Raw genomic sequence first — 71,100 nt, 5'->3', positions numbered from 1 at the left:
TCTTTTATAGGGCTGATGATATTTTCATCTCAATACTCATCTATGTTGATGATGTTATAATAGTTGGAAATGATTTCCAAAGGATATAAGAATTTAAACAATGTTTGCATCACAAATTTAGCATAAAGGACCTTGGGCAACTCAAGTACTTCTTAGGAATAGAGGTGGCCAGAACTGCTCGTGGTCTAGTTTTGAGTCAGCACAAATACACTCTTGATATTTTAGAAGATAGTGGAATGGAGGGGTGTCGACCGAGTTCATTTCCCATTGAGCAAAATCTAAAACTTGTTACTAATGAAAAGGATCCGAAAGTTGATGCAGGTTCTTATCGTCATCTCATAGGACGACTTCTGTATCTCCAGGCTACTCGACCTGATATAGCTTATTCGGTTAACACTCTTAGTCAATTTATTTCAGATCCGCGTAAAAGTCATATGGATGCTGTTACAAGAGTCCTTCGATATCTCAAGACTACTCCAGGTCAAGGCATACTTTTACCAAAGGAGGGCGGTACAAATTTAGTTGGTTACTCTGATTCAGATTGGCTAGGGTGTCCTCTAACTAGACGTTCCAGAACCGGCTACATTGTTCTTCTTGGTGGAGCTCCCATTTCGTGGAAAACCAAAAAGCAATCTGTTGTCTCGCGTTCTTCCGCTGAAGCTGAGTATCGTGCAATGGCCATAACTGTGAGTGAACTCATTTGGCTGCGATGGCTCTTACAAGAGATGGGATTTCCTCAACTTAGCTCCACCACACTATTCTGCGACAACCAAGCAGCACGGCACATTGCTAACAATCCAGTTTTTCACGAACGCACCAAACATGTTGAGATGGACTGTTACTTTGTTCGTGAACGGGTTGAATCTAAGGAGATTTGTCCTATGCCTATTGATACTAAACTTCAACTTGTTGATCTTCTTACTAAAGGTCTTGGAGCTGCTCAACTTCGCTCATTACTTGACAAGCTGGATGTTGTTAATTTACACACTCCAGCTTGAGGGGGAGTATTAGTTTTCGAATATTATGGAGGATATCCTCCATATTTAGTTCCTTATTTTGTGGTATTGATAAGTACATATCTTTACCAAGTTTAGGCCTTTTCTTATTCATCAAGACAACTTATATATAATATATATCAGGAGGTTTTATTCCTTCTGTGTACCGAACATAATAATCTAAAAAAGATACCAAGCTTTGAATTCTTTAACCTAAATTTAACAAGAAACTTATATCGTTCAAGTAGAAATTAAAAAGAATACTTAAATAATAAAACTGTGACTTTTGAATTTGTGAAAAAGTATATCAACTTTGTTCCAATTTTCAAAAGTGCAACCCTCACATTCAGGGTTGATGATTTATTTACTTAGGTGGAGAAGATCTACCAATAAATTAAAATAGAATAATTGACATGTTCTTGAAACGACACATGACGTAATCATTGATCGGCACGTGCTTTTAATTTATTTAGTTTGTTAAATTAGCTTTTTTAGTTGTATATAAATTCAATTCCCTTATTAGACTTAGAATTAAACTCTAACTCCTGGCTTATTAATACAAAAGACATTATAACCTTATTTAATTGATCATTGAGAAAATGTCACAAATGGTCCCTGTGGTTTGTTACATTCGCATTTTGCCCCTTGTGTTTTTTTTCGTTGCAACTGGTCCCTATCTTTTTCGTTTTTGTTGCTAGAAGCCCCGGACACCAACTTCTGTTAAATTTCGCCGTTAAAACCCTTCACATGCGAACCACGGGAGGGTATAATCGTCCATTTAGTAACTACAGGGACTATATGTGATAAAAAAAATTTAACTAACAATACATTTATTTATACATGTATCTCTTTATCTGTATATTACTTACCTTAGTATCTATATCTATTACATATCAAAAATCTATATCATCATAAGAATGAAATAATTTCTTTTATATTCTCCACTTCAATCCACACATGTCACACAGAAAAAAGGAAAACAAAAAAAAAACATATTTCAATTCCAAAACTCCATGTCAAAGCTTAATTCTTTTGGAATGAAGTAATCCTTAGTTCCTACCAAGTTAAAATATGTTTCTCATCAATCTAGCAAACAAACACACTGGATAATCTACGATCTTAAACTCATCCCAATGACCCTATTGATGAATTTCCTCCATTGCTATCGAATTTAGATGCACAACCCAGATCTGGGCTTGTTATCGATCATGAGGGGTTGGGATTAAATGCGTCTAGGGTGGATGGAGGCAGTCTTAGATCCATGGAATATAGAAAAAACGGTATTGAGGTTGTGGAGCTCGAAAAGCCAACTAAAAACCCTAGAAAAAGCATATCACCGAGCAGCCACATCTGACCACCACTGCAACAACGGCGATGGATGTATGGGTTTTCACTCTAACTCCATTTACGTAATCGTTTTTCCATGAGTGACTTAAAAGAATTATGCCTTTGAATATCCTCATCCAAATCGAGAGATATCTAAAAAGGATTGGTTTAAAAATGATTTTTTTTCCCAAGCAGTAATGCTATTTTGAGTAGCAAATGCTCTTTTCAAATGTAAGTTTTGAATAAATCATAAATCTCATAAATGCCAAATGATAAGTTTTACCTTGTACACAATGAAAATTATATTGGCAAGTTTAAATTTGTAAGTCAGTGGACTATTGATTTGGTAGCTGACTTGACAACCAGGTGGATATTAATTTTGGGGAATCTTTAAGTTTAAGATCTGAACAAGGAAGAAGAAGAAGGAAGAAGAATGGTATATTTTATATAAACTGACGATTATACCCTCACTAACAGCCTTCATTTAACAGAAGTTAGTGCCAGGGACTTTTGGCAACGAAAACGAAAAAGACAGGGACCAGTTGCAATGGAAAAAAAACACAGGGGGCAAAATGCGAAAGTGACAAACCACAGGGACCATTTGTGACATTTTCTCTTGATCATTTTATCATTAATAAATTGTCTCTTTTTTTCTTTCTCAATTCTTCCACTCATATTACTTATATTAATTATAATAAGTTTTTAACATGAAAACTTCAAAATTTTGAGTTTACAATCCGAAATTACAAGGCTATTTGTCATTATCAACTATGGTTACAAGTTCCGATTTTGATGTGGTTATAAAAATTTAATGTAAATCCAAAATTCTAACTAAACATATATTATATTTATCGAAATTAATTATTACAATTTAGCTTCGATTATTGATTTACTTTAACCATAATTTATTTTATACTCATGTATAAGTCATATTCGAATTTCTTTATGATACAATCTATATAGCTAAGGATGAGCAAAAGACCGGGAAACCCGTGTCCGACTCGAAACCGACTCGAACCGATCGAAGCCCTAACGGGTCGGGTCACGGGTGACATTTTTAGTGCATTCGCGGGTCACGGGTTGGACGGGTCGAGGAGTGGCGGGTGAAGCCAAAAATCAAAAAATTGTGAAGGAAACCCGTGACCCGCCTGAACCCGACCTGAGCATTCACGGGCCGGGTCACGGTTCCATTTTTCATGTTCTCCCGGGTCGCGGGTCATCCCGGGTCGGGCCGGATTTTGACCCATGCACATCCCTATATATAGCTACCGTACATCGTACGAGTATTGGGACTAATAAATTAATATATATGAAGAGAAATATTATATATATACAGTATACCTGTTGTTTGGATAATTATCCTTTTAAATTTATATAATTAATTAAAGACATAATTATTTGTTAACTTGAAAATTGAACGTTTGTATCAATCCATTTACTTTTACCGTCATTTAAAATTTTCTACCTCATAGTTAAGTTGGATTAGACATCCAAGTTTTTGCATGATGTGATTCTTTTCAATGGGTCTAAAAACATTGAGCAGATGTAAAGGTAATGCTAGATGTCATGCTAGTTCAAGCTAGTTCGAGGTTCATGACTTGCTTGATAGAATAAACAAAACTTTTCATTGTGGCATATATAATCTTTACCTGTATTAAAACACAACTTAGCTAATAGCTTATTATCAATTACAACTCTTTATTCTATCTAATAAGCTTTTGGTGATAGTTATCAATTTTATTATTTTTAAAACTTGATTATAAAACTAAAAAATTCAACATAGGTCTATGATATATGGATGCATACAATTATTGTTATCTTTTTAACATAACTTAGCCTTTAATTAAAATAATATTAAAGAAAATCCAATCCATTTAAAAAACTACAACCTTTTCTTATCGTTTTTTTGTTTGATTCTAATTTCAATTGATTATTATTTCACTATGGTTTTAAATATCATAACATTTATCAAAAGAACTTTAATAAAATTAAATAATGGAATTTTATGATGAAGATACTTATCACTTCATAAAACATGATAAACTGTATAATATATGTTTCCAATTCTACCAATTTCTAAACAGTATAAACTTTTAGTTCATATATTGAATCATAAACAAATTTCTATATTTAGATTTAGATATAATATATATACATACACTAACAGCATGATATAACTAAGATTTGATTTGTTAAAAAAAAAAAAAAAAACCTGTGATTTGATTTGATATATACTAACAATATGATATAAATCTTATTATACTCTATTGAATTTTTTTTTTTTTTAAAAATCCATACATATATGAGTTCTTGTTATTTAGCAAAATAAACATAAACATATATAAATACACCAGATATTATATAATATATATTTTATTTTGTTTCTAAATTACATTTTTGGGAATTGATTAGTATTACATATATCAAATCTAATTTTATTTCTAAAATTACTCCAAAAGCTATGTCAAAGTTTGAACCTTAATTTTAAAAAGATAAACCTCTATCAAATTGGTTAATACATTTTTAAATGGAACTTTACAAATTAAACATATGTTACTTCTTATTTCACGACTTTTGTCATGAACATATTTTAAGTTTTATTTAGCATATAATATATTCTTATATACACCCGTATATTTATACCGGCTAAAACCTAGTCTATCTACCAAACCACATTCCACTATTAATAGTATTTCAAATTACATGGCTGAATGAAATTCTACCTAAGACTAAGGGGGCGTTTGGTAAAAGAGAATCATAGAGAATGGAAATGTAATAAAGAAAGGAAATAGTGTGAAAGAGAATGAGTATTTGGAAAGAGGATATATTACATTGTTTGGTAACAACAGAAAAATGAAAATAATAGAAATATGAAAAATAAACAAACTAATATGAATTTTTTTTTTTAACAAAAACTAATTATAATATCATGATATAAATAATTAAAATTAATAGTTAAATGCATGAGGAAAAAAAAAGGTAAGTTGATTCCATTCTCACCATTCTTCATAAAAAATTTGAGAGAAATTATGAGAATGAAAATGATTCCCCCTTCTACCTCTTCATTTTCATTCTCTTAGGGGGTGTTTGGTATGATGGAATGGAAAGGGAAAAAAGGGAATAGGAAAGACTTCTCGTGTTTGTTTGCGACAAAGAAAGGGAATGAGAATGGAGAAAGGGGAATCAATTCCATTCTCTCCATTCTCTACAAATTGTGGAGAATGGGTGAGAATGGAAAAAAAAAATTTTTTTTTTTTTGAAGATGTTATATGTAATAAATGTATTATTATTTAAAATTTTATTTTTTATATATATTCATTCCCTGTGGGTACCAAACAACAGAATCCATTCTCTTTCCAAATACTCATTCCCTTTCTCACTATTTCTATTCTCTATTACATTTCCATTCTCTATGATTCCCTCCCACCAAACACCCCTTATGTAACCAAGCAAATGAAGTGATTCTCATTCCATTTTCACCATTTTCATTTCATCCTACGAAACATCCCCTAAGAGGAGTAGAGGGTTAAGGGAATGTCCCTCCTTCACTTCATGCATGACAAGTGTCTACTACCAATTATAAGGGGCATTTTCCCATTCCTTTGGGGTGGAGGAATGCCCCCAAGACATTCCATTTTTTATTAGAAAAAGATGATAGATAGATATATGTGTATATGTATAATGTACATATATATGAAATGTATATATAAACAATAATTAAACAGGCAAGAGGAGAAAAACGACTAAGTTGGCAAAGAAAGTAAGTGGTGGCGCAGGCAAGAGGACAAAAATGGACGGACTGAGCCTCGCGTTCAATATCCAACGGGGCACAAATATTAAGGAAGTGGAACGCTCCTTGGGACCGAGATTGGGCGTTCCGCACGAAAAAAGTGGTGGGAACGGGCTACTCCGTTCAGTCTAAACTAGCTGCTTATTCCATAAGCTACTGTATTAAGGATATTATACTTTAATTAAGTACCATTATTATTCGTCTTCTAGCTCGTTATATACACTTTATCATAACTAATTAATTAGGTCTTTTAAGCTGGTAGCAAGTATATATGTTAGGCATCCTCGATCACTTTAAATTTGCCTAGTTCTTGTCCATTAGTTTGTACACATAGGTTATATATAACAGAAGATGTTTATGCGTTGTAGATCAATGGCCAAACTAAGCAAAGTGCATGAACTGGCTTTCCGCCTTGCCCTAATTTGAAAGCAAAGTAGCAAACCATTTGGTGGAGTTAGGTGGTAGCCAATGATGGTAACGACTACCCCACAATATTTATAAATCATATATTTTTATTATTATTTCTATATATTTTTTTAGTTTAATATATAATTGGTAACCCTAAACCAGTGAATAATTTAATAATTTAAAATTTACCATTGTTAGTACCCTGAAAGTGTTCGGTGATCTAACACTACAATTCTGGCTCCGCCACAGTTTTAACATGTCATGTATTATTTTGAGTCTAATAATTCTATCAATAATTCCTTATAAAGGAAATATTATAACGTATCATTAAAAAACTTAAATTTTAAATGTATGAAATGTATTTGTTATAAATGGACCAAAAATGAAGCCGGACAAAAATAATATGTATGTAACATTGGTCATGTAACGTATGTAATCATCATATATATCATGATCGTCGATATAACATTTATATAAAGTAGTGTTCATATGGATAGTGCATCGATATAGTACTGATACGAGATATATGTGATCATCAGTCATACTTAACACTCTAGCAAGAAAACAAGTGGATGCGTGGGGAGTACGTCATTAATACAAGACGCCAACACGGTTTGGGTTTTGAATTGGTGTAGTGTAAGTGGTTGGTCTGTTTGACACGTGCCAGTTGTGTTTAGTTGTTTACCCATTCGAAACCACTTTATACCGTCACGTGGACACGTAATTCGGCATCCAAAAAAAGCTCACATCGTATGTTTAATACGAGTAAATTTTCTAAATTAAACCGTTTATAACTCTAGGTGTGTTTCTATTTTCTATATCGATTGCAGTCCAACCACTTGATTGGTTTTCTTTCATTTTATTTTGTTTTTCCTACTAAAATTAAGTCAAGTAAATTATTAGTTCAAGTAGTAACTTAGGATCTAAATCATAACGTCCAACAATTGGTTAAGGATAGCATATATATGGTGCTTTTAGGGGTGTAAATGAGTCAATCCTGCTCGCGAATTATCCGAATTCGATTCGAAAAAAGCTCGTTTCGAGCCGAGCCTAAACGAGCTCGAGTCGAATTCGAACTTAACTATTGACTCGTTTACTAATCGAGCTCGAGCTCGAACTTCGAATACATAACTCGAATAAGTTCACGAGCCTAAACGGGTTTTCATATATAATATAATAATATTTATGCACATTAATTAATATATTATAGACTAACGAGCTTTTTTCACTAACTTTTGATAATCGAGCTTAGTGAACTTACCGAGCTCGATTTTGTAGAATTTTTTTTGACAAACGAGCCGAGCTCAAGCATTTTTAATATATCGCGAGCCGAGCTCGAGCATAAACAATAAGTTTCGATCGAGCTCGAGCTTCTAAAACGAATTCGAGGTCGAGTTTGGCAGTATTCGAGCTCGGCTCGGCTCGTTTACACCCCTAGGTGCTTTAATTTCATTAGAGAGTATTACCCTGCCATTAAGTTAATTAATTTGAGGGGGTGGGTAGCAAATTGTGTCAAGTAATAGTCTAATACAAGAAATATTGTTTTGGTTTGAATTTCTAGTCTGAGAATTGACTAGAAGCGGTCACGCACTGGTATTATACAATTATTGTAGATAGTTAAAAAGTGATGTAAATATATCCCTCCCGTATATATAATTATAGTTTGTTAGTTCTATTATTCTGATAATTTGTTATCTATTATAGAGTAATTAGGACATAATATATGTTCATCGGTATATTCATAATAACTTGTAACTCTTTACTTAATAACATCATTAATTAAGAAATGAGCAATAATGAAATCTAACAACCAAATTTAGTTTTACATTCAAACATTTTTATTACACAAGATTTCGACGTCATTGTCTTCTTTATATCTACTTCAAGCACATACTAACTCGCAATACTAGTAACTTTTAGAGTTTACTTTTAACACCCAATGGTAGATAGTTATTCATCTATATATTACGACTAATTTCAAAACTAACTAAATATATAATTTGCGCGAGTATTAATACTACTTTCTTCTCAAAGTAGTTGTCCATTTTTCTATTTTAGTTTCTCCCAGATCAGGTAATCTATCATAACTTTTTATTTTTTGTTTTTATTTTTTACTTGGATCTTCTCAATTAACAATGAGTATTATCTTATTCTTGCTTTCTTATATGTATGTGGAAAAAACAAAGATAAATGTCAATTTATTACTATACTACTAGCATGGTACCCGCACAATGCGACGGCAGTGACAGAGACGACGGTCTAGTGGTTTTGGTGACGGAATTATTGGTGGTGGCGGTGTCAAGTAGTGTAGGTTGATGTAAAGGTGAGAGTGAAATATTTTAGAAGATAAGAGCTTAAAGTGTTAATTATTAAAATAAATGTTTAGAGTGTAAATTAATTCATTAAAAGCAAATTTGGTAATTTATAAAAATTATTTTCATAATGGGAATTTATTAAGGGTAATTTAATACCTTTGCATATAATTTTTTTAACACTTTCCAAAAATAGGCGTTGATAATTGTTATAAATGGTTATAGAAGTATAGATAAGATAATTAAGCATCTCTTCAAATACTATTACGTTTTTATTCCGTCGATGTTTAATTTAAGATGGACAGAGTATGCCGTTAAAAAAAAAGATGGATAGAGTAAAAATTTTCCTTTCTAATACATACATATACTTTTAAGATCGATATATCACATATTTGTTATGATCCAAAAACTATATTTGTGCCACGTACAAGTTTGGTACAACGTGGTTGGATGTAAAAGCAAATCAAAATGCATTGCAAGTCAAGGCATGTCTTCTTTTTTTTATGGCGATTATGCGGAAGAAAAAAGTCTCTCTTCCCAACCCTTCTTTAAACCCATCGGGGTCTGAGAACGAGAAGGATTCCTTCGGCATCAATGTGTTATTGGATAAAAGGCCAACGATATGTGTCAGTAAAAACGAACGGTGAATCAACCAGAATATGGTGAAATGACAAAATATAAGAGAGATTTGTTCATATATTTTTTTAAGTCTAAATGCTTTGTTAAGGAAGTAATTTAGTAATGTGAATCTATATGATAAATAACAGGAATAATGATATATCAAGTAAAGATAGTAATAAGACTAAATTGTTTGACATATGCAAATTTAAGGATTAATATCCAGAGTAACAAAACGTATAAAGTTATTGATCGGGTAATTTCAATCATTAGGGGATGGGCTTTTTTTTAAACACTCCTAGCAAAGGTTTTTATCTTTAAGCTAGTTGGGGTTTTTTTTTAAAACAAAAGCCCAAGCCTTATTAACCAAACAAGGTTGCTTTTTACTAAAAGGGTTTTTTTTTTTAAGTCCAATCCCATAGCCCCTAAAAAATCCTTAAAATCCTCTTGCCAAACATACACTTTTTCTTTTATAAATTTAGTCACTGATTTTTGTCATATGTTAAAAGCCCGATTTATATACAGTTTTCAAGGTATAGATACAAGTATTTATCTTTATTAATACTTTAATTTAATAATTATACTAGAATGTAGATTATTTTATGAATGAATTGCAGTTATGGTCCCTGTGGTATCACATCAATTTCAAGTTTGATACAAACATGTGAAAAGCGGTAAAACCTATCATGAAGCTTTTTTTTCAACTACAATTCCCTAAAATTGCCGGAGAAAAGCTTTTTTCCTCGCCCTTAAGCATATTTGGGAAATATGAGAACATTTACATTCATGTTAAGACTTCTATCATGAAAGCATTTCTCCATTTAGATGTAGTCTTCTCAAGTTAAAGTTGAACGCAGAAAGCATATTGAGAAAGCATTTAGCATTTCAAACTTACACATAATTTTGCACTAAGGTATCAAGAATTTAGTAAAGGTTAAGACTTATTATGAATGCATTTGACCATTGGTTTGCAAAGATATTTTGCTGAGCTAGAGGACAGGTTATTTTCAGATACGAGAGTAGTCTACAATCCAAGCAATCTAAACCACAAATGCTCTCGTTAGACCTACCTATTATTAACCAAAAAGACCTTTACACAGTTCCCAGTTATGTAGCAGGGTTCTAGTACACTTTAGGCTTTGGCTTCACTTCGACTTCATTCACACTACGGATAAAGATGGCATCTGGTTCATGACTGCAACATGAAAACAAACATCAGTAAATGAATCTATGCAAAATCAAATGGGTGGCATTGGGACGGGATAGGCAAGTCGGGTAACCCTCAAAAGTCAAGAACATGTAATTTTTGGAACTGGGTGAGTTGAAACAAGAGGGTGAACACACTTTTCTCCAGTTTTTTTATATATAGTAAGTGCGTTAAATACGAAAAAACGATAGCTATGCAATACTATTATAAATTTAGAAGGCTCTATACATTATAAGTACACGCTAAGAAGATACTTAATACTTTCACCCATTTTCTTTTAAATACCCCATTGAGCCGTTTGAGATAAAACATAATCCAAGTCAGTCCATTCTCTTGTAAATGAGTCAAAATGGTTACATCTACAGAAATACAATGTAAATAGAGAAAATGGTTCTTACGGTTTGTCTCCCTCTTCATATGTATAACTAGATGCAACAGCCAACAGTCGACCATCTTTGCTAAATGAAAGAGCAGCGATGCTTGTAGGGTACCTTGGGTACTGAAGAAAAATTACAAAGTCAGAATGGTCAACTAAGATTGGGAGAATGTATAACAGTGTATAGTAAGACATACCTGATAGAGCCGCTTTTTGTTGTTTCCATCCCATACATTGACAAAACCATCACAACCACCAGTGGCAAATGTTCCATAGCTACAGGTTATAGCCGGCGAGATGCTTAATTAGATTACTCGAAAGGGGGTAATTAGTGCCCTTTATCCATTAAATCATGTTGCTGGAAAAAAGTGATCACACACCCTAAAGCATCTTTTTATTATATATATATTATTTGTGTCAGATTACAAATTGATGCTCTATTGAGGTGGTTAGAAACATACTTTCAGCTCATTATTATAGCAAATGTGAATAACATAACAATGTAACAAACTTACACAGGGTGAAATGCAATGGTGTTTACTGGGTAGACGATATCTCTTCCAGCTTCAGATTTTCGGTGACACTTGAATGCATATCTGAAGAAACCATCAAGGTAACAATAATAATAGAAGAGACAAAAAAAGTAATGTTATGCGCAAAAAATATACAATGAGAGACATAGCAAAATAGCATTACTTTTTGGATTGACCAGACTCAGTCATGTCAAAAAATTCCATTGCAACACGGCCTTCCACAGAGCTAAGAGCATAACCTGCAAGTCATCAATTCTGTTTAGTGAGATAAAGAGTCCCAAACAATATACTTTTTTAAGAAAAAAGCACACCAAGAAAATGTGAAACTTTAAAGAACTTTACCAGCATGGTGTTACAACTTAGTAAGCTTATAGGTCATGAATTACATAAGCATAACAATATACAAAGGTTAACAAATAGAAGATTCTTTGAATGAAGTTTAAAGGAAGAGCTTGAAAGGCTTTAAGTTGCGATGACAATATTGACCTATTTACTTATAAATGGTGGATTTGGATGATGCTATATCTTTAATGTGCCAAATGAGTAGCTACAAGCAAAACATGTCAAATGGGTGACTACTGACTAGCTGAAAATGGCCCAAAGGCATACTAAAAGTGTATTTTGATTGCATACAAGGAAACAGCCTCATACTTTCAGGCTTTCAGCATACTAAAGGCTTCAAATAGCGGTTACAATATTGACCTATTTGCTTATGAATGGGCGGATTTGGATTATATTATATCTTTAACATATCAAATGAGTAGCTATAACGGAAACATGTCAAACCGGTGACAAGCTGAAAATGGCACAAAGTGCAATATTTTTTATTGCATACAAGAAAACAGCCTCATAATTTCTGGTTATCCAAAAGGTTAATGTAAATATATAGTGATTTAATATCATAGTAAAACTACATACTCCAAAAACGAAGTATGTTTTATTAACAATAGGTGTTTCGGCCTTTGAGTGAACCCAATCTGACCCATTTGGCCATTTAGACTGGCACAGATAAGACTGATTTGACCCTTAGCCCTACCACCCACCGTGCCCAATTTGCTACTTCAAACTTCAGCGTTTTTATCAGAATGCTTAAGATTAAGACTGCGGACAAAGAAAGATCCAGGTGGACTATAACGGTTTCATTACGAAGAAGTTCAGGAGCAATACCTGTTCCATTGGGATAACATCGCACACATCTAGTTTGGTATTTCAAAGAAGATTCTCTCCGTTGTTCTGGTACAGACATATTCCTCAAGTCATAAACATTAACATAGCGACCAGCAGTTGCCACCACTACACGATTGCCAACAAGAGAAAGCGAATAGACACGTTCTGGTTGAGAGTATGTCCCCACTAGAGAACGCTCAGGCGAACCAGCACCTCTTGGATCCCAGCATTTTATGGTTTTATCCCAACTACCAGTGATGACTTGGCCTGGAAAGTGTTGCGTTAACAAGGAAGACATTTATTAAATCTCTACTTCAAAGTAACTTTTTTGCATAGAGGGGTTATGTGTGTTATACTTATTACAAAAAGATTAATGAGAATACAACAAACATATCCAAATTCTGATTTTTTATGCTTCATTCAGTTATCATCTCATCAAAAGGAACTTTTCTTTTTATTATTTTGAAGAGGGGGGCACAGGATACCTTTCAATTTGATAAGCTAACATTTAAATTAGTAAATTCTACCTCAAATACATACTAGTAAACTTTCTTATTCTTCATTGAGCATTAATGGTTGCATTGTATTGTATCACTGAATCTTACATTTCTCAATCTACTTTTTAGTATTTTCCAATAACAGCAACATAAGATACCATTTCAATTTAGCAGTGATGCAATTACAATCTATATGGGCTTAGCCCATGCCCCATAAAACAAACTGATATCGAAACATTAGGAATGGTAGCAACCGAGATGAACCTGTTGCATAGGAGTAATCAATACATCGAACAGGAGCATCATGGCGTCCAAGAATATCCTCCTTCTCCTGGTTAAAAACAAGCCTGAGATACATGCAAAAACATATTCTAGTAAGCTGAAAGCAACAAAGTTGACAAACCTTCTACCATCATATTAGATAATAAAAGCATCAGATCAGCAATATCCTTTTTATGAAGACATATTTATGACAATTAATAATCAACAATCAGAGTAAAGAGTTGAACCCATTAAGATAATAAATAGCCTACTGAAACGGAACACAGGAAACAATGACAAGTAAAGTTGCACGGACGAGGATTGTTGGAGGTGCTTACAAACAGCTAACAATTTTTATAACTAACAAGATCAGGAAAAGACAAGAATCATTGTGCTAGTGCATCGCCTACAAAACATATTCAATCATCCGGACATGTAAAGATGATTGTCAACTACAAATCCGTTTGAATAAAAGTTTCTCAATGTAGACATAATGACAGATAATAGGCAACTTGTCATTCTTTAATGTTTCCCAACTTCGCCTGGCTCACTATTAAGCATTTAGTCATAGGACTCATAGCTTGTAATAACATGCTATAGAAAAGAATGTTAATGTACGTGTTCATAAACATAACTTTCTAGCTAATACTAGTATGTAAAGAAATGGCATCCGCAAAACCAAACGACCTTTCAATTTTGATATGAAAGTGTCATAATAAAGAGTGTGTTCATGTGTGTCTATAAGTATAACTGTACTTCATTTTCCTAGGATCAAATTTTTGGCCAGTTCAGTGGTAAACACCAAATTTTAAAGTTGGAATAGTTCAAGCTCTTTAACAACACAATTTCTATAGCCCTTGCAAGGTAATTATATACATATGGTATAAGTTTTAACTATACGCCGACTTTAAATTTTGCTACCATGGGTACCCAGCTTATTGTATGTTATGAATGACACATTTTCTGATGTAGGCATCCATACAAATTGCCACATCAGAAAAATTGAACAAGATACATAAAATAGCAACATTTAAAGTTGGATACATAATATAGATTTGCCGCTATAATTGAATACTATTCCAATATTCCAACCATTTAACCCTAAATGGGAGTTGTGCTTTCGATATAAATACTAGACATAGAATGTAATAATCAATCCGAGCATTAGGAAACTAAAAACCATTACATCGACTAAACAACCAAACACACGGCTCTAATTCTCAACATATCAACACATTCAAACCGCAAAAAATCACGTAGATCTTGAATTTCATAACCCTATAATTTCGTTCTCTTATTAATTATGTCAATTTTATCAACAAAAAACAAGTGCTACTAGTCCTACTTACCTCCTAACAGTATGATCAACACTAGCACTGAAACCGGAATTATCGTCATGAAAACAACAATCAAGAACCGCACCGCCGTGCATAAACTCTCCTCTCATCACATTTTCACTTGCATCGTATAATCGAACACTCTGCACCATTAAAAAATAACCATAAATATATATATATATATATATATATATATATTTTAAATCATATAAATCCTAAAATCTCAATCAAAAATCACATATAACTTCTTTTTAAAAAAATCACATAAACCCTAACATCTCAATAAATAAAAAAAATACTTAATTACTTCTTTTTGTGATTAAATACAAGTTAACCTAATTTCTAATTAATCTGAAACATATAAATAAACATAAATAGAATTGTGTATATATATACTTTATCCCATGAAGATACAAGGAGATGATCGGAGTGATTCGAGAAACGGAGGTTGGAAATGCCGTCAGACGGAGGATTATTTAGTTCCCTGCCGGAGACAGGTGGCGCCGATGCCATTTCATATACTGTATGTATTTGTGTGTGTATGTGTATTTGTTTGTATATAGGGAGGGAGGGAATTTGAAATTTCAATTTTGTTAGGGATTTTTTGAATTCAAATTTTGGGGAAATAATACTCGTATTTGCCAAAACATGATCTTATAAAACATACAAAAAATATTTACCTCTTTTATTTATTTTTTTTTATGAAAATGTTAAATGAAGCCTTCAGGGATTCACTTAACGTACATAAAAAGGTTGTATGTTTCCATATCAAAAGTTCACCCCCTGATTTTTATGGTAAGTGTACAATTATTTAATGTACCTTAACGACTTTTTTTTTAAAAAAACCGGAGTAAGATTAAATAGAATAATACCCGTACGTTATTCCGGTACATTGTTCGGGTTATTAAAATACTTTATATAGATTCCACGACTCAATCTATACTTTGATTAACGAATTGAAAGAAAACATGTTAACATAAATTATTTGCTAAATAGCATTAGCCATATAACTAATTAAACACATCTAAGAGCACCCCTCATGTATCTCCGTATTGCTAGTATTCAATTTTGAACACAGTACACACCATTGGGTGTGTACTGTATTGGGTGTGTATTGGGCCCTGTATTGGACGGTTCGTGGTGGTGAATACAGAGAAGCTTGCTTTTTTTCCCCTCCAATGGCTAGTTTCTATAAAAAAAAAAAATTGAATTTAATATTTTTTTTATTCAAATAACCTTAAACAAACACATTACTTTATTAAAACAAACACATTACATATTAAAAAAACACAATTAAAACACAAAATACATTACGATACGATTACTCGTCATCATCTTTAATTGACATTTTTCCTAAGCCACGGTAAGCGATTTCTCCGGCCCACCACTTGTCATGTTGCGAGCATTTGACTTCCCACGTCGTTTTGTCTTCTCCGCAATTGTCGTGGTACGATTCGGCCCAAGTACATTTGTCACCCAACGTGTGACCGGCCTTAAAAACATCATCGACTACGCTCTTGACCCGCTTGATCTCTGATGTGACTAATTTATACCCATTACCCACATCATTATTGGCCATGTATTTATGTGTTTTAAGTCTATTTTATGTGCATATGACGCGTTTATGGTGTTTGTTAGTGGTTTCAGGAGCTTGACAGGTTATGTGCTCATTTGGTACATTTTCGGAAGACTTATTGGCCTAGAAGTGATTTATGATGTTGATTCGAGTGGAAGATACGACAGAGTTTGGCAAATATTCGAGGTCAGAAGAAGTTGGCTCGGTACAAGACATGACTGCGCCGCAGTGGTGTGAGTTGATCCCACTGCGCAGCAGCCAAATCCCATGGAAGTTAATCGAATTCACCCCACTGCACCGCAGTGGGGGATACTAGGAGTCGACTGCGCCGCATTCGGGAAAGTGGAAAATCATGCCGAGGATTTACACTACGCCGCAGTGGTGGTTTGCTTAGCCACTGCGCCGCAGTCAGCTAAGGGCAAAGTCAAGATCATTCCACTGCGCCGCAGTGAGGGAAGGCACAACCCCACTACGCCGCAGTGGGTGCACGGGAAAAGAAGTGCTAGGTCGGTTTTTGCATCAGATTGGGAGAGGGTATAAATATAAACCCTAAGGACGAATTTGCACCCATCCAGACTTTTTCTAGGAGCTGCTCTACAAGGGTTCTTCCTTCTCCAATCAAGTCATTACTTAGGCGGACTCATCAAAGATATCAAGGGCACCCATCTAGATTGTAATACTTTTCTGTCTTGCAATTTCAATTTCTTCAAACAATTGGTACAATATGTTTTTCTCTTTACTTGATTATTATTGTTATTTAATCATGAGTGGCTAAACTGTTTATCATCCACCTTGATGAAACGAGACAGATGATGTGATTGCAATATTTTAATTCAAAGGATTGATTTTTATTTATCGTTGTTCTAAGATCTTGATGATTTAATTCTTTTAAATAATTATTATAATATTGGTCATGCATTAATTCTTCGTTAGTGGTAATAGTTGAATTGATATATGATTTGAAAAGAATTGTTTGTCTATAAGCAATTGTCACTAGTTCATAGTATGATAGTGAATATTATTTTAATGAAAGAATTAATTTTGTCAACGTAATTTTTACATAGGTTCAATTGGTAATTTGATAGTCAATCAAACTAGTTATTGGAAAAAGTTGTCTTGGAACTAGTGGTACCGATTTGGGTAATTTATCTAGTAATCTAGGTGATTTGGTGATGTGTTCATGGTTGGTGGTACCACATGAGTATTTAACTAGTCACGATTATCTTGTCAGTTCTTGTGAATTTGGTCTTAATTAAATGCAATCACATATGAAGTCAAGGAAAGTCAAGGTGAATGACTTTTAATTATATTGTCTGAAGTTCTCTTCATTTTATGATCTTGTTCAAAACAAATTTTTATTTTATGTTAAAAAGGAGATTTGAGTAACACCCGGTTTTCCAAACTACTTTACTAAACAATTGATTCAAACCAATCCCCGTGAACGAACACGGTCTTACCTCTTAATTATATTACAAACGATCGGGTCCACTGCTTGTGAGTGCGTAGTAGTCAGTTCTTAGGTGAAACTAGTTTTATAAATTTAAGATTCGATTTTGCACATCAATCTCGTGCTGCAAAAACGAAGACTAATGTTCTTCGTGGTTCGAGACCTTGCGACTTGGTGCTTGTATCGCCTCAATCATTTGCTCGCATCGTCGTCTTTTTTCCCGCAAGGAACCCATGACCCCAGAGATTTCAGTTTGAAGTAGTGTGTCCTCTTTGACATCAGTCATGATTCTTGTTTTCATCTCATCTTCGGTCAGACGAGGTTGGTGAACATTTTTTTTTTATGATGATGATGAGAACGTCATTTTGTTAAAAAGAGTGAATGAGTTTGTATAAGAAGGAATGTTGGAATGGTAATGAAACTGAATTATACTTTGGGTTGGTATTTATAGAGTGACAATCTAGGTAGCTGTTCAGGGACTAAAAGTGTAAATGTTTTTTAATTATCTGGTCGTTTGAGGGACCAAAAGTGTAAATGTTTTGAATTCGAACGTTGAAGGACTAAAAGTGTAAATATTTTGAATTTGAACGTTGGAGGAGCACTTTTTGTTCCTATAAATACTGGCATTGATCAAACATTTCTGATCAACTCACAAACTCTTATACATCTTAATATGGCTTCCTCATTAAATGCCCCTAAACCACCAATGACCGTCGATCAAGTGCATGAGAATGGTTGATATCGTCGACCACCAAAGGTTCAAAGATGAACTGCTTGAAGTTGTTCTAAAACTAAAAGCGAAGAAGGAATGGTGTCAACAGCAAATCGATTATATAAAAACCGGGTGTTGTTCTGAACTTGAGTGTTAGTACTTTACATATTTGCAGGGGAAGATCGATAAGATTCAAATTGCTATCGAAAACCTTGCTAGTGCGATCGTCACCTTGAACCATATGATCATATGGGCGAAATCAATGAATAATTTCTGTTGTTAAATTGCTCTAAAACATGATAAAAAGTTTGTAATGCTTTTTATTTTATGTTTTGTACTCGTTTTTATTAATAAAATGGTATTTTAGAATTTTATATAAAATTTATTTATTCAAATAACCTTACACAGACACATTACAAACAGACACATTATAGAACACACTTAATTAAAAGACATTATAGAACACGCTTAATTAAACGTTTCTAAAGTGGGAAACCGTAATAAGCTCCATGAAGTAGTGCTCGTAATGGAAGCCCCTCCCATAATTCTCGTTGTACTCTTGATGTGCCGTTGCATAGAGCAACTCATCAGATAAGGTCCTTCTCTCTGCTTTCAGCCTCGTATAGATTGCCTCAAACTCCTTACATTCACTGTGATTTTTTCTAAAGCGACCTAGTAGTTGAGAGATGGTCCTTGGACCTTCAGTCGTGAGTCTGTTGAAGCTTTCTGATCTGTTGGTCCAAGCAGTTTGTTGGGTTGGGTAAAACATTTCACATCCTTTTATCCAACACCTGCATAACAAAAGATCTTCAGATTCAGTCCACATTTGTCTCGCAACTTTGAAATTGAATGGTTTGAGAGAAGTTGAAAGAATGAGTTGAAAAACGTTGAAAGAAGTTGTTGTTTATATAGAGTGACATCTAGGCTAGCCATTCAGGGACTGAAAATGTAAATGTTTTGAATTTCGAACGTTGAGAGACTAAAAGTGTAAATATTTTGAATTCGAACATTGGGGGACTAAAAGTGTAAATATTTTAAATTCGAACATTGGGTGACTAAAAGTGTAAATATAATATTTGTGTTTATTTTATAAACTATATTTGTGGTTTAATTTATTAAAAGTTTGAAAATAAATATATTGGAATGTATTGGATATATTGGGTATTGAGTGTGAATTGAGAAAAATGTATTGAAAAGAAGTTATGGTGATGCGGCACTGTATTCATTAGTATTGGATACGACCATTGGGGTGCTCTAATAGCATGTTATTTACACGCACCAAACTTTGAATTAAAGATCTGTAAGTCTCGAGTTCTTTAAAATACTAATCCACTTTATGACATTATGGTAGTTCCCATAACCATTTCACTTTAACATTCATTGATATCATAGAATCAAAGTCAGACATCATAAATTCTAGTTTCGCCTTAGTTTATACTACGTACAATTAATATATGTGCCAATTTCTAACATTCCTAGGATAGTAATCCTATGGGTCTAATTTAAAAAAAAAATCAATTGACTGGCTAACTATTGTGGCGGTAATCCGTTAGACGAATTGGACAAAATAACAAGTTGTTTATATTGCATTGAGCTAAAAATCGGTAATGTTATACCATGTTTGTCTTCTTTTTCTTTTAAACAATCTATTAGAAAAAAAGTTCTAAAATAACTTTGAGAATTTTCTAGTTATCTTGCATTTTATGTGTTGAAATAATGATTATAACATTTTGTGTAACGAAACAATGATTACAGCATAATTAGTGTATATATTATATATATTGACTATCAAAAGTTTATCAAATAATTTGCTATAAAATATTATAAGAAGAGTTTAAAAATCATTGATTAGTTATTACAATATGTTAATTAATAATGTAATTAGCACAACATCACAAGCATCGACCATTTTTTTAAGGTCCTGTCGTATCACGCAGGTATCCTTTTAGTACAATACTAGATTTTAGGTCGTCCGTGTTTAATACACGGAGCTTACGACGTTATTAATATTAGATTTTAATTTATTATAGTTTAAAATTTAATATATTATTTTGGTTAATAAAATTTTGATCTACATATCAACAATTTGAGTTTTATATTATTTTTGTTTTTTAAATATGTTATTCGAAATTGTTTACTGTGACATAAGTAGCGATATTTGAATATTACAAATACAATATATCCATCAAAATCGTAAATTGTGACATACTTATTGGACATTAAAAAAAATCATAATAGGTCACTATCATTTTATTTACTTTATTGTTACATACATATGTTGTATTACATTTTTACTTTACACTAGAAATTAAAACTAATATCTTATATTTAGATGAAAGATATATCTTAGATATTTCAATTAGAATATGACAATATTATATGTTTTTCTTATAATGAGTTGTATTTTTATATGCTTTATTTTTCTTACATGCGTCATGACATTTATTCAAAAAAATTTAATAAAAAATAATAGTACAATTACTCTTAAAATCTCATATTATATTTTTTTACATGTTTTATTTTTTTCATGCGTCATGACAATTTCTAAAAAAACACTTCAATAAAAAATAATAGTACAGTTACTCTTAAAATGTTAATAAAGTTACATTAAAGTTTATTTATTTTTAATCAATTAATTTTATGTTTATAATATTATTGGATATAAATTAGTTATTATTTAATTGGATATATATTACGAGTAGTTATTATTCTATTGGATAAATACTAGCTACTATTATTTTATTTGATATATATTAGCTATAATTATTATTATGTATTTTATATTAAATTTATTAGGTAAAAAGTGTAAATTTATGATTGAAAACAAAAAATTATAAATTTATGATGGATATATATTAACTATTATATTAAATCAAGAGCTGTGATTGATCAATAAATTACGCAACTATATTAATTTAGTATAATAAAAGATTATATTCATCGTGCTCTTAGATATAATTTATATAGTAATTTGGATACGGTTTTTAGATTCACTTTGAGCCCATAAATTCTTAAGCTGAAAAAACCACATATAGATCCGTATATCTACATCCGTCGACCAACAACTGGTAACCGAAACACACAAGGATCAAGTTTTGATTGCTATTTTGATGATGGAAAAGGGTCAAGTAGGTCACATCATGCATGTTTTCAATTCCATCAAACTCTTTAATTATCAGCTTGAAACCAACACGTACGTTACCAAGAGATGATAGACGTAAGCCGGCATCAAAGGCAGCGATAGCGTTAATACCTACTATTGAAATCCAAGAAATTAAGTCAGGTATCTAGAAACCCGCATTGTTCTGTTTGTTTAGAACCATTGGATGTACAAACAAAAGTTAATTAAAGAGATGCCCGTATGTAAGCACTTGTATCATTCAGATCGATTGCATTCTACCGTGGTTGGCATCATATCTCACGTTTCTTGTCCTTTGTGCCGCCGTCAACTATCGTCCGATGATGAAGAAGAAGTGGCCGGGTTAGTGGTATGGAGCCTTCCTGATGATGTTTACGCGATGGGGCGGTTTTCTGGTGGCGAAAGACTATTTTATGTGCTGTTTACGGCAGAAGAAAAAGAAGAAGGAGATGATGATCCTAATATGTTATAGTTACGATAGACACAGTGGTCGATTTAAGCTTTTTTTCTTAAATATTTGTTTTATTGTTCTAATTGTGGTAGGAGGGCGAGCTATTATGTAAGATTATTTTACCATTGTGCTTTTAGTAGTTCATATCATTTTATCTAAATATTATTTAATTATTAATTTAGAGAGCCTAATTACCATTGACAAATTACCACCGAAATGTTGTTCCTCTCTTTCTATAATTCGTGACAAATTAACACCTAAAATTTCTGAGCTGGTTGTTATTTAAGCATTCGGGAATGCGATCATGAGCCATACTATACTCGATAATACATTTAACTTTTAGGGATCCAATTATGCTAACGTTAAGAGCAGTGCTAAATATAGAATTCGACATCAATCAGATAAAGGAAGGTCTCGAGTTCGATACATGAGAAAGACATGAATTTCAAAAATAAAGTCATCCGCATGTTTGAGTCCTTCAAAGGGGTTAAGGTTTTATTCCAATAAATGTTGTACCTTCGGACGGTTTAATTGGGGATTTCTCCTTCTGCTAGGTATTGAGAGTGAAGGGACTCTCTAGCGCGGACCCTGTTAAAACAACGTAAGCTAGACATCATGTTGCGAACAAATGATCCAAACATTTAAAAAAAAAAAAAAGGAATAAGGAAGGTGTCTTGCAAGGGACCTCTCATTTGTATCAAGGTTCTAACTTCAGTGACCCGTTCTCCCTTTGACAGCTTCATTAACCATTCAACTGGGAGATCAGCCCTAACGAAAAGGTTGTTCATGCTCCAGTCCCCGGTTCCAGTTCCAAGAGTCCATAACCAGACCCATCCGATTTAGCACCTGCATGGCTGCATTACTAACACAACTTGTAATTTTTGTTAACAAGGAACTTGGTAAATACAATCGGGATTAACTTCTCATTTTTCAGGATTAATCAATTCCATGAAGAGAGTTTTGACCTGAGGCCAATGACGATTAGGATACTATTGTTGAAATGTACCCGCATAACACACAATTGATAGACTAGTTTAGATCAGACAGGAAAAAAAGATGGCATGATTATTTGATTGGCAACCTCATTTTGTAATTATTGTAACATTTTTCTGCATCTTATAACAGTACATAAAAACAATAAACAACATTCCCATCATTCATAACGTATCACTATCACTATTACAAGGGACATACTTAATCTGAGATAATAGAATCACGTTTCCAAGCTCACAAGCTCTCTACACTTGCCTATTATCTATCATGGTACACAAATGTGCATAGACATCTTTGAATTCATCGGTTGGATGTAGAAAGGCATACGAAATAACCCATCAACACATCACTATAGTCCCGATAAATCATCCACAAATCTTGTTTTTCAAGTACGATCCTCACTTACATGGTTGGGAACTTCACTCTGGTTGTCCAGAGGCATGTATTGTGCCATAATAGCTCTAATCTCCGAGTCCATGTAAGTCTGAAATTTGAGATCACAAATAAAAAATTAAAAACTCGAAGGATTCTCAATTTCATGAAAGCCATTCACTTAATGGAGACAATAAAACTCTATTAACAATGGAGGTGACCATTTACTTGGATAGGCCAGGGTTTATATATCTCGAACAACTCAAATGCATGGGTGAGGTCATAAAAAGTTTGGGCGTATGTCAAACAGGCTAAAAGGTGGCCAAGATCGATGTATAACTGTATAAAACCTCCTAAATCATTTATCCGAAGATCTAAATTACTATCATGATAATACTTTTTATGTAATCATAACTAATACATTAATTAAAAAGACCTGTTATCCAATCTACTTGATCTGCCCATTCAAGGAAAGAAAGGAACAAAACATACAAATAAATAAAGAACGAAATATGTAAGTTTGGAGAATGGTCATAGAAACAGATAAATTTTACCCTCAATCTATGCTTGTAGACAAGATAAGCTCCACCAGCAGCCATGGCTAAGATCAATATAACGATCCAAACAGCCGTCCATGCCGATTTTCCTGCAGCAACCCTCTTACCTGCACCACATACACGATTAGAAGGCAGAAAGAGGAACCATAAAGAATGGATTAACTTTAGAGAGCTTTTATTAAGGCCAGTACTTATGCAGGTATCATGGTCTCTCATATACAAAAGATCGCTACTACAGCTGCACTCATAGCTTCCCCATGTATTCTTGCAACTGCATTCAGGGCACTGACATGCTTTCTTCTCTGTGCATTCATCAATATCTGTGTTGAGTAAAATCGACAAAAAATTAAAAGTTCGGTCGGATAATTATGAATATAAAAATATGGGGTTCATTTATTCAAATTTATAAAAAGATTTTTTGGGGAAATTTTGATCTTCTCCCAGTGTATTAGATTGCCTCCGGGTACACAGCTCTTGAGAAATCAAACCATTGTATCTGCAAGATTAGTTACCTTCACAGCTTTTGACGCCATCACCTTTAAACCCAGGAGGGCATGCACATTTAGCACTTCCGCCATCCTGTATAACGAAATGTTTGATAATCAATTTAATCTGTTTACCATCATAGAAAAAAGAGAAACGTAGTTGTCAAATAGTTCAAACCGAGCAAGCAGAGAATGAATGTCCATCTCGGGTTTCATGCCAACATCCTCCATTACTTATCTTACAACGTCCTGGCCCACTTGCTACAAGCATAGATTTAAAACCAGATTAAAATCATGAGAATGGCATACTACTAACAAACTGAGCAAAAGATCATTCTTTCATATTCAGCACCATGAAAATTGAAAAACTTGAAACATAAAAAATAAGATATGCAACAATTTGTTACCACCAAAGAAAATGCATCTTTCATAATCAGCCTATTAAATACCAGTTATACTAGTATTCACCGAACTCCTTAAAATATAAACTTCATTGAGCTGTTTCAGTTGCCAACAACTATTTGGTTGTTTCTACAACACGAGAAACACCACTGCCACAATATACCTTAAACCCTGCATCGCTAAAATTGCAAATTTGTTGCAGCTGCTAGTTTTATTAAAGCCTCAGACAAATATATGTAATACAATGACATAACAAGAGCAATGTGTCAGTATATACTTGGTATATAAATTGTAATGATGCACATAGCAAATTGGTGTCTGAACCCTCGAATTAGAATGACAGGTAAAGCAAATATTACAATTGTTAGTTTGTTCCCTAACATCATAAATTTGAACGTGTGTCATGTTAATGAAGACAGTATACTATTTACTAGTTCTATAGAACATAATCAGCTGGAAATAGTGGCCCATCCACAGGAAGGATGACATACTACACAAAACATTAAATTAATAATGACGGAGTTGCATTCACTCAGAGATAACTGAATTTTATACCTTCACACAAAGTATAACCATCTCCTTTAAACTGTACTCCGTCTACCAAGGGGCATTCACAAACTCTCCCACGAAAAGTATCCTACATGTGCAAATGCCTCCATTAAGAATATAAGAAAATTTTTCATAACATTTTACGTCAGAATATGAACCTTGCATGCAGTGATATTGGCTGCTAGGTCATTCCAACAACCGCCATTACGCTCCAAGCACTCGTTAGTTTCGACATCTGAGTAGAAAAAGATCTTAAGACTAGGCAATCCATTCCTTAATGTCATGTAACTAATTATCTTTTAAGAAATCTTTCAAGCAATTATGACTTACCATCACTCAGACAAACAGCCGGCTCGGTTGTTTCTTCAAAACCAGCACAAATGGCCTTCAAAACAGCACCTTTCTCTAATTTTCCTGTGACCACAAGATTTATAATCAACACATATATGATTCTCTCACCTTAACTTACACTATAGGTGGCTAAGTGGAAATGTGCAGACCAAAACAGGCCGGTCGTGTAGGGTTTGACCAGAAACACTTGTCCAATTTTTTTGCGAAAAATTAGTGGCAGATATAACTATACCTTTTATGTTATCTGGAAACTTTTGAACCAATTTCTTCTTAGCAGGTTCTATATAATGTTATTATATTACCCATTACACCCATCGAAGAATTTATTTTTTCTTTCAAATTAATTCCAAATCAACCGATCAGAAGTAAATAAATTGAAGTTGCCAACTCAAACTTAACCATATTATGCAGACAAAAACTGACCTCGGTATTGTCGATTATTAACAACTAGTGTAGGCAAAATTGTCACATCACCCCTTGATCCTTTACCAATCTGAACAAAGATACTTTATTAGTCATTGATACAATCGAAATTCATTACCTATACACCATTCCAATTATGTATTTGTATGTTACTCAAGTATGTGTATGGCTGATTCTAAAGATATAAGAGAAGCATACTTGGGCATTTTGTTCTTCTTTCAGGAGAGGATTATCAGAATCTGCATTAGGGTCACCCATACACTTCTCAACTTTATTCAAATCAAGCCCTAAAGACTTAATAACACCAGTAGCGCAGTCCTTGTTGTACTTCTTCTCTTTCATGGGGCATCTTATTTGGAAATCAGTGACGTAATCCCACCAAACCCAAGGTTTTTTTATTTCATTTGCTACTTTGAACACACACAGCTGCCTTAAGTTTTCAATAACAACATCTTTCCCCTCATAACCGGTGCTAAAATCTTGTTCAGGATCAGGGGCACAATACCTTCCATGATTAATACACTGAGATTTACATTGTTTGCTTACCGTGAATGCCTGAGGACAATACCATGTTATGTAATGTGGCGTAAATAGAGTGTAACCACCTTTTTCAAGAATCTGTGCTGCTCCCTTAAAATTTTTCACAAAATCCATTAACATGTCACATTTAACTCCACATTCATCATTGCTGTTGGTCCAAAGTTCATATTCGACACGATCATCTGGATGTGGAACGGATTCTCTCCAATCAAGATTCACATTTACCATGTCCCCCTCAGCGATTGCTTTCTTTAACTTTTCACCGAAACTCTTGGAGATCAAAGCAGATGGAATTGTTATATTCTCGATGTAATTTGCAGAAGCAGCATCCTCTTCAGGTGTATCCATAGTTATCAACGCTTCTTCAATGTTATCTGCTACAAGAACTGCAGATGCACCAGCATTTTGCGCATTCCAAACCTTCAAAGCAAAAAAACAATCTGGATACCAAGACAAACAAATCATTAACATTCAACTCACCTTCAAACCATTTTGCCTATGTCTCAAGTTAACCGTCCAAACAGACACCAAACATATTTACCAAATTGAACAAAAGTATGCCTTCGCATTGGTCACAACAAGCAATGGACCATACCAACAAAAAGCAGTAATCAAAGAAAACCATCTCAATTATAATATTAGGTTCTGTCAGACAGTGATAATATTTCCTAGAATTTACCAAATTAACACCTAAAAAACACAATGAGCCATCCGTTACGACCAACAAACCCAATTTACTTGAAAAATTTAAACTCATACTAACCAAGTAACCATTAACATATAGGTTGGCTAAGAAAAATGCAGCCTAAGAAGCAACAATAATAATATATGGCCATAAATGAATACACAGGGCATCTTTACAGCAACAGAAAACTTGGATGCACATACTAACAACAAAATACCAGTAGTCCAATTCTAATTCAAATTTGCCCAAAGAATAACTGACATCCAAAATTAGCAAAAGAAGTAATCCAATATGAATCTTGAGTTCAAACATAGATGATGACATGAATTACCAATAATAACAAAAAAAAAATAGCACCAAATCGAGCATATAAATCTATCAGAACCAGTTATAGAATCTTAAGCTTCCAAATGTAGGTTTATACAGGTGTCCATAAACATTAGCTAGTTTTACCGGATTGGCAAATATACACCTAAAAATCAAAACTTTGACATTACAACTGAAGGAATATGCACATACAACAAATCCATATTCCACATCACCTGTATCATCCAAAAGATAAAAACTAGCCTAAAAAATTATGCAACAACCAGAACTGAAAAAATTATAGTAATCCAAAAGGGAAACTCCAAAGTTATTTTACAAAAAACAGTCGTTATTCTAAAATATAGATTGCGACATCAACTACCAATAATCAACTAAAAACAGCCACAATATATCATTACATCATAACAACCCATCATATCCTTAGTTTAGAAAGGCAAACATTAACACACCACAAAATAATTCATACAATTTGTCCTGTATATGACCTGAACCCACAACCTCTAATCGGCCAACTCAAACAGTTAGTCTAGAACTCCTTTGTAAATCTACCAAACTCCATAACAAAAAAAGAGCTCAATATGCACAATTTAACACCTAAAGATCACAACTTTCACACTAAACCTATCATACAAAAATAAAACCTAAGAAATTTCCCAAATTTCACATTACCCAGATAATCGAAATCCCAAAACTAAGTCCAAAGATCATCCAACTACCACAATTAGCAAGAAAAATCATATTTCTCCAAAAGGGTACCTCCAAAAAAGAATCTTTAACAAATAACAACAAAAACCAAGATTATAGATACAACCCTTATATACATACACACACACACACATATATATATATATTGTACCTCCACGATCAACTAAAACAAAGTTGGGTAAAGTTCCAGGCCTGGCTTTAAAAGAAATCCCAAAATCATCAAACTTTTTACACCCTTTTTTGTTTTCTTTAGGATAAGAAACAGTGCCAGCCATACTACCACCATACTGTGGAATACCAAAATTCCCAATTGCAGTATCATGGTTTCCTCTTAAATTATCTGGTGATGATACTGTTAAACTGTTTTTTTCAACTACAAATCTTGCTGATACATATTGGGTATTATAGATACAGCTAATACTAATAAACAATATATATATTATAAACCCCATATGAAATGATGGGTTTGACATTATTGATTTGATTAGGGTTTTTTGGTTGGTGGGTGTGTGAATGATGGGTGTATATATATATGTATGTATGTATATGTATAGATATATAGATATAGATTGTTGTGAGTTTTATTTAATGATGTGAAATTTTGGGAGTGGAAGGAAAAATGTTGAACGTGTGAAGGAAGGATTGATGAAGTTTGATTAGCAAAGGTTGAATTGTAGTGAAGTGATTTTTGGGGATGGAAATATTGGGGGTGTTTTGTATTGTTAGTTACCTACCATACTAACTTTTAGTCTTTGCTATTGTTGACTACTTGACTTCAGGTTATGCTTGTACATGTTTTCACATCACAATCACATATGGAATAATAATAATAATAATAATAATAATAATACATTATATATAAAATCAATAGTATGCCTTTTATAGAAAACATACAAAATTTTCACACACCTTAAATGTTATATTTAGCAATTTTTTATAATAATATTAATGTTTTATTGAGTTAATTGTTTTTTTTAACAAAAGAAAGTCACATTGTTTCCTTTACGGAATATGAAAAATAATACTCATATGTACTATTGTTATTAGACCGTCATCCATCGTTCACTTTTTCACTTACACTTTCTTCCGCCACATCAATATCAACTTCTTATCACCATCCCTTTCTTTTTTTTTTTTCTCTTTAACCATTCACCTTTAAAATTAATACTCCACTATGCCCCATAATACTATACAAAACATCCAATCAAAATAAAATATCTATTATACAAAAAAATAAAAATAAAAAATAGACTCACACTATCATTGTCACCCTCGCTGAAGAGTTTATCCTACATTTTTTCACCTTAAGCTTTTACCTACCCTCCACAGCCATTCACCTTCATGCTTAGTCATTTCACCTAGGCGTTACGAATGGTCGTAGTAGCATCTAAATTAGTTAGTTTCACTCTGGTATTCATTGTTTTTAAGGAATGAGATATTACCAAATACCAAATGTCATCAACAACTTCAAATGCTATTATGGTTCGATAAAAGAGAGATATATTGTTTGATGGGTAAACGAATGATTGATGGGTTGCTAAGTGTTTTTTGAATGTTGTGTTGGAATAAACATGATTTGATTCAGGTGGCAATATTCATTAAATGATCTTGTGAACTCTGTAAGGACATTAAACATGTTTGTCATTGATTTTAGGTTCACAAAACAATATGATTGAGTGATGATGAATTTGTCTGAGGTTATACACGTATTTATTGGGAATTACACACACGAACTTAAGGAAAGATTAGTCTCAAATTAGAGTCAATGACTCTTTATTTATAATGGGAGTATTTACACCTTTAACCCCATTAGTGTTTAATGTGTGCACTGTTAGTCATCATAATTCCAATCATATAATGAGAAATCTTATAGTATGTCTTTAAGAGTAAATATGTCCATCGTATGTTTACTAGACATAGGATTTCAGAAACTGTCAATTATCTTATCAAGATTGATAATTGATCACTAACAGTCACATTAACGTGGTTGTAACATGCTATTGTCAAAAGCTAAAAAATGGCAACATCATTCACTAGCTGAGAATATTTCATTGAATTGTTTCATTTTCTTTTAAGTGATTTTTCCTTGTAGATGTCTAATACTTGAGACAAAAAAAAAAAGGATTTAAGGCAATGTGTAATGGATAATCTATAACAGTCATCTTTTGCTTGTATTAATGACAACTAGGAAAGCTCACATCCCGCTTTGCGGGACCTCAATTGTCTATTTGAAACTTGTTTGATCAAATAATCGCACTATGACTCAATCGGAGGTGTGAGTTGGGTTGTGGGTGTTTATCGGCGATTCCCTTACGGTCAGAGGGTCGAAGAGACCGCTTTACGCCGGGTGGTTTTGTGTCCAAGTCGATTCGTTCGACTTAGGGTTTATTCGGAGGTTGAATAGGTTGTGAGGGTTTATAAGTCGACTTAGGTTCGACTTTAAGATTTAGGGATTCGATGTATTATGAGTAAAATATGATGAATGTGCCGTAAGGCTTCCTCCTCTATTTATATAGAGGGTAGATAACTTGGAGAGGAGGGTAAGAGAATTAAGGTAAATCTCTTTCTCCTTTGTGAATATCTTGTTTCCTTCTTGAGGAGATTTGTGGTAATCTTGTTACCTAATTATGTCCGAGTATATCGGAGCTTTGATATATTTAATAGGTTAATTACGGGAGAGATCTTTTGTTGCGTATCTCTTCGGAGCTGGGTATTTGTTACCTTTTAGAGCTCCGGGGTAACTCTGTTCAGCGGAGGCAGATCTCCGTTATGGCTTTACCTGTACGAAGATAACTTTGGCTTTTGCTTGTGTTCCGGATACGGAGCTAGAGCTCCGTATGGGTATATCATCAAGCCCCCCATTCTGATGGGAGGTTTTATCTGTAAAACATCGCATTAGACTTCAAAAAAGAAAATGAATTCTACAATCATACCTTCGAGGCTTCGTCGAGGACTCCCGAATTTGTTAGTTCTATAAATTGTTCCTTCCGAGTCCTTATATCGGAGGGTGATATTGTCATTACACCTTGCCGCGTAACTGTCCCTTCGATGGTTTAATATGGACACGCATATCCCAAGGGGAGACTTAATCGACGGCTAGGGTTATTTGTGAGCCGTTTTTTCAAACCATCCGCCTTATCCCCTATTTATTCTTTTTACTTCTCCAAGGGTTATCGTCTTTCACTATTCCCTTCCTCGTTTCACGCTCCCCTCTTTTTTCTTAGCAGTATTTTATGGATCCCAACTATTTTCGTATTATCAGCACCATTTATTCTGACACGACGGAGGGCTATCTCGCCTGGTTTCGTCAGTGTTTCTGCCGCCCTGATGACCCTGAAATTAGGGTACCGGGCCGATCGGAATCCATTCTTGATGCACCCTTTAGCGATCACTGTGATAGTGTCATTTATTATTGTCTGTCGAGCGTTCGATCTAGAGCCTCGAATAAGTTTGTTTGGGTATTTCTTCAAGTTTGGTATTCGTGACGGGTGGGTTATGGTGGAGGAGAGACCCAGTAGGCTATTTTTTGATATAAGGGATTCTGACATGCTGAACTGGAGGTCGGGTTTTTTGTTTTTTAGTGAGGAGTATGTTCATCCAATGTTTAGGGGTATATTGGATAGAAGTAGGTTAGTGCCGAGGGTGTCTTTTGGAGATAATGATCTAGCCTGGCGTTCTTTAGAGAATGATTTGATCCGCCAAGTGCTTGTCTCCCCCTTCTCATTGATTGCGTACCCCGACGTAATCCTGTATCTCGCCGGGATTACATTATAATGGGAAGGTTCTCCTGATATTCCTGTCCTGATCTGGTGCTGCAAAGGTACTGTCTCTGTTGTCTTTATTTTCTCTACTTTTGTCTTTTTGTTATTTCTAATGGCTTTATGCTATTTGCAGAGCTGACCCTTAGGGTTGTTGTTATCATGAATCCCCGAGGGATGGTGGTTGGCAGGAGGCCCTTAGCTCCTTCTAATGATGAGGGACCTTCGTTTGGGGGTGTGCAGCTGCCATCTCCAAAAAGACGAAGGATTAGTGAGGGATCTTCTGCTGTAGTAAGTGTTGTAGGTGGTGAGACCCCCGTGATCATCTTAGATTCACCTATAAGGGATGAGACTGACGCAACCATGGGTCCCCTGTCTGTTGGTGGTTATGAAGGTATGTAACTCTAGCCTTTCTTCTTCCTCATTTATCTTATTTCTGCTTTTTGACATGTTGCCTTTATGTGTGTATAGCTGAGACTTCTGACCCTGGATGGAGACCTGGGAAGGAACCAATTGACGAGACTGGTGCAACTACAACTGTTGTTGGTGCAACCGTTGTTGATGAGATTGGTGCAACTACAACTGTTGTCCAGGCACCTTATGTAGCATGTACTCCTTTTTATAAGGTGTTTTGTGGTTACTGCTTTCTGTCTGCATTTTAATTCCTTTGTTGTTGTTTCGTAGGTATCTTCCATCTTAATGACTTACCTGACCCTCAACTTTGCCGACAAAGTCTACATATGATGGTTCCTGGCCATCTGAGGGCTATGTTGGATACTATGCCTGCTTAACGGCTTGTTGGGGTTGTTGATCAGGCTTTGTTTACCGCAGGCATGGTAAGTTCTGCTGCTGCTGCCAGGATGCGCTATCTGGAGGAGAGCTTGGAGAGAAGTAGGTCGGAGTTGATTTCCCTGAGGGCTACTCGATCTTCTGCTGGTGCTTCGACATCATATGCGTCCCTGCGTAGGGAACTTTCTGAGTCGCAGGATGCATTGTCCCAGGCTAGTCAGAACCTTGATGCTGCTCATGCTCGCATCGCCTCTCTGGTTTCCGAAGGTCCTGCTGCCATGATCAACAGGTTGGAGTTGGAGCTCAAGGATGCCAGAAATGCTAACCGGCAATTGATTTCTGGCGTTATTCCTCATGTTTTCCGAATGCTGATAGCGAGTCCTGAGTTTGATCAGAGCCTTGACGAGTTGGTGGAGGCTAATCGGGCTGATGCTCGAGCTGCTTTCGCTCTTCGTCTAGAGCGCGATGGAATAATCACGCTCGGAGGTGATAGAGAGAGGTTTGCTGGCAGAGAGGCAAGGATCATAAATGGCTAAGGAATATGACTTACCCTTATATTCAGCAGATAGCTTCCAATCCCGATGCCTCTATTTCTGATTTGTATAGCATTAGGCCCCATGGAATGTAAACTTGAATATATATATTTTGAATGACCTTCATTTTGCTTCTTCTCCGCATTGCTCCGTCTAATATGGGAATGATTTTCCTCATACTTGCATTCCTTTTTTAAGGGAATGTCTCACACACTAACGCTTATGTACTTCAATCATAAGGAATGAGTAACTTATGCATTAGTCTCATGGGTTATTACCTCATGAGGGTTTTGAAAAGTCTTATGGGCGTCCCTTTAACAATTCAAAGATTAAATTTTTATGTGCATTTAGAATAATATTACGATCGTTTTTATTTATTCGGGAGCTTGTAAGTACATGGCAGGAGGATTGTTACAAAAAACAAATTTGTATTTTTCCTAGCTGCTACTTTTATGCTGCCCTGTTTGCTTCGTTTAATTTGGCTTATCCCGGGAGGAGATCGTGCTCCAACCGGTCTTGATGCCTCCCGAAGTCTTTTGCCTGACGTTGACTTCATCCTCTGTTTCTCAGGAGCTTTCTATGCTTTCCACCTCGAAAGATCCTTCGTCTGTGGCGGGCCCCATTCGTCCCATGGGGCCTTTCTGGATAATTCTTCGGGTGCGTTTATATAGGGCTACAGAGGTTTTTCCCTTTGTGTTGTTGGTCAGTGGGGAAATTATCATCTGCATCCCTCCGCGAGATTTGTATTGTACGCACTCGTGTATTGTGGACACTATCATTTCGAACTTCCTCAACCCTTCCCGTCGTAGGGTAAATTTTCTCTTATCTTATCACAACTGCCAAGATTCTCGCAGTCCTGCGCAATGGGAATCCTCCGATGGTAGCATCCAACCATATCTGTTCCAATGGGCGAGTTCGTTCACTGGCGAATCCTACCACATCGTCCTTTAGAGGTAGTATAGTTTCTCGCAGCCTCTATGGCTGTCGGAGGAAGCTTCTTTCGTAGATTATGTCGCGTCCACTTCCTGTATCCACCTGTGTATTTTTCAGGCACACACTGCCTATATTGACCCTTATCAGTACCCGGTCCATCGAGCCTTGTCCACCCAGATCACCGAAGTGGTAGTGCTTCGGCCCTTCTTTGATCAATGTGCTGGACAATATCCTTCTTCGGTGTTCTTCTGACTCCGGTTCATCGAAGCTTGGCCTAGTTCTTATGACCAGATGCGACAGCCTATTTTCTCTGGCGGCGTCGTCTATCTGTCTTAATAATTCTCTACAATAATCTGTGCTATGACCATATCCGTTATGGAAGCAACAGAATTTGTCGAGATTTCTTGTTCCTTTTCCTGATAGCGGTATCGGCATTACGAACGTCTTTGCTATCTCCTCCGTGGATACGACTTTCTACGGAGTTTTGCGAAGGTTGACGATTTTTCTTTTATAGCCATTGATTCTGTAAACGGGGGATGATTCTTCCACCTGTGCATCCTCACCAACCTCTGTCTTCTTTGTATTTTTCTTCGTGTTGGTTTTCCATTTAGCCATAGCCTTTGCTGCTATATCTTCTGCGCTTTGCCAGTCATGACATTTGCTGACTAAGTCTGAATAGCTGGCTGGTTTGCTGAGGCACAAATGTCGTATCAGCCCTTACGACCGGAGCCCATGTATGGCCCCAGATATCCTCCCTTGCTCGGATAGACGCACTAGGTTTTGTGTCTTATCTCCATACCGTTGCAGAAAATCTTCTATCTCTTCATCCTCCTCTTGTTGTATTTCGTGTGCCCGAAGGTGAGAACCAAATTCTTCCATCAGCTTTGCTTTAAAGCTTTTAGCATCGTGTATACTTTCCTCCAGTAGCTTCTCCAGCCATTCCCTGACTTTTCCATATAGGAGGTAAAGTATAACATGGCAACTTCCGCGTCATTCTATCCTTTGAGCTGAGTTATGTCATCGATTTTCTGGAGGAAGGTATTGACCTCGGAAGTGCCATCGTACCAGTGAAGCTCGTGGGCATCCAATAGCCTTACTGGCAGCACATGCTGGTGTAGGTTTTTCGCAAATTGCGCACACGACCCCTTGTACTTAGGCCCTGATTTTGCCGGAGTGGCCTCACCCTTCTTGGTTTCAACCGAGGGGTCTACCTGGGGATACTATGGTGACGCAAACACATACGGGTAGTACCATGATCCTTGTATTTGCACCGGGCAACCTCCAGCTAAGGGCAACATTCCCGGGAGTTGGGTTTGCGTTGCCCTGTTTGGGTAGAAACACCCTCCGTGATAGTACGATGGGTATGTCGATTGATATGGATGTGTCGCACTAATGGCCATAGTACCCATCAGGGTCCCTTGGTGTGGCAGGTGAGCTGTGTAGGTCGGGTATACTACTCTTGTTCCTTTTGCTGCTTCGGAGCTATCTCCGTATCTGTTTTGAGACTAAGTCTTTTCCCCCGGGACCTTTGTGGGTGACCGCTGGCCTTGGGACCTATTTGCTGAGTCGGTCCTTCGAGTCGGGCCTCGGCACCTGTTTTCTTTTGAAAGTTCATGTGCTAAAGGCAGAGGACTATCCTGATCTGTATAATCAAGGGTTTTGCGGCGCCTGCTCCTACTCCTGGGACCATGTTCCTTTTATTGGTGTCCTTTTCTCCTCGAGGGTGGGTGTTGGTCTCTTTCTCCGTCACCACTTCCAAGCGTACTGAACGATCTGGTGTCTGATTGAGAGAAGGCGTGAGATCGTCGTCTTCCCGGTCGCCAGGGGGACTTGCGATCTCAACGGCGAGATCCTGATCACCATCTTCACCGTGAGGATTTTTGAGCCGTGTCTTGTCGACAGAGAATCTGGGTTTGACATAATGCTTTTATTTTGATCGTGGCTAGGTTCGGTTTTGAGGACAAAGTGTCCCACGGATGGCACCAATTTGTTTGATCAAATAATCGCACTATTTGTGATTTGTTTATGATTATGTTAGGCTAAATAACTTCATCATCCACTGAGATGAAGTGACATATTGAATAATGGTTGCATAATTTTATGAATTCAAGTTGATTGTTAAACGTTTTGTCGTAATCTTAATGTTTTGAGTTCTTGTGCTCTTATCTACTGTTTTGTTGATAATGTATGAATGATCTAGAGGTATCTAGGTTTAGGAGTGCATTGTTCTAGTTAATTGGGTACAATTAATAGGTGTTGACTTGTGGTAACAAGACAATAAACGGCAATAGATAATAGAATTCAAAGTGTTAATCGTTTGGTAAAATCGATAGACAAGATTGTTTACAATAACAATACAAATTCGTCAATTTAGTAGGTCTTGATAGTGAAGGTGGTCACCGGAACTTAGGGATCGAAAGATTGGTTAATGGGTCGGATAGGGTAATAAGCTAGGTGCGCAACTAGTGAGTTCTTTGTTCTACCTCGTTATAAAATCAACAAGTTGAATTGGTTTTAACATAGATGCAACCTAAATAATGTGTGTCATGGAGTCGAAGTGGATGATCTTTTAATTCTATTTGATATTAGACAAATCTCTTTTCGATAAATTCTTCAGAATTTCTAACTCTTTCAATCAACTAACTTCTTCAACATAAAATCAAGACGACGTGGTGTCTTCAAAAACCAAAATCTTTTTAACTACTTAAAACTCGCTAACTCTTTGTAGTCTCCGTGGAACGAACCTTTACTTACTTTAATCTATATTGCATATGGACGGGTCTACTGCCCGATTGTGTGTGGTATTCGATTCAGAGTATTTTTAAGGATTTTAATTTAACTAGATTTTCACACATCACTCCTCTATTTATATAGAGGGTAGATAACTTGGAGAGGAGGGTAAAAGAATTAAGGTAAATCTTTTTCTCCTTTGTGAATATCTTGTTTCCTTCTTCAGGAGATTTGTGGTAATCTTGTTACCTAATTATGTCCAAGTATATCGGAGCTTCGATATATTTAATAGGTTAATTACGGGAGAGATCTTTTGTTGGGTATCTCTTTGGAGCTGGGTATTTGTTACCTTTTGGAGCTCCAAGGTAACTCTGTTGAGCGGAGGCAGAGCTCCGTTATGGCTTTACCTGTACGAAGATAACTTTGGCTTCTGCTTGTGTTCCGGATACGGAGCTAGAGCTCCGTATGGGTTTATCATCAAAACTATTACATAATCTAGTGTATTTACGTTAACCTTTCAACCGGTTAATTGAAATTTTTTTTTGCCATTCATATGTTTTGTTTAAAAGTGTTCAAAAAAACCAAGAAGTAACTCGTGGTAGAAACCCGAACGGGGTGCAATGTAAGAAAATCTTCAATATATTAGTTGAGAATTTAAGCAAAATACAATTTTACAAAACCCGAATAGTGGAACATGGTGTGGAAACAAAAATATATAAAAAAACCAAAAAATAGCCCCTGGTAGAAAACCCGAACAATATTTCGAATGGTGGTACGGGGTGTGACGTAGACAAATTGTAACTCGTCCCAAGTATTCAAGCGAGATAAATATAACAAAATACGAGTGGTGGTACCTACATGGTGTGGCCACGTAACGCTTGAATGACTCAAAAGCAACAATGTGTGAAGAAAACCAGTAAGTAATCCGTAATAAAAACCCAAATGGGATGCGATGTGGCAAAAGCTAAATAATGGAACAAGGTGTGACATGGGAGAATCGTAACCCGCCACGCAAGTGGGTTACTATTCACAACCTTTTTTCTTAAATGTAGTATGTAATTAATATGTAATACAATACTTCCTTTTCCAGATTACTATTTAGAAGGATTGTGTAGCAATGATAATTGTAACCCGAAAGCTTTAACAACTATCATTAACTATTTAGAAGGATTGTGCAGCAATGTAGTATTTAGAAGGATTGTGTAGCAATGTAGTATGTAAATCTTTTAGAAGGATTGTGTAGCAATGTAGTATGTATATGTTTTTTAATTTTTGGTTTCTTCCTCCTAAAGCTTTAACAACTATCATTAACCGAAACAATCAAATCTCTTATCTATAAAGCTCTAACAATTATCATTATAGAATTTAGAGATGTATATATTGATAAGAAGTATTAGGATTGTTCACTTAATGATAATTGTAAGAGCTTTATAGAGAAGAGATTTGATTGTTTCGGTTAATGATAGTTGTTAAAGCTTTTGGAGGAAGAAACCAAACATTAAAAAAGATATACAAGTATGGTTTAATTTTTAGAGTTGTATTCACTTGGATCCTTTAAAAATGGTGGAAATGTAACACCCCGAGCTAGGCTCAGAATATTACCGAAAAGATATAGCATAAGCATGGAATTATCGTAGAACATGAACTATATGAATAGAAGGGATTCGGTGAATCCAGCCTCAACAAACAAGTACATAATGCATAATACAAAAATAAGGGGCAAATGAATCTTAGATCCAAGTAAGTCCAACCCAAGTTCTAGCACATGCATCAATCGACCATTACATCTTGGATTCACTTGATTACCTGAAAAGTGTACTAAACAAAGTCAACACTAGGTTGGTGAGTTCGTAGTAATGGTTCGTAAGGAACCATAGTCAATAGTCATAATGTCAATCACGATAAAGTCATATGAAGTAAGGTAGTTACGTGTAATAGATGAGCAAAATTGGTGTACATCTCCAATTCACGTATTGTAGGATTGCATGTGCCATGTTAAATGTCAATGTGGGCCAACCATGTCACGTAAAGGGTTTGCATTGCGTGTAAAACGCATAGTTAAGTATACGTTGCATGTAAAGCGACAAATAAGTATCCGTTGCGTGTAAAGCGCATACATATGTATAGTTGCGTTTAAAGCGCGTAAATAAGTAAGTAAGTTGGCGTGTATCTCCGCACAAATAAATAAGTATGCTTGCGTGTATCTCCGCACAAATTAATAAGTATGCTTGCGTGTATCTCCGCACAAATAAATAAGTATGCTTGCGTGTATCTCCGCACAAATAAATAAGTATGCTTGCGTGTATCTCCACACAAATAAATAAGTATGTTTGCGTGTATCTCCGCACAAGTCCATCAACCAACCAAATGATATGTACATACACTCATGAGGATTCTACTTTCAACGGGTTCTTGATGCTTATATATAGGGTCACCCGCAGCCTTCCCACCACATCTCAAATCCTTTGAAGGCATAATCGACTTCTATGTATGCACAACTATCCTAATTAATCACAATATCACAATCATATGCGTAAACCATCAAGCAATCAATCAAAGCCATCCATCAATCAAAACCATCAATCAACAATCAATCAGTAAATCAATAAGCCGTCAATCAGAACAACCAAACAATCAAACAAGCACGAATATGTACACTTTTCAGCCCAAATCTCAATTGAGTAGGGAGCTACGGAACTCACCTTGGTTTCCAAGCTACAATAACGCGTTAGCGAATAGTTAGAACCGTTCAACAACCGCTACGTGTCCACAACCTAGCAATGAATATCATAATATCATCAAAGCCAACTCTATAATCCTAAACAAGTTGATCTGGCAAGATTAAAGTCGAGTCACAACCCTCGAACGCTTAAACAACTTTCCCGAGTAAGAACAAGACACTTTGACTCGACATTTTTAGAAATGGAAGAAGGTTCAGCCCTAAAGAACCTTGCCATGAAGTAGACTCTCTCACGATTCCAACGATAGGTCATATGACTCGATTGGACTTACAGATCAAAAGTTATAAGCGTTTGAAAACTGCCCAGAAAAGAACCTGGAAGTGTTGCGCCGCAACTTAAGTTTCTGCAACGCATGTTGCGCCTCAACAGCCTAGTTGCGCCACAACTAGGCCCAGATCAGCACCAGCAACAGCAAGTCGAGCCAAACACACCCAAAACACATCTAAACACCATTTTAGCCCTAGAGATCGACCAAAAGACCTTTCTAACTCGATTTTGAGCATAAATACACATACATAAACATAATTAGACTCAACCCACTTCATGAATCCGCTTCAAACACTCAAATCAAGACCAAAATCATCCTTAAACTCATTTGAAACCCTAGAAAACCCTAATCGTGTTTTGGCCCGATTTGTGACCCGAATTTGTTTGCAATCAACTAGAAACTTGTAAATAAGCATAAAATGATGATTGTGAGATGAATTTTACATACCAAATCCGCTATCAAGGCTCGAATCTGAAATTCACCCGAAAGGGGGGTATTTTCTTACACTTTGAAACCCGGCTTTTTGATATGATGATAAGGAAATGATGATGATTATTATTCTAGTTTTTAATCTTGCTTAAGCTTCATTAAAAGTGATGGAAATCTAGAGAGAGAGTGAGAGTGTGTATGTGTTCTTGCAAGAGAAAAAGAAAGATAAAGAAGATGGAGAATGAATGGATGGGAGGGGGATAAGGTGGGTATGGAGGATGGGTGTAAGGGTTAGGTCATGGGTTATGGTTAGACCCATGGGTTGACCTGTCTACATTTCTAGTTTATTAATCAACGTTAGTTATCGTTTCACGTAATAAGTCGATAGTTTGACCCGTTAAGCATATCACTAGTCATAATGTCTCGAAACAAAACATTTTTATTAATAAATTAGGTTATCAGTCAGATTACGTGAAAAGTCAAACGATCAAAATTCGCGGATGTTACATCCAAGGGACTAATCTAATCCCTTTGATCAAACAATCATCAAAATCCAATCAAACATGATTGGTTACTCCGGTGAATTACTCCGCGACTGTGCAATCATATTTGATTGGTCAAGCCAATCAAGCTTGATTGGTTACTCTGGTGAATTACTCCGGCGACATTTTCTAATCATATTTAATTAGTTGAGCCAAATCAAGCTTGATTGGTAATAACTAAGACACTAACGCCGTCAAATCTTCTCCGGCTAATCAATTTCATTTTCGAGTGGATACAAAACGGGCAAGAGGCCTTAATCCGTTTTAAACTGACTGTCAAGGGACACATATGGGAATGGTATGGATTTGATGGGCGGCGATCCAAGAGATGGTGGATTGTGATTTTCCGGCGAGCTCAAAAACAATGTTTACTGGCTAGGGTTTGTGCGGAATGTGTTTCTATGTGATTTGGTACAAGTTTCATGCATTAATTCGAAGAAACAACAAAGTTATAGTGTTTTTTAATTTTTCCGGTGAGTTTTTTAAGTTTCCACGAGTATAGATCGGATTAATTTCTGATGTTCTAATTCGAAGGAACGAAGGTTTTATCGGCGTTTGAAGCTTTCCGGCGAAGTTGTTGCATTTTCCGGCGGTTGTATCGCTGGAGAAGAAGGAGGAGTTGGTCGCCGTCGCCGGTCAGAGATAAAGGTGGAGATGGCGGTGGTTCAAGATCCCGTCGCTGGTCAGAGATAAAGTGTGTGTTACGTGTGTGTGTGTGTGTGTGTGTGTGTGTCTAGGAAGAAATGACGGGAGGAAGGAAGGAGGGAATGAATTTGATGTGAGATCTAAGCCATTGGATGAAATAAAATTAAGGGCTAGGATTTAGGCTTTAGTTTCCAAGCAAATAAGATGATCCAAATGAACAAACTCCTCTGTATCTAAATTTATATCTATAAACCCTTATAAATAGAATTAGATTTAAGACTTTAAGCACTTTTTACAATATCCCTAAATTACCCTAACCTTAAAATAAGTAACACATTCACTTCACACCACTTCTTTGTCGATCTCCCTTTCTTTCATACTCTTCATACCACTTCTTTGTCTCCCTTTCTTTCATACTATCACTATTCAGTGTGACAGTGTCCATCATTACCGACACCCTGACCATTACTTTCCATATTCATCACCGTCACACTTAACCAACACATTTTAAATGATACCCCTGCAACGCACGGACACCATTTAGTATTATGAAGTGATATTGTACTTGTATACTGAAACAAAGTTAGTACCTCAAACACATACATATATACTACTAAAAATCTGGTATACTAACCCAATAATATATTTCGTTCATTTCAAATTTACTAATAAACTTTTCATTTGGATTTAAAGCCGATGTATTTGGTAGTTCAGTTGACCAAACACAGTATAATCTGATTTACACTTAGAAATATATAAAAAGGAATTATTCCAAAACTCATACAAATGGTCCACAATATTTAAAAGCTAAAACGTGTAACTCATTCTTAACAATAATTGGAGAAACCACGTCATGTTTGTAAACTGAAAAATGAAAATGCGACACGTTGCAATTACTTTTCTTTCCTTAGTGTTTCTCCTCTCTTTCTCCCTGTCCCCGTCCCCGTCCATAGTTACGTAGTGTCAAAATATCTATCTATACTACTATATAAAAATTATATATACTCCATGTTGAAAAGTTTACCTTTTTTGATATGCGAATTACAAATTTACTCTTAATGAATTAAATCACCATCAACCCTTAATATTAAATTACACCACTAGTTCATTATATTATAAAATATCTCTAGTAACCTCCTTTAAATAAAATATCTTTACGTACACCAATTGATGCCGCCACCATCGTCAACATCCGTCGCCGCCATCACATCACTGTCATCGCCGGCTCGCCGCCGCATTGCGCGGGTACCATGCTCGTATATATTAATCAAAATGATAATATTTGTTAGATGATAATTAATTACATGGGTGTCCGTGTATTTGTGTATGGAAGGGATAGTCTAAAAGTTTTGGAAGGGTATTATAGTCACAATTTATATAATGGAAATAAGGATGCATAATGAAGGATAAATTTGACATATCGGGTTCTTAGAAGTTTGAGGAGGGGTGATGTGTGAAATCAAGTAATAAAATCTATAAACACGAATTACGAAAAGACTGACTACAACACACTCACAGACAGTGAACCCAATCGCATGCAGTATAGTAAATTCGGTAAATCCGAGGTCGAGTTGCCACGTTGCAAATGGTTAGCAAATTTGTTAGTAATCCCTCAGGATTAATCGAAAGAGAGTTTTTTGTTTAAAACAATAAATTTAAAAGGTCATCCATCTTTAATTCGCTCAACAACATGTTCAGATTGCACATAAATGAAGTTCAAATCCAAATTAAGTTGACTAAATAACCGAGACTCAAATAAATCACCAACCCCGTACCCGTCAAGTTAATGACATCATTTGACTCTCTTGGTTAAACTAGTTTCGTTACAAAGACCGGTATCCCAAGACATCTTTTATAACTTCCCTAATCAAACAATTGTTTTGGTTATTAAAATAACAATTATACCTAGCGATTGTACCCAACCGTTAACACATTTCCCCCTATTATCATGGAATGATTATCTACCGTACCTGTCATAGATCCAATTATTTGTACCCAAATAATCAAAACGATATATGTATAAACAATAATTACCATTAAAGACACACATACACCATCAACCGATTCAAGATAAATTAAAAGGAAGAAATACGCTAAGATCATGAGATTACGTTAAATGAAAACAACTTTTGGATTAATAAAAGTGTGCAATCCTTACATATTGTGTCACTCCATCAAGATGGATGATAAAGTGATTAGCCACTCATATTGAAATAAGAATAACAAATCAAATAGAAAGAATTCATTGTTACCGAATGATGATAAATGAAAACAATGAACGAAATAAATCCAATCGTAATCTTGATCTTCAAAGGTGAAAGAACTGATGAAAAATCCCTTTCTTGATCTCCAAAAACGGATGGAAGAAAGTGGAATAGGGTTTTGGAGTTATTTGCAAGCTATTTATATTTTCTTAAAAAAAATACAAAAATTTCGTCCGGCACTGTGACACAGTTTACACACTGCGGCGCAGTGTGGCTGTTGACTGCTTTGACTTTGACTTTCGTTGACTGAGGCTCCTGAAGAACTGAACACACTGCGGCGCAGTTTATACTACTGTGGAGCAGATAAAGTTTCGTCTAATTGACTTGAGCACAGTCATGTAACTGGCACAGTTGAATGTAGAAGAATCCCACTGTGACGTAGTTAGTAAATTGTGGCCCAGTTGAATGTTGTACAACTTCAAACTTCAGCTTCATGTCTTGTACATCTTCCGTAAGCGTCCATTTCACCTTAAGATGTCGTTTTCTCCAGAAATATGCTCATGTACATGTTAATATCCTGAAACACTAACATACAACATAAACGCACCAATTGTATACAAATACGACTCGAAAACACTTATAATCAACTAATAATAACGTGGGAAATTGGTATAAAATACGAAATATATGTCATATTTTAAACATGAACCATCATCGTCTTTTTTTCATCTAACAAAAAATAACAAAATATATGTCATATTTTAAATTTAAAAAGAAAGATTTAAATAGTGAACAAAATAAATTAATGAGCAAAACAAATTTAAAAGAATAAAACTGTTTGTAGAAAAAGAAGTCATGATCAACCTACAATTGACAAAAAAAATAAAATAAAAATTCAAAGAGTTGAAAAATAACAATAACATAATAATTCAATATCAAATAACAAACAAACATGAAAAAAATACCAAAAATTAAATTAAAGTGATATTAAAAAAATACATATGTTTTTTTTTTGTTGAGAAGCTATATGACCATGATTTATTTTTTAAAAAAATAAAAAGAAGAGAAGTTATGGAGAATGATTAATAAAAAACGAGAAGGTTACCCGCATAATGCGGCGGCAACGACGGGTGGAGATGGTATTGGTGACTTAGCGATGTGTTTATTTATTTAAAAGTAATTGATTCAATAGGGGTAATGAAATTAATTAATCTCGTTAAGATTATTATAGGTATATTAGGTGGAGATATCTAAATTAGTCAATAAAAGAGGGGGTAATTTAGGTATTTTAAAGACAGAAAGTTAAAAGTTGAATTAATGGTGGTTTGCTTTATAAGGGAGTATAGATTAGGTTACATGTATTAAAATTTATGACAAGTGATGAGTGTGTGTATTTTTTTTAATTGGTGATGACTGTGTATTTTTTAGTGGTGGTGTATGTATTCTTCTAAATGTATGTTTAAATGTAATGAGTGTATGTAATAAGACTTTAATTAACAAGATTTAACTATGGGCAAATATTTAAGTGCATACTTGCAATTTTGTCGTAACATTTCACCAGGTGAGCTTTTAATATAAATTAGATTAATATCTGGTTGGTGACCGGGTTATCAAGTAAACTTAAAAGCCTTTTATTTAAAATTAAAGTTTATTAAGATGAGCATAATGTTAAAATAAAGTCTAATTTTTGTACACTTTTTGATATCTACCAATAAAATAAAACATGATTGACATATTCTTGATATGACACGTGGCGTAATCCTTGATCAACACATGTCTTTTTAATTTATTTATTTTGTTAAATTAGTTTTTTAGTTGTATATAAATACGATATCCTTATAGACTAATTAAACCCTAACTCTTGGCTTATTAATACAAAAGTACATTATAACCTTATTTGATTGAGCGTTTTTCTCATTAACAAATTATCTCATTTTCTTTTTCAATTCTTCAACTCCTATTACTTAATAATAAGTTATTAACACGAAGATTTCAAAATTTTGAGTTTGCGATCCGAAATCACAAGGCTATTTGCCATCATTCACTATGCTTACATATTCCGATTTTGATGTGGTTCTAAAATTTAAGTTAAATCCAAAATTCTAACTAAACATATATTATATTTATCATTTTTTTTTTATAATTTAACTTCGATCATCAATTCATTTTAACCGTAATTTATTGCATGAATCATGTATGAGGCATATTCAAAATTTTTTGTGATACAATCTATATAATTACCGTACATCGTACGAGAATTAGGACTAGTGACACACACAGACACACACACACACACAGAGACACACACACACACACACACACACACACACACACACATATATATATATATAGGTGATATATATTAAGATTGTCAATACTCAACCTTACCCAAAATTCAACTTGAAACCGACCCAAAAAATTGGGTTAGGGTTGTGAATTTTGACCCGGTAACCCGCCAAATTGGTTTTATTGGGTGGGGTTCAGGTTGATCTTTTGGGTTAATAAGTCAACCCGCCAACCCATAAATATTTAGTTCGTATAATGTTTTTGATAGGTCGACCAACAACTCATTTGATCTGACAATCCACAACCCATTTGACTTGAAAACCGATTATAGGTTACCTGAAACCGGCGGTTACTAACCGATTACTCTTTTCAAAACCAAAACCGATTATTAACCGGTTAACCTATAAACAGTTAATTATTTCAAATAATAACCAGTTAACCTGTTAATCACATAATCCGTATTATATACATACACTGATATAGAATTGGAAAGATCGCACCATCAGATGATTTCGTAAGTTTTCAATATATCTATACTATGTATAGATTAATGCTTCTTTTATAAGATCCAACATCATTTTTTGGTTGTTTTTGAGATTTGGGATGATAAATTTTGTTCTGTGTTTAGAAAATGATTTTTATTTGGAATATGGGTTCGTCGCTCATACTTGTCGGAAATAATTATTTTTCCTCTTTGTTCACCACTTTCTATATAAGATACCGGGCGGTTAAAAAAACCCGAATATGTTAACCGGTATCGGTTAACCGATTATTATTAATCGAAATCGGTTAAATAAGTACCAGTTTTAAAACCTAAAAACCGGTTATTAACCGGTACAAGTTAACCATAACCGATTAATATTGTTTCAAAAAATAACCGAAACCGATTATTAAAATTAATAACCGAAATCGGTTAACCGCTTCTTGCACCCCTACTTTCAGTAGACAAGTTGACAGGTTTTGGTCAAATTCCCAAGTCGATTTCGATATCAAGTCGGGTTTGGGTTGGATATTTTCAACCCGCTAACCCGATTCTTTGAGAGCAAATGTAATATTTTCTGAATGGTTTTCTGGTTACTCGATGCTTCCGATACAAATGATATCGATATGAAACTTCAAATCGTTAATAATATCGAAGCGATTTATCAAACTAAGATAGCAGGTGGTTGTAAAAGTCTAATATGACGCAATTTAAATCTATGATAGAATATAAATATTATGTTTTGATTTTATATAATTCTAGGAACATATATGATATTATTCCAGGGCTGGCCGGATTGATATTATTAACAGATATGAAAATGAGGCCTACCACACTCGGAACTTCCCAGGCCAAGTTGGCCATGGTTTCCCGATAATTTCCGCATCATGCATCATACTCATACCCCAGAAATGCGACACTCAATTCAAACCCAAACCCAAAAAACAACCATCAACTGTATTAAGGAAGTAATTAATTTCTTATTTGTATTATATTTAGTAGATTGATAATTCTAGTTTCCTTATTCAAAGTATTCCTTTACAAGGTAAACAAGTTGTATTTGTCTATATATAGACCTTCATTGTATCAATAATATTAAGAACAATTCACATCACCATAAACTGCACCAATTCACTTGAATTTTAAGGTGGGAATGCGTGCGAGAAACAAGGGAAAAACTAACGGAGACCATGTGGTTTTGGTGTTCTGGGAGGCGGAAATGGCTGCCAAATGGTCGGTGAATGGGATTTTACTCTAGCCTGGTCTCAACTGGATCATTTTCTTCGGTTCTTCCACTATTGTTAATGTGCATTTACCCTTCAATAATCTCAATCTCGAACTGTGATGTTACATAACAATCATATATATAATTATTATTGTATATATATAGACTATGCCCTTTTTATAGACGTGCCCTGTCATTTACAGAAGAAGAATGTTGTATAAATATGTAACCATAAAACTAATCTTTCGTTTTTACTAAATCTTAGGGTTACACACAGAGATGGCTCAACAGTACTATGGGACTAGGCGATCGCTTTAGGCTCCCAAATTTCCAAGGCCTCAAAATCTTGTATATTAGACTTAGTGTTTGAATTTTGGATTAAGTATCATTATATAATTTGCATTGCAGTAACGCCTTTTTGATTTTTGCATCAACATCTATATATTTTTTTATTACTTGTAGTTCAATAACAAAAGACGAGCTACTTTTTTTATTTTTTACTTTAGTTTATATGGTAATGAACTAGGCCCCCAAAATTAATCTCGTTTGAGGCCTCTAAAAACCTTAAGCCGCCACTCTATATGACGCTAAATTGGCTCCTTTAATCGAATTTGTAAATTTAAGTGTAGGGCTGCAGTAAAGAAGACTGAGCATGTTATACATCAACATCAGGACCAGGATATGCAGGGAGGCTCGTTATATGTTTGTCGACAAAAGATCTACCAACTGTGAAACAATAACGGCTCTGATAGTTTAAGCCTTTCAACCCAAGAACCTCGTTCACTGGCATAAAACAAAAGCAACAAAAAAATGTTTACCTCTATATATTCATTATATAAATCTCAGACAACATTAAAGTTTGAAACCAATGAAAAATGTAATGGAATAATAAACTGCCAGAAAGAGTACGAATTAAATACCAAGATCATCAAGAAGTAGCCGATGCCAGCTGCAGAAATGCCAACCACATGTGCTTCAAAATACAAAACCCCCGACCAGAACTGTTCACAGAACAATCAAGGATACATCAAGAAGCTGAAGGCTTGCGTCCAGGTGCACCTAGCGCTTCAGGCGCTTTTTTTTTAAACCAAGTGTCTTGTAAGGTCGGTTCTAGATGTGCCACCATTCCAAGGCTAAAGCAATCATCACACTCTATATCTGCGTGTTCAACCATTAGAATGCTGGATCCTGGAACAAAGAATAGTTAACTTTCTAGTCCTCAATGGGACATCTACAAGAATTAAGATACAGCTGCAAATGATCGTTGTTTTTCAAGTATAAATGATCCATCAGATAAATGTTTTTAAGATGAATAAAAGTAGATACTAAAGCATTGTTCAATAGACTTATAGACATAAATACCCTTCATATCCATGTTACACTATAACAAATGCATTTATCAGCAATGCATTTATATGATTTGAATGAAAAAGATATTGATATCCTCTCTAGTTTACTAACCTGGAAAGTTGTAAATTTGAAAGGCGCTCTCTGGCAGAAAGCAAACATGTCATCAAGCCACGTTCTGGTTTAAAGTGATAAAGTCTTCTGCATCATTATCTCTTCCTTCACATCATAACCCTTGCTTGTTAAGTAGTCAAAGGCCTAACTGAAGTTCCTAACAACACAATTATACTATAAAATGTAGATTATAATTGAGTCATCCTACTTTTTGCAATACATGGGTGTAAAAACCTGGCTGATCCGACCGAGTACCTGGACTCAGTGGATTCAAGGTGATTCGGAGTACAAACATGGTCAAAGGGTAAATCTCGGGTCAACACTAGCAGAAGTCAGCCAACCCTTGTCAAAATTGGCTGACCCAGGTCACACTCTAGGAAATCAGGTCGATGATAGTAGATTTTTTTTTTAAATTCATATATTTTTCATTCATTTTAAATAACCTTTTAGTAAGATTATCACTCTTATTTTTCACTCTTGTTTTATTACTAAGTTATTGTTTCTGTTTAGCACTAAATTTTTTGTTAATGTGTTAATCTATCAAATAATATTTATCTTTTCGAACTTTGAAATATTATGTTTATATTTCTTAGCAGCCCCATTATTTTGTCATCTTTAAAAGAGTGCATTGGCTTAATTACGTTAAATCATCTTGTCGCTAGCTTGTGCATTTGTTCAGTCTTGGTTTGGATCAGCCTACAAGCAAACCCATCAACTACTTTAACTTCGCTTCTGTTCCGATATTATAGAAACTATACAGTGAAAAAACAAAACATAAGAATCTGAGGTGGCAAAATATTTTGAAGAAGTTACTTAATTAAGTTATAAACCCTATATAGTACATGATTACTCAGCCAGTGTAACAATGAGATTCATACGATTTCAAACAAAATAACAAGCAAGTGAAGAAAAGTGTAGGTGTAATAACAAGGATTTCAAGAGCAAAAGCCAATAATTCAAAACTGCCCAACCTTTCTTTTTGTAAGGTAATAACACAAAAAAAAGTTAAAGAACAACGTACTGGATCATCAAGATCCTAACAAGTAAATGAACTTAAAATACACAATTTTTTCAGCGCTTGAAGACCTATTTGAAAGTGGCCATGAGTATGCATTCATGAGCCAACACCAACAATTAATGTGGTTAATAGTAGTCATTGTAAAGTCCAGCCAAGTAGAAAAAAAAAACAAACAAAAATGAGAAAATTGATAAGGCTTAATCTTCTCTACCCTGATCGACAACTGTTTATTATTCTACTATGAGCTCTTTCATACTGAAGTGTTCAAACTATGAAAACTGGGCAATATATGGATAAACCAATCCTGAATAAACTAAAAAAATCTCCCAAACCGTCTTCCACTAGTTATGGGTCCCAATGCCTTCTTCACGTTATATGGGGGAGGTTGAAATGTAGACAAAGTTACTCTTAGACTCTTAGAGTACAAGATATGAAAACTGAAGTGCACAAAATATGAAAACTGTGCAAAATATGGATGAACGGATCTAGAATGAAGATGCATTGAGACATTTTGTCAAACACTTAGACTCTTAGAGTGCATAAAACATATATACCTTTTGAAGTAAGCTGGAAAAGATGTAAACTTGAAGCAACCCCATATGGACCTCATTCTTCCCGTTGCAGATTGGTGGTAAAATACCGTATCTCCTTCATTGATTTTCAAATTTCATCAATGAACTTTTTGATAACACAAGTAATTGATCCGATATAAATATAGAAAAAAAGAAAGTCAATTTTCACCTTGAGTATATCAATTTTGTAATTCATCATCTATCTCAATGCGGGGAATATGTGAGATTTTGGGCCAGTAGTTGTTCAAGAACCTATTTTGACTCGTCTGTTCTTTCAGTGTTGGGCATTGACGGATTCGTAAACTCAAGAGTGAAGGCAGTGGCTTCTCTGGTAGATCTTTTAAATTTGAGCAAAACATAATTTCTAGATGTTGGAGGCAGGTGAGGTGTTCGAGTCCCCCAAAAACTGTTTCCAATTTCTCAAAATTCCATATTCCAAGATGAGTCAGAGTTAAAGGAAAAAGATGATGAGGAAACAATTCACTCAAATCCTTCACCTCTTCTCCTCTCCCAAATAATCCCAAATCAACAAGGGAGCTTGGGAAATTCTGAGGGCCCCACTGTGATATGGGCTTCTTCAACCCCCCGATTGAAAGATTAGTCAATTTTGGAGGCCAATGTCCACGTGGAAAACAACCATCCATACTTGGACAATACACAATTTCCAGTTGTTTTAAAGAGATGAGATTTGGCAGCTCAAGATCAGAAAATGACTCCACATTTTCACAATTCCATACCGTCAGGGAGGTGAGGTGAATGCACTTCAATAATCCATTCGCTGACTTCAGATTTCGCCAATCATATATTTTCACATATTCTAGCATTTGTGTGTTGTTGGTATTTTCTCTCCCGTCCCACAACTCCTTCTCTTCTATTGTATTTAGTTCCCTACAATCGTCAATAATAAATGACTTGAGCTTTTGGATTCCTCCTCCCCCTCCTCTAATTGGGAAGGAGACACTTGTAATTGAGCTACATTCAATAATATCCAACCTCTCAATGCTACTCGGACATATACAATACTTCAAATTCTTACAACCCTTGAGTACCAAAATCCCAAGTGATGTTAGGAGATTGCTTTTTCTTTCGTCTTTTTCCTCTCCTAATCGCACTAATTGCACACAGCCATTTAGTTCCAGCTGCCTTAAATTCACAAGAACTCTACTTGCCTCTTCTTCTGACTCCCACATGTATATTATTTCGTTACAATTATGGACCCATAGTTTTTCGACTTTCCCGAGATTCTGTACAACACCTCTCCACACCACATCGGTAAGTTGTGCAATATTAACTATCACCAAGTCAGTGACCGACGAAGCTACATCAACCATATTTCTCAATACACCATTACCACATGCTTCTATTCTTAGAAATCTGAGTGAAGGTAGTTCATTAAGTGAGATGTGAATTAATAAAGGACAACTAATTATATAAAGCTTTCGAAGGCATGGAAATGATGCATAAGCATACCATACCCTCCATTTCGACATACGAGTGAACCTTAGAATTTCAAGTGATGGGAATGCAACATGACGAGTGCCAAGTAATTCCGAACCTATGACATTTACATCACTCATGTTATGAATATGCAACTCCTTTAGTGATTGCAACAACCCGAGTGCAGGGAGAGACGAACATTTTCTATAACGACCAATTGACACCTGAACCAATTTGTGAAACGAGGGATCACCAACCCAATTTGGAAACTTTGTTCCCTGATATGACAAAATTATGAGTTTTGTCAAAACATCATTACAAGGCTTTAGTTCATTGAGGACCTCATTTTGAAGTATTTCACTTTGTGAATCATTAGATACATTGTCCCGCCATACTAGCATTACCTCAGTAAGCCTTTTTCTCGATAAGCTTGCGTCCCGTGCATACCTTGCATCTTGAACTTTCTCCAAACCCTGAATGCAAATCTTCCCTTCAAGATTCTTTAACTCTTTGAGCATGGTTATTGTAAAACCATTATCTCCTTCAACGATGATCTTGCTAAGCGTTTGTAGGTTATTCAACTCACCAATTCCTAACGGCATCTGCGTCATTTTTGGAGTATTCCTAATGTCAAGATGTCGCAATTTTTTAAGCTTTGAAATGCTTCGGGGCAACTTACGTAATTCTTGACAACCAAAAAGTATCAGCGATTGCAAATTATAAAGACTGCCCACGTCTTCTGATAGTTCTTTGATCTTGGTTTCTGATAAGTTAAGATACCTCAAGTGCTTCAAACGATAAACACAATCTGGTACCTCACTGATCTGAAAGCCATTTAAGGAAAGAACCCTCAACAGTGGTAACTCGGGAAGTAAGTCAACTAAAATCTTTTTTGATAAGTAGAATCGATCAGAACTTCCTTTAATCCCAACAGACACTGCCAAAAAAGTTCTCAAACTCTTAGAACTTTTGAATGCCTCAAACTTCTGGTAACCAACATATTCTTCACGAATATAGGACATATGGCGGTACTTTGCCACATTTTCTCCCATATGATCATTCAACCTCAAGAAAAAATCTTCGGCAACAAATGTGGCTAAGTCATTCAAGAGGTCGTGCATTACAAAAAACATATCATTATCAGGTGCATGCTGAAAAAATGACCTCGATAACAGTTCATCAAAATATTCATGGCCCAAGGATTCTTCAGTTAACATGTTTGTACTTGATTGTTTAATAAAACCTTCTGCCACCCACAACATAACCAACTCACTCTTATCAAACAAAAAGTCTTTGGGGAAAAAGGAGCAATATGCAAACAACTGTTTGGAACACGCTGAAAGCTCTCGGTAGCTTAGTCTAAGGGCCGGAACAATATTATCATCAGTTTGCCATATCTCACTATTTAACACGTGCTGCCAATCTTGTTCATCTGATTTGGTCCTCAATAGCCTTCCAACTATTTTTAAAGCTAAAGGCAGACGTCCACAATTTTTCACAATAGCGTCACCATGCGGTTTCAATGTGGGATGTGAACTAAAGTTATCTACATCCAATGCATGATGAGCAAGTAAAGACATAGCATCATGATGTGACAAACTCTGTAGCTTGTCTAGGTGACCAATCCCAATCTTTTTGAGCAATCCCTCCTTCCGGGTTGTAATGATTACTTTACTTCCAGGAGCCCCCGAATGAAAAGGCTTAACTAAATTCTCCCAATCAGAATATTTTTCACTCCATATATCATCTAGTACTAGTAAAAATTGTTTTTCCTTAAATTGATCTGAAAGAGCTATTTGAAGTTGATTTAAATCCTTGAAGTCCTTGTTTTCACTAGTTATTGCACTAAAAATGGTCTCACTAATCTTAAGCACATCAAAATCATCGGAAACACAAACCCACACACGTAGCTTAAAGTGATCCTTCACCTGTGTTTCATTATATAAACTTCTAGCCAAAGTGGTCTTACCAACCCCGCCCATACCAACTATAGGTACAACACTAAACTTTTCATTACACGTTTTCTCATCTTCCAACAGCTTGTGAAGAAATTCTTTTGTTTCCTTTCTCTTCCAACAATCCTAGATGAATCTGGCAAAGAGGTTTCGTTTTTTCTATTATTTATACTTATGGGCTTTTCATCTTTCTTAATATTCAAACCTAGAGAAACCTTTTCCTTTTCAAGTATGTATAACTTGGTGTTGATTCTATCTAACTTGGAATGCAATCTAGTGCTTATTTTGAAATCAGTACAACAAGTGGGGATGAACTTTCTAATTACCTTGCTGGAGGTTGCACCTGACTCCTCCTGATCAGTCTGCTCACGATGCATAGCATCAGTTGCCAAACCATCAAGTAAGTCATCAATATCGTATGCCAAATGTCGGAGACTATTGAGCCATGCTTTGACATCTTTATCAGCAGTTTCTTTGTCAGCAGCATCATTAAGGAGATCTTGGATCCTGGACAACGTCTTGTCCAATTTCTTGATCTCGGATTGGATTCCCTGCGCCCGAACGATTTGTTTCAAGACTTCATCACCCAGTTTCTGAAAAACGACTTTGATCAGTTCTGTTGCAATTACTTCAGCCATTGTATTGCAGGATTTGAGAATGAAATTCTTTAGAAATAACCAACTCAACCTCTGTTTAATTATAGTGTTTGATTTGTTTCTCCAATTGTGTTAATGTCAACTCAATAATTTTCATTATTCTATTGGATTGAGTATTGTAGTCGTCAACTGGCAACACATGGACCAATTCAGATTGGAGCTGTCAAAAAGAACACTTGTTACTCTATAGTTTGATTGTAAATTTTTATATTGATTAGAAGATTAGATGTATCAAGACAATAATTTGGCAGTTCTTAAAAAATTATAAAATGGCATCAATAAAAATTATAAGCCTTAGAGGAAGCTACATTGCTTATTATTTATAAGACTACATTGACATCATTGTTTATTCAATCACTCTAGGAAGATAGATACATATGAATGGGTTCGTTGTGGTCATGACAGGACTGATACATGGGAAATCAATAGGGATATCGGTGTGTGGGTGTCATTTCAGCAAAGAAATTCATCAGCCTACATGTTTATTCAGTCTTTCATCAACTGATTGTGGCCGTGATAGAGCTAGTTAGAATACCTCTAAAACTAACATATAATAATAATACGAGTAACAACCAAGTACAAATAAATAATATTGACATATGAACATAGCATAAGATGATAATTTGCTTAGTGCAGATAATCACATCTTGATAATGGTGATACAATGTCGTACTATAAGTCGTATAACAATAAAGAGTACATCAATCAATATGTGAACCAAGTACAAATAAAGTGAGATAGCAACATAATGTATAATAAAATACATGATATTACTTTAAGATTTATACCAACGACATAACCTATACTAATCAGGCAATCAAATAAAAGATGTAACTAAAAAGTATGAAAACAAGACGTGTGATAGTATGAGGTTTGATAAAGGGAGTGGGATTGTAAATTTGTAGTACGTGGCAGATAATTAGGTTGTGTTGGTGGTTGGGCCGGGTTGATCAGACCATTGGTGCTGAGGGAGCTAGCTGACAGGGTGAAGTCAGGTATCCAGGGCAAGCCAGGGGTGATGCCATTGCCCAAGTGATTTTTTGAGACTATAATCCAGGAGATTTCTTTAATCGTTAAACTCAATTAAACTTTTATAGTTATTCATATGACAGTAAATGGTGATTTCTCTAGTATATATAACCAGGTATGATAAACTGAACACATATTTCTCAATGTTGGAACCATTGTGAGAACTGCTTGTTGATTTGTACTTATTCATATGACAGTTAAAAGTAGCTAGCGGTTCTCCTTCACATATTACTTTCCTATTGTGCTTTCATACCTGTGCTATTGTGATTCAATGCTTAATCACCGTTGGCTGTTGGAATCAAACGACTGGTTGAATAAACGGTTTGATTCTGTTATGCTAAGCCTGCAGAGTGGCAGAGTAAAAAACACAAAACTTTAGTGCAGACTTGGAGAGCAAATGTAATATTTTTCGAATAATTTTCTGGTCAATGACGTTGAATCGTCAATATAAACTTCAATTTGTGCATCAAGTCCAATCGATCTGTCTAGCTAAGATAGTAGGTAATTGAAAAAAGTCTAATTTGAGGCAATTTAGATCTAAGATATAATAGTATGTTTTGATTTTAAACATATAGATACAGAAAATTTAGATGCCTCTTTGACTAAAAGAGCTGGATTGATTTGTACGTGCAACAACATTGAAAAATGCTTCAGGTGGAATTGAAGATCACCATTCACTTAGTATCCAGAACAATATGTGGCTTAAATTTCAAACTTGCAATGACAAATTTGAACATGAGGCCTAACACACTCGGAACTTCCCAAAGGCAGAACCCTTCTGATTCTACTCTGGATCGAAAACCTCTAGACAAATTTGGCCATGGTTTAAGTTACTCTAAAATACCACAATCCGTTCAAAAACTCCCAAAGTCAACGAAACGACACCAATGCAGTCCAAGCCATTGACTTATCAAACATCACCTGCACCACCTTGAAGTTCAAGATGAAAATGTATGTGCGAAAGATTTGCGTCTGGTGGATATATAGTACGAGTAATTAAGTTTATGCCAATTTGGTAACAAAAAATGTATAAAAATAACAAGAGACGCTAGAAGGAGGGCTTGAACCTCCGACCTTGTGGTTAACAGCCACACGCTCTAACCAACTGAGCTATTCCAGCTTTTCTTTTACATTCTAAACCTCGGTTTTAAAACCGTTTGTTAATTAAATCTAGTGTAATCTTTCGCTATTACTAGTATTAATTTTCATTTTACAAGCGAATTTTTTTATTTGAAAATGGGTTAATATGAATTATTGATTTCTTAATTGTCATGTCCACCATCTTATAGGTTAATTTTAAGGGTAAATAGATAGTCTATATCTATATTTATTTATAAAACAAACTCTCCCTTCCCCTCCTTAATTTTAATAATCTGAAATGACACATTGACCTTCCATCTTAATACATCTTTATTTCTATTTATAGATTGTGACTAAAATGTCCTTAAGAAAATTCAACATCTATCCCTTCCTCACATAGAAACACATAGCAAAAACCCGAACTCAAAATTCCTCCCCCTCCTCCCCCCTTTCATATCCCACACAACAATTCATTATATCTCCAACCGCAATAAAATTACTTTTACGTTAATAACTACACCATCGTCGTCGCCGCTACTGCCGCTGTTTTGCGCGGGCACCGATCTATATTTTGAAATTAAACTTAATTTAATATGGAACACTCTTAATTCGTCATTAAACCTTTTAGACATAATCCAACATATATTTGTTAAAACTAATGCTGGTTAGTAAACCAAATTGATTAAATAATCGTGAGACAAGGTCAATGAATTTGATGATAATGAACTATGAAGTTATTTATGTAAAAAATAAAAAAATATTATGAAGTTGATTTTTGTATCCACTTTTTGACCTTTTCCTTGTTGTTTCTATGAACTCACTATGCAAGATTGCAAGTATGCGTGTAAAGCCGCCTTCTTCGATAGTTTAGGATGCCCCCTTGTAGTTTGGCTTTGTTTTTAATGGATATTGTATGTTTATCTGCTTCTAGTTTTCAAACGGTGACATATTTTCTATCTCGGTGTAAAATACGGGTAAAAAAAAATCCTTGTTTGAATCAAATATGACTTTTCCTCTTTAATAGTTAAGCATGTATGTTCCAACCCAAAAGTGATCATCGTTATTATTTTAAAAATTGGATTTCCATAAAATAAACGTGCATTCTAGACACCAAGTCGATTACCTATTTGACTAATTGTGGTTTAGGATATACGTTGTTGTTATATAACAACTACATTCCACAATACCCACTTTGTTAGCAATATGTCTAGTGGTTTCATCATTATTATGAAGTTTTTAAGGTTTAAAAATTGTCAAAGTTTGACATCTTTTGATACTTGGACAAAAGATTACCAAAACAGCCTTCTAAGTCCACAGCAATTTTTGTTTCAATATAGGTACATCCCATTATCGCATTTTATCCTACCCCATGTAGCACCTACCGTGCCTACCATATTAAACATGTGTATCAATGCACCCATACATATATCCATCATTCATTTTTTTTTTTTGAAAGGCATATATCCATCATTCATAGTTTATAAATTCAAATGAATTCATAATAATTAGATTTCTTGTCCATTCAACCATAAATATATACAACATTTCATTGTAATATATATAAGATTCTTAAAAAATATGTCAAAAATATTGTTTATAAGGCTAACATTAACATCTATATTTTGGGTTTAGTAAAAGTCAACCAAAACAATACTTTTGGTGGTCTCTTATATATTGTTCATTCGGATCCTTCCTTTGAAGTTAATGCTTTCTATCCAAACAAATTAAACCAAATACAAATGTTCTAAGATTGTCGTTATATGACACTTAACGAATTGTCAACAAACTCTACCAACAAGAGCACTAATGTCAATAACACGTTATCAATGACCCTCCAAGTTTCCTCAATCACAAATTCAGTACCTCATTTTTCAAACTGTGTCCCTACCATCTTTACGTATATACATAACCCAATGTCACACATCCAACTCATTCATCAAATTCAACACAAATACTACAAAATCAAACTTCATATCTTTAGCTTACAAGAAAGAAAAAAGAAGCAAAATTATCATTTTCTAAAGTAACAATTAAATATATAATGGAAGGACTAATTCCATTTCTAGTACATGCCATGAAGAAACCAAAGCCACACAACACTTATCGCTCTGTCTCCGTTGGTTCTACCCGTAGCTACCACGTCCTTGTTGGAGCCGACTCGAATTCGAAGGTAGACGACTCGTCTCACCGTCGAACCAAGTCGGAGTTTAAAGCACCTACGGATGGTTTCATGGAGCAAAGATCAGGTTTTGGTTGTATGCCTCAAGTAAAAAGATATAAGAGAAGTTCTACAAGTTCAACTCCAAATTCATATCAATTTTCCAAATCCAGAAATTATTAATTAAGAAGTGAAATCTTGTTTATAAATATATATTTTTTTAATTGATATATATTGTTCGATTTAACTTGTAATATATGGTTGTTTTTCTATCGTATAATTAATATTTGTATTATATGGTTGTGTGTGATTTAGTTGCTAATAATTAATCAATACGTAGATAATTATGGATTAATGGAAGCTATAAACATGGTAATATCTTTTTTGTGCCATGTTATTCTAGGAATTAATCTTTTTATGGATGAAGAGTCATGAACAATAACGCGTTTGTTCAACGACATAGATTGAGAATACACTCTCTTTCCTATAACTCTTTTTTTGACCAAATCTACCAATCAACCACTACTGTCTACTGTTTTTTTTTTCCTACCAAAATTTAATTAGAATAGTGGAACCCTTATAATATGACTAGCCTTGTAATCGCGCGATGCGGTGGAGCATAGGAAAAAACGTTGGTTAATTAGCGGTACCCGTGCGATTTCCGGATCACTGTACCTATGGCTATGTGTGTTTTAGACGGCGAAGACGATGGCGGTTTTGGGAGGCGGTGGCTATGTGTGTTTTAGAGGGAGGCGGTTCTGAGGGGATGTATGTGTGTGTTTTGTTCTGGGGGATGTATGGGTGTGTTTTTTGGTATAATATGTGAGTAGCTTTAGGGAAGGGAAGGGAAGGAAGACAAATTGGGCGTAAGGTTTTCAAAAGGGTATTTTCGATATTTCAAGATTAAAGTGTTTGGCGGTAGTGTAAATTAAAAGGGTAAAATAAGAAATTTAAAGGTAGAGTGTTTAATTTGGAGATGAGTTCTTTGTTTATATAGGGAGTATAGATATGAACACATGGCGCACAAGATTAGATGAAGATTATAGGTCACAAGTTTAAAACTTGTAAGAAACAAGTAAAGAAACTATATCTTGTGATCCTATGTTTAAAGATGGTGACTTATCAAGCATGAGTTATATAAGGCGTGCGCTCTGGGTACCCAAATGGTATATGAAACCAGAGGGTTGTCACCCATTTATCCATTTTTACTTTCTAAAATTGATATTAACTTTACTAGTAAAGTTAGAAATCTTAAACATTAAATTTAAACTAAAAATCAAGATTTAAAAATGATTTTTAAATTTTAATTTTTGATCTTAATACCGGTAGAACTGGTTACTATTAAAAAATGACATTTAAAACATTGATAAGAGTGTGATAATTTGAAATTGAAAATATAAATTGTGTAGTAATATAAAATATAAGACGAAGTTTGATATAAAACTTCTATATACATTTCATTGTTTATTTAGTAGACAAGCAACTTATGGCTTTTTTATGCCAGTTTCAGCATAATTATATATGAAAATTATATATGAAAATTGCATTGGCGGATCCATATAAAAATTGCATTGGTGGATCCAAACATGTAATCAGGAGGGGAAAGGCCCATCCACAAAACTAAAACCCCATTACTTCACTCCTACAAAGTACAAATGTAGGAAATATGATTCAAACCCTGGTGGATATCTCCAAAATTTAAAACTTTACTAATAGGCCACCAATAATCTCTAGATCCGCCAAAGTTGTACGTTGTCATGCTAATCTAATTCTCTTTTCATATACGAGAGTAAGTATCCGCGCGTTGCGACGGTGAGATGGTGGAGGTGATAGGTCATAAAGTGTGATAGGTCATAGAATGTGATAGCCAAATAGCTTAACCGTACGGGTTCCGTCTTCGGATTTAAAAATTTGTCAAAAATATATCGAATAACATCTCTAATGAAAGAGCATTACATTTTAAGAACACCCATATAATTTTTATAGTTTATCGATGTACGGTTTTGTGATAAAAGATTTTGAATGAATTGGAGGAATAAATGATTTATGGAGGAGAGAGAAAAAAAATGATTGGTTGAGATTTTAGCAGAGAGAAAAGATGTGATGTAAATATAGAATTAATATATGAACATTTTGAGAAATTAATGTTGAAACTTAAAATGTAGACTTGAGAGATCTGTTTTATAATATAGTATAAATATAAATAATAAGCACTCACGGATGGAGTACTAGTTAAGTAATGTAATGTAAACATAACTTTGCACGTTAGATGTATATATATCTACTAGTCCTAATATATGTTTAGTTAGAGTTTTGGATTTACCTTAAATTATTACAATCACATCAAAATTGTAACCATAGTGGATGACAACAAATAGCTTTATGATTTTGGATCGTAAACTCAAAATTTGAAATCTCCGTGTTAAGAACTTATTATAAGTAATATATAAGTAATAAGGGTTGAAAAATTGAGAAAGAAAAATAGACAATTTTATTAATAAGAAAACGATCAATCAAATAAGGTTATAATGTGTTTTGTATTTAAAAGCCAAGAGTTAGAATTTAATTCTAATTTTAATAAGAAAAATTGAATCTATATACAATTACAAAAACTAATTTAATAAAATAAATAAATTAAATGGACACATGTCGATTAAGAATTACGCCATGTGTCGTTTCAAACACATCTCAATCCAGTTTTAGTTTAAAGAAAATAACCTCAATACCCAATTTTTTAAAAAAAATATATCAATATATCCAAGTTTTTTAGGATTTTTATAAAATACCCAACAAAATCGTAATAAATTTCAAAAATCGCAATGAGATTCATAAAATCGCAATAAGATTCCGAAAATCGCAACGAGATTATATAAAATCGCAATGAGATTTTTAAAATCGCATAAAAATTTAACAAAATCGCATAAAGATTTTATAAATCTCATAAAGATTTTGTACATATAAAGTTCTTTATGAGATTTTAAGTTCTTTATGCGATTATCATGTTCTTTATACGATTCTGAAACCTTTATGCGATTTTTCAATGTTCTTTATGAGATTTTTAAAGTTCTTTATGCGATTTTCATCATCTTTATGCGATTTTTATAATATTATTGCGATTTTAACAATCTCATTGCGATTTTTCAAAATTATTACGTTTTTTGTGGGTATTTTCTTAAAATCTAAAAAAACTTGGGTAAATTGATAAATTTTTTTAAAAAATTGGATATTAAGGTTATTTTCTCTTTAGTTTATTGGTAGATATCCAACTTTACAAAGAATTCCAGATATAGTTTTTTAGTTAAACCTTTAAATTAAACCAATAGAAATATCAAAATTAGTGGAAACACATATGAATTTTATCTATCAAACCAACTGTGATACCGGGATTAGGTTCCTCGATTACCCTTTTTTTAAAGCGGTTGTTAACCAGAATCATGCATTGTGCCTAACTTTTCTACCCATCCCGAAGTAAATTATCAGATTCATCCGTTTCAAGATACACAGACGTATATGTGCTTGCTTTTTCAATTATGTATGTCGATCTCCTTTAGAATAGAACGACAATTTTCTGATGTGAATGTTAACGCGGAAGCCTTATGATTTAGACTTCCTGAACATATAATATTATCTTTAATTGGAAAACAAACACAAGAATGTAGAAGATTCCAATTACATACATACACACCACTCAAATTTGCTATCTTTGAAGTAGTCTGAATAGAGTAAACGTGCAGTTATGTTTGAAAACTTTGCGATTGTCCAAGTATGAGTATTCATAACTGATGGAGCTTTTATCATTGATAAGTATTGATCTATATATGTTAGCTGCTTAGCATATATTGGAACCACAAAAAGCTCAGTTCCAAATCTACCTACAAAAATCCTGAATTTTTGAATCCAGGCATCCAGCGATATTAGTTTGTTAATATCCCCATTGTTTCTTCTTTGCATTAAACCTGGTCCCCTGTTCATCAACATTTACAATCAAGTAGATTAACATGAAGATTGATAATTTGACATAGAAATTATTAACTATCTACAAACACAACGCATATGAAATTAATTATTGCTTGGACACAAGTTTTTACCTTTTTTTTTTTGAACAATTTGGATCACCAACGGGCTACAGGTCTACCCGATCATCTGCATTCCACAAGTGTAGGACCAAAGACCACCTAGGTGTGAGAGAACTCTTTCAACCTCGACGACCTTTCAATGTATACATGTCTAAAAACAATGTGATCAAGTTAGTGGCACATGGCTCTAGCTAACTCGGATAAATATAGATAAATATAAAGATTTCTCTAAAAACTTGGTGCCCGTAAAAAAATGCTGCAGAATAGGGGTCGGGTACTCGGGTTTGCCCCTCCCCAGGGCTGCCAGTAAGTCATCTTTAGAAGGTCAATTTTATTATCATGTTGTGTCTTTTAACAATCTAGCAGGTTTTATTAAGTTGTTGTGTTTAGGTCAATTTTTGAATATTTGACTCCTGGTGAATGTTTGACCAATGTTGACTACTGGATCAATCTTCACGTGTCACCATTCATTAGTTAATGTTGACTGTTAGCTCATCTTCATTTTATGACCATGTTGACTTCTTTTTACCATGTTGATGTGAAACAGTATTAAATGTTTTACCAAATTGACCATGTTGTGGATGCCCAATGTTTTGATTATACTGGTCTTAATGACCAAATGATATACTAGTTAAGAGTTGAATGGAAAAAAAACATAGGTCGAACTAAAACTAGTTTTTTTAATAAAAAAAATTACCTTGCATATCTAATTGGAGGAATATATATGTATACCCTTTTTTCGTCATTCAAACAAGGGCGGGCTTCTACACATTGTCCTCTGCACGTTGAAAATTACAAGAAACTCACTGCAAGCTCATCAATCAAATGACCAGTAAAACTTTCACGTAACCAAAACTTTCATGTCTTTCTTCAAGCTAAGGAAGAGAGGTGAGATCCAAAATTCACAATTACATCCTTTATAGGCATACAACTTATTTTTTTATGACTTAAATTCTGTACAAAGTACAGCTATTTCCTAACTAGGGGGGCAAATTTGATGACGCAAAAAATTCGAAATTGAAGGTTAGAACAAGAGTTAATAATCATCTAACTAATTGTACAATAATTTTAAACATTGTACCGTAATGTTTGTACAATAATTTTAAACATTGTACCGTTTAGCATGCACATCAACTGTTTTAAAACTGCAAAATTAGAACAATAAAGCTAGAGGAATTAAGGTGGTCTTGGAATAGGAAGTTTAAAGGCATTGACCAAATCCAGAAGCTCATTGGGTCAAACTAATTGTGGCTATACAAGGGTAGAAAGATGTTTACTAGCAAAAGGATCAGGGACATGGGATGGTATTTATTTGGCCATCAATTTTGTTCATTTTCAGTCAAGTATCCCGAGTAACACGATTATGTACTAGAGCCAAGGGCAATGGTGGCAATGCCAAATTTTGGCTCGATGGTTGTTAAAATAAAAAATAGAAAACAAATTGGCCAACAAGCTTATGGTGGAGTGGTTAAGGTGGCACCAGGTGTCCTTAGTGACCCAGGTTCAATCCCTATCCTCACATTTGTTCTGCGTGGCATGGAGAGTCTGCGATGAAAGAAGACCAGGACCTTTATGGTCTCCGGTTCTCTACCAAGGGGTAGTGTAATTATTTACTACCAGTGGGCCTTCGAAAGTGTGAGTTTTCCACGCAAGAGCTGCAGATCTGATTCTAGAATAGAAGCTCAACCAGGTGGCGGTTGCTTTTGTAGTTAGGACACCGGTACGGAGTATTGGTCATTCAAAATAAAGAAAAAACAAATACGATATCCAGTTGTCCATAGGGCGTTAAAAAGATGATTTCACAAATAGAACAAAGAAAAAACCTTTCAATTACCAATTCTTCCATTCAATCTTTAAAAACAATCATTCTATAACTAACTATCTTACTTAACCAGCAGAACCATTATTCAGATGAAATTTCTTAGTGTACCCAACATTGAGATCTCGACTTCCACAATAAGAACATCATTTACCAACAAGCCATTTGCCGATTCATGGAGCTCACCCAGTGGCACAAAACGAGAGAAACCCCAATTATCAGCAAAGCTATTGAACCAATGATCAAATTCTGCAACAAAGAAAAGCTTACCAATAAACTTTCAAAGTAGTAACACATATCATGCAACAGCAACCAGAACCAAAACAACTAGTAATACAAAAGATAAAATAAAATTGCAAAGTCTAACATTTTAAAAAGCGTTCAAAGTTAGAATGCTCTGTACCGTGCTCTATATTTTCCTTACAACTTTGATTCATAACCCGAATCTTGAAATTTGCATATACTCGCCAATCATCAGGAAACAAAGCATGGTCAAATACTTCTAAATATAAAGATAAATGAGTATCTTTCCCTTCACCATTTCCTTTTGGAGATAGCCATAATTTCCTGCAGTCAATAAAGCACCATAAAAGAAACACCTGGTCATCGATCATTGAAAAGTCGCACATGTACATGTTGAAACTTGAAACAAAATAAGCCGGTATGCTTTACGTACCACTTGACATTGCCAAGTTTGAAGACATCTGAATCAATAGTTACCTCTTTAACATCTGAAAAGTTATCAATTCTCCAAGTGTAGGTATTCATAGAAGTCGGGGGCTTTATAAACGACAAGCATCGATCCTTTTGTGCAAAGCCCGGAACAGCAAAAACCTCAACTCCAAACACACAGGCATCATTCAACAGGTACCCATTTGTACTTTCCTTGAAAGACTCGAGAGATATTAGTTTGTCAAACCCCCATATTTTCTTACTCTCATTAAACCGTATCCTGTTCCCATAAGCATCGGTAGCTATATATACACATATATAATTTATTTATTCAATATCACATATACAAAATACACATATATATTTTACATAAGTATAAGTATTACATAACAAAACAAACAAAAATCAACAACTCAGACTAGGACATTTAAATTGGGACGTAAGAAATATGAAAACTAAGTTAACAAATTAAATAGAATATATAGTACCTTGAAAAGTTACATAGTTGTGACCTTTATGACTGTAAACAAAAAAAGAAACATCAACAAAGAGCTCCCACCCCTTTGAGAGGCTTTCAGTGCCACATATCACAAGATACAAAGAGATGTTTTTACCACCACTTTTCTCCTCGATCCCATATCCATTCGGATATAATTCTAGTCTCCTGCAAAATACATATATATAGATTTACTCATCAAGTTTTTTTAGTATGAAAAAATTTAAAAATACTACAGAGATAGATAGAGAGAGGTGTAACAACCATTTATAACCGCTGGCTTCGAAAACATCAGATTCGATTTTCATAGATTTAGCTTCAGTAAGAATAGAAAAATTCTCGATCTTCAACATATAGTGGGCCGGTTCAGTTTTCCTCTTTGATGAGGACGACATTTTTGCATGCCCAACCAAATTATTAGGCATAAGCTATATAAAAGGGTATATATGATCGATAAACGAAGAAAGATGGAGAATTATAGGTTTCTTTTATTCATAATAATAATGAGGTATATATAGTACAAGATATATACATTATATTATAAGTACAATCTTAATAGGAAACAGATATATTTAAATTTATTATATTAAATATTAAATATTATACACATCTATTTCCCATATTTATCCGGCATTGTAACTAGGATATTTACAAATATCTATATCTTTATCAATAAAACTATATCTATCTATCTATAAATACTTATAAAATATATTGAAATTTTATTTTAAGTAATTTAAGCACTTTTTCAATATTCTCATATTACCCTTAATTCACACATTATCTTGAATTCTGTATCTCTAAACAAAATCGGATAAACACCCTACCAAGATCTAACACATAGTCACTTCTTTCTCTTCTTCTTATTTACATACACACATATCAATTCCCCCACTGTTTTGTATTATTATCACCGTTTAACCGCCGCAACATGCGGGCACCAACCCTTGATTGAACATAGTTAGAATCCGATCCTAAATTGTTTAAATTAGGCTAAGATAGATGGATACCCGCACACAACAGTGGTGGCGGCGGTGGCGGTAACGGTGACATTATTAATGTAAAAGTAATTGTATAAATGAATAAAGTTTAGTTGTTATTTTAAGTGTTATGCTGTAAATAATTTCATTAAGTGTATTATAGGGTTGTTAAGTAGAGATCTTTATCTTTATTTTTATATATACAACTTACCTAATAGCTTATTGACCAATCACAGCTCTCGATTTCAATAAATTGAAAATTGAAAGGTATGATAGTCGAATTTTGTTTTTCTTCTCTTTGTTTTTAGGTTAAGTATATGTCTATCTTATTATGGGTTAAAAGTTTTTCTAAATCTGCTATTAATTGGCTATTATTTAGATTATGGCATAATTTGCTATTATTTAGATTATGACATGATATAGTGTGATACATTATAAATTGTGAACCCCTGAATTATTGTTGTCTTATTGTATTAGATTTGTTCTTAAAGAGAAATTTTTAACTTAACTAATTAAAGACATCACCGATCTTGTGAAAGTAATATTCTAAATGCAGAGAATTCTAAACTTAAGAATTCTTTCGGAGGAGTGATGCTTACATCAAATATGGTAGGTACCCATTTGTGTGGTGAGAGATCGTCGAATATCATAGTAGCCGGAAAACGCAGAAATTCACTTGAAAAAGTCTTTGCATAATCATCGATCATGGCCATCAAAAAAAGTATTTAGATTTGGTAATTTTCACACAAAAAGATTAGATAATTTTTTTTTTATTTACTTGGAGATTCTTTTTGGGTGAAAATAATTGCTTGTAATAATGGATGTGTTGTTTTTGGATTTGATTGTGAAAGTAATTGGTTGTAATCATCGATGTGTTCTGTTTGGTTATGGATAAAGACATCATATATATATATATACACATTTGCGATGGAAAAACCCGATTGAAGTGACGTTGGAGGTGGTTTCTGGTATATATATGGGTGAGAGGGTGTAAATGACTCAATAACCCCGCACGTGAGACGCATATGGGGCCATTAACGGTTGAATTTAAATAGCACATTAGTTTTGGACCAAAATTGCAACATGTGTGATATCACAAGGATACGTTTCACCACTTTTCACATGTTTGTATCTTGCAAATGGTATGATAACACATGGACCAAAAATGCAATTTGTTCTTATTATATTCACTTTTCTCTTCTTACTGAAGCTAAATATATGAAAATCGAATCGGATGTTTTCGAAATCAGCGGCCATAAATGGTTACCTCTCTCTGTCTATCTCTAAACTGGACAAGTTTCAATTTCTAATACCTTGTATTGATTCCCTTTTCAGTTGTGTATTATGGTAAACACTAGTTTCTCACTAGTTTTACCTTATTAATAAAAGCTTTTGAATGTTCAAAAAAAATAAAATAAGTGTGTAGTATTTTTAAGTATTTTCATACTAAAAAACTTGATGAGTAAATATATGTATTTTGCAGTAGACTAGAATTGTATCCAAATGGAAATAGCGAGGAGAAAAGTGGGGTTAACAAAATATCATTGTATCTTGTGATATGTGAAACTGTATAAAAGGAATATGTATCTTCCATGAAAATAAGTTATCTAATTGTAAGTTATAAGGACTAAGGAGTATATATATCTAGCTTCCATGAAAATAAGTTATCTGATTGTTATTCTATATTCCAAAGATTCAATATACAATATATCTTCATGCATCACAATCACATTCGATTCTTAGTGTACCCAACATTGAGATCTCGACTTCCACAATAAGAACATCATTCACCAACAAGCCATTTGCCGATTCATGGAGTTCATCCAGTCGCACAATATGTTCACCCCAATTATCATGAGAGCTACTGAACCAATGATCAAGTTCTGCAACAAAGATAAGCTTACGAATAAACTATCAAAGTAGTAACACATATCATACAACAGCAACCAGAACCAAAACAACTAGTAATACAGAAAATACTCCTCTTCCCATTACCATCGGTAGCTATATATATACACATATATAAATTATATATATTGAATATCGCATGACTTTTCATAAGTACACATATCACAAAATACTCCCTCCTAATTTAAAAGTCCAACTTTGAGTTTTTTAGTCTATTTTACTCAACTTCAACCTTGTTTGTGCTATATAATAATGAGTTATGAGTTAAGTATATAGAGTTTAAGTAACTTTTACAATTTTTTTTATTGTATGAATGTAACTTTTATTTGGTTTATTATATGTAACTAACATGTTAAATTGAATGATTAATGTGATATTTTTACGTTGACTAATCAAAAACTTATACTGCGACGTATACACTTTTACATTAATCTTTCAATTTAACAGGTTAGTTATATAGAATGAACCATATAAAATTTACATTCACACAATAGAAAAAGTGTAAAAGTTACTTACACCCATATTAAACCCTATAATAATTAATGTAAATTATATTAATGAAAATACATTTAAACATATATTTTACATCAGATATTATATAACATAACAAAAACTATTTTGCAATCAAAGTTAAAAAAAAAAACAAAAAAATCAACTCAAACTAGGACATTTTTTTTGGGAGATATGAAATATGAAAGTTAAGTTAACAAGATAGAATAGTACCTTGAAAAGTTACATAGTTGTGACCTTTATGACCGAAAACAAACAAAGTAACATCAACTAAGAGCTCCCACTCCTTCGAGAGGTTTTCAGTTTCACATATCGCAAGATAGAATGATACGAGTATATATGTTGTTAACCCCACTTTTCTCCTCGCTATTTCCATTTAGATACAATTCTAGTCTACTGGAGGACAACATCTTTGCTTGGCTAACCAAATTATGCATAATTAAGAGGGTGCGATCGACGATAAACAATTCGAAAGATGGAGAATTAGGTTTCTTTCATTGATTAATGAGGTATATATAGTACATGGTAGATTATAAGTATAATCTTAATAGGAAACATAAATATATATTCTTTTATTATATTATTCTATATAAAGCAAACTTCAATAAATTAATAGAAATTAATAACCTCTATAAAACTAATAATTTTTCCGGCCCCAACTTCGGACAAGTACAAAATTGGACCCCAATCAATAAAATAATAAAATAACAATTTTTTTAAAATTTCAGTGTATTTATAGTGGTCCCAACGAAAATATAAATTAATAATTATTAGGAGCTTCCAAATTTTAAGATTGCTTAGTAAAAAGCCGCTTGTCTTTTTTTGTTTGAATTTCAAATCTATATTGAGTTTATCTTTAAATCTACTCATTGTACTCAAGAGTTGTGACATTGTTTTTTTCGTATTGGAACAAAAAGTAAGAGTTGTTGCCCTTTACAATGTTTCTTTTTAAAGCTATTGGACATCCTCAACTTTGACATCAACCAGATTTTGAATGATTTCGCCATATAGTCTTTAAAGCAAGCTAGTGATTTACAACCATTTTGTGTTGATAATGCATTTTCGTACAAGTTCTTAGGCTCTACACAACTTACATTGTAAAATTTCTTTATATTAATAAAATATTAATTTATCGATATAATGATATTTCGTTAAATTGATAAAAATA

The 71,100-nt window shown here is 34.3% G+C and overlaps 3 protein-coding genes, 1 long non-coding RNA gene, 1 other non-coding gene and 1 pseudogene across 5 annotated transcripts; all 6 read right to left on the bottom strand.

The window, feature by feature from the left end:
* Nucleotides 1-10,383: 10,383 nt before the first annotated feature.
* LOC122600908 (mitotic checkpoint protein BUB3.1-like) lies at nt 10,384-15,445 on the bottom strand. Its single transcript, XM_043773685.1, has 9 exons — nt 15,224-15,445; nt 14,840-14,970; nt 13,494-13,576; nt 12,733-12,999; nt 11,729-11,804; nt 11,548-11,628; nt 11,230-11,308; nt 11,055-11,155; nt 10,384-10,644 (listed from the first exon to the last, which is right to left on the bottom strand). Exons 1-9 carry the CDS (start codon nt 15,338-15,340, stop codon nt 10,572-10,574), a joined length of 1,008 nt encoding a protein of 335 aa, XP_043629620.1. The 5' UTR covers nt 15,341-15,445; the 3' UTR covers nt 10,384-10,571.
* Nucleotides 15,446-23,220: 7,775 nt separating this feature from the next.
* LOC122599197 (vacuolar-sorting receptor 3-like) lies at nt 23,221-29,225 on the bottom strand. The gene is made up of 11 exons (XM_043771659.1): nt 28,693-29,225; nt 26,483-27,264; nt 26,285-26,354; nt 25,841-25,924; nt 25,669-25,745; nt 25,517-25,598; nt 24,738-24,820; nt 24,587-24,653; nt 24,266-24,394; nt 24,072-24,181; nt 23,221-23,629 (listed from the first exon to the last, which is right to left on the bottom strand). The coding sequence occupies exons 1-11, from the start codon at nt 29,012-29,014 to the stop codon at nt 23,531-23,533; spliced, it is 1,905 nt and encodes a 634-aa protein (XP_043627594.1). The 5' UTR covers nt 29,015-29,225; the 3' UTR covers nt 23,221-23,530.
* Nucleotides 29,226-51,335: 22,110 nt separating this feature from the next.
* LOC122601432 lies at nt 51,336-55,186 on the bottom strand (annotated as a pseudogene).
* A 2,093-nt stretch (nt 55,187-57,279) lies between these two features.
* Nucleotides 57,280-57,353, bottom strand: TRNAN-GUU. Its single transcript has one exon. It is a non-coding gene; the product is annotated as a tRNA-Asn (tRNA).
* Nucleotides 57,354-63,341: 5,988 nt separating this feature from the next.
* On the bottom strand, nt 63,342-65,585 carry LOC122598853. The gene is made up of 4 exons (XR_006323759.1): nt 65,478-65,585; nt 64,245-64,325; nt 63,560-63,698; nt 63,342-63,435 (listed from the first exon to the last, which is right to left on the bottom strand). It is a non-coding gene; the product is annotated as an uncharacterized LOC122598853 (long non-coding RNA).
* Nucleotides 65,586-65,664: 79 nt separating this feature from the next.
* On the bottom strand, nt 65,665-66,929 carry LOC122601431 (MATH domain and coiled-coil domain-containing protein At3g58200-like). Its single transcript, XM_043774189.1, has 5 exons — nt 66,799-66,929; nt 66,527-66,702; nt 66,043-66,340; nt 65,770-65,933; nt 65,665-65,693 (listed from the first exon to the last, which is right to left on the bottom strand). The coding sequence occupies exons 1-5, from the start codon at nt 66,927-66,929 to the stop codon at nt 65,665-65,667; spliced, it is 798 nt and encodes a 265-aa protein (XP_043630124.1).
* Between the last annotated feature and the right edge of the window lie 4,171 nt (nt 66,930-71,100).

The sequence above is a fragment of the Erigeron canadensis genome, chromosome 5 (assembly GCF_010389155.1).
Source record: "Erigeron canadensis isolate Cc75 chromosome 5, C_canadensis_v1, whole genome shotgun sequence".
NCBI classification, from domain to species: Eukaryota; Viridiplantae; Streptophyta; class Magnoliopsida; order Asterales; family Asteraceae; genus Erigeron; species Erigeron canadensis.
This window is presented reverse-complemented; position numbering and strand designations above follow the sequence as displayed.

What these genes read in the sequence shown, in the direction of transcription:
- LOC122600908 (XM_043773685.1), bottom strand. Translation starts at nt 15,340, where the DNA reads ATGGCATCGGCGCCACCTGTCTCCGGCAGGGAACTAAATAATCCTCCG. An exon ending in ACCATTGCATTTCACCCTGT is followed by an intron (nt 11,309 to 11,547) that starts GTAAGTTTGTTA and finishes TATAACCTGTAG; the next exon opens with CTATGGAACATTTGCCACTG. An exon ending in ACAAAAAGCGGCTCTATCAG is followed by an intron (nt 11,156 to 11,229) that starts GTATGTCTTACT and finishes ATTTTTCTTCAG; the next exon opens with TACCCAAGGTACCCTACAAG.
- LOC122599197 (XM_043771659.1), bottom strand. Translation starts at nt 29,014, where the DNA reads ATGTCAAACCCATCATTTCATATGGGGTTTATAATATATATATTGTTT. An exon ending in TAATAATCGACAATACCGAG is followed by an intron (nt 25,925 to 26,284) that starts GTCAGTTTTTGT and finishes TTGTGGTCACAG; the next exon opens with GAAAATTAGAGAAAGGTGCT. An exon ending in GGCTGTTTGTCTGAGTGATG is followed by an intron (nt 25,746 to 25,840) that starts GTAAGTCATAAT and finishes TTTTCTACTCAG; the next exon opens with ATGTCGAAACTAACGAGTGC.
- LOC122601431 (XM_043774189.1), bottom strand. Translation starts at nt 66,929, where the DNA reads ATGTCGTCCTCATCAAAGAGGAAAACTGAACCGGCCCACTATATGTTG. An exon ending in CAACTATGTAACTTTTCAAG is followed by an intron (nt 66,341 to 66,526) that starts GTACTATATATT and finishes GTGTATATATAG; the next exon opens with CTACCGATGCTTATGGGAAC. An exon ending in AAACTTGGCAATGTCAAGTG is followed by an intron (nt 65,934 to 66,042) that starts GTACGTAAAGCA and finishes TATTGACTGCAG; the next exon opens with GAAATTATGGCTATCTCCAA.